The 62,455-nt window shown below is 33.9% G+C and overlaps 3 protein-coding genes across 5 annotated transcripts; all 3 read left to right on the top strand.

Moving 5' to 3' along the window:
• Positions 1–2,963: 2,963 nt before the first annotated feature.
• LOC130622680 (uncharacterized) lies at positions 2,964–4,335 on the top strand. The gene is made up of 2 exons (XM_057438168.1): positions 2,964–3,031; positions 3,762–4,335. The coding sequence occupies exons 1-2, from the start codon at positions 3,015–3,017 to the stop codon at positions 4,252–4,254; spliced, it is 510 nt and encodes a 169-aa protein (XP_057294151.1). The 5' UTR covers positions 2,964–3,014; the 3' UTR covers positions 4,255–4,335.
• Positions 4,336–8,505: 4,170 nt separating this feature from the next.
• Positions 8,506–29,513, top strand: LOC130621905 (MAM and LDL-receptor class A domain-containing protein 2-like). Of its 3 annotated transcripts, none has more exons than XM_057437272.1 (22): positions 8,506–8,959; positions 13,496–13,777; positions 13,887–13,994; positions 14,141–14,288; positions 14,501–14,656; positions 15,366–15,482; positions 15,868–16,154; positions 16,244–16,337; positions 18,078–18,194; positions 18,596–18,882; positions 18,963–19,056; positions 19,482–19,508; positions 19,891–20,007; positions 20,088–20,377; positions 20,766–20,859; positions 22,620–22,796; positions 23,526–23,702; positions 24,432–24,608; positions 25,338–25,514; positions 27,299–27,334; positions 27,552–27,653; positions 27,722–29,513. In XM_057437272.1, exons 1-22 carry the CDS (start codon positions 8,771–8,773, stop codon positions 27,946–27,948), a joined length of 3,480 nt encoding a protein of 1,159 aa, XP_057293255.1. In that variant the 5' UTR covers positions 8,506–8,770; the 3' UTR covers positions 27,949–29,513. The 3 variants fall into 3 exon arrangements, with proteins under 3 accessions (XP_057293255.1, XP_057293256.1, XP_057293257.1); XM_057437274.1 differs by lacking the exon at positions 8,506–8,959 and adding an exon at positions 10,528–10,802; XM_057437273.1 differs by lacking the exon at positions 19,482–19,508 and having other exon boundaries at positions 8,512–8,959.
• A 21,154-nt stretch (positions 29,514–50,667) lies between these two features.
• Positions 50,668–51,451, top strand: LOC130621331 (uncharacterized). The gene is made up of 3 exons (XM_057436627.1): positions 50,668–50,672; positions 50,765–50,851; positions 51,127–51,451. Exons 1-3 carry the CDS (start codon positions 50,668–50,670, stop codon positions 51,449–51,451), a joined length of 417 nt encoding a protein of 138 aa, XP_057292610.1.
• The last annotated feature ends 11,004 nt before the right edge of the window (positions 51,452–62,455 follow it).

Genomic DNA, 62,455 nt, shown 5'->3' with positions numbered 1-62,455 from the left:
CGTTGCTATTAAAAACACCAAAAATACATCTTTTCTCAGGGTGCCTCTCAATACAGCGAGAAATCAGCGTTCACCATGTCGTTCGATCTGGGTGACTATCCTGAATGTTTAGAAAAATATGAGAAAATTTTGAAAAAAGTTGAATGGTAAAACGGGGCTTATTTCACCAATCCAGGTGTGAAGAAAGAACGTTATATAAATGCTAAATTGAAAGAATGGGAAGATAAAATTCAAGCCAATTTCCATAAGCAAAGGGAACCACCTCAAGGAGTACCATACGATTGTACGGTCATTAGAAAATAGGAAGTCCGATTCTATGACTTGAGTTGCACTGGTGTATGCTTTTAGTTCTTGGTTTTTGCATAAAATTGTCAACAGAGAAAAGAAATTTTGTGGTTGATTGTAGCTCAAACAAGCTATGTGATGGGACATTCCTACATGGTAGAATTATCTCATTCACTGTATAGTATATATATAGCTAGCTAGCTAGTTAGCTAGCTCTCTAAATAATTTTTTCTATACTAGCTATGTAGCTGATTTTATGCTAGCAAAAATAGCTAATTTCATGTTAGCTATATTGGTAGTTTTGTCCCAGTTAAGTACTTAATTTTATGCTAGCTTTGTACCTAGTGTTTTATGCTAGCTAGATGGCACTGTTTGCTTCTTTTTTATGCTAGCTAGATATCATAGAAAAGAGCAAACAAGAAGTACCTAGCTAGCTAGCTATATATTATCTAAGTTGTGTTACTATTCCAGCTAAGTCGGCAGTTTTATGCTAGCTAGCTTTAGGTGTAGGTAAGGCTAAGAATGGGTCCATTACATGCAAAATATAGTGATATAATACTTAAACATACCCTTTTCTCGTTTTTTTTTGAGAATGATCTTCCGTCCATTGCGACCACCAAGCTAGCTATCATCAAATCAATTTTTGTTTCAAGCGCTATGTATCTGAGTAAATGTCATGTGATATTAGCAAAAGTAATTTATGAATCACGTGACTAAAGCTGTATGCCAACCTGATATATGTATTACTTGGATAGAAATGTGTCATTTAACAAACCATATTTGAAACCGAAAAATGTTATATCTGAAACAAAAAGAGTTGTTCGAAATTACCCAATTAAAGTATATCCAATGCCACAACGCAAACAATCAATGAGATACAAACATTGAACAGCAAACATATATATAGACTTCTAAAATTTACTTTATGGACTTCTGAATTTTGTTAAAGACTTTTGAACTTTTTATTCTTTTGACATTGAGAATATATGTCATTTCTCTCTATGCTTCATCTGAAAAAAGGGGAAAGTGTTGAAAGCTATATCAAATATGGTTATTTCGTGCTCGGTAAAGTACAAGCAGTATTGTAATTATTTGGTGAGACTACATGTAGTTTAGTCGAGTCTTAGAGGTAAGTCTTAGAGGTAAAGTCCTATGCGAACAAAAGACTCTATTTCCTGCGTTGAACCAATACGTTACTTCGTCAAATAACCTGAGTTGTTTTACTGTACATCCAAGAGGTTTCCTTTTACACCTTAGACCAAAATTGTGAAGCTCCTAAAGTTCAGTCTGGATAGTATTCTTTAATTACGCTAATGATTTATGAATTTTTCAGTTTTAGTAAGCTTATAAAGGTTTTGCTTATTATAAAAGAGGGTTATGTTTTTATATAATGTATATGTGGTTTGAAATGAAAACTTAGAAATTGACAGAGATATTCAGTGGTTTTTGCAAATATTTTCTGCTTTCTTTTTTATTTTTTTTATGTTAATAGAATGTGTATATTTTTAATGGCGGAACTCCTAAATATAGACTTCTTAATATTCCTGTTAAGATGCTGAGTATATTACTCGAGGTATATAGACTGAGCTTGACAAAGTCTTTCTATAACAGGCAAAAATATTCTATGGCGCCCATCTTAACCAGAAATTTGTTATTCGAGATATTTAAAAGGATAGTTACTTTACAACAGTTAAAGGGACTCCTGCATTAAAAATTTAATTTTTATATGTTGTGGAGAATAAAAAGTTGTTCATCAAGTCCTTTGACATTTTTAAAAATCCTTTCTCGTTGCATGTTATAAGGTTTTAAATATTCTTTGCTGACATTATATTTCTACCTGCAATTCAAGATAATATCCTTCCTAAACTACAAAACTTTGCATATCTTAATGTATCATCAATAGAATAAGTGCACATGCTTCACATAGTTTTGATATTATGTAAGTTTGCAATATATTTCATATATTAATTTATGCTTACTAAACAAATCGTGTGTAACTGAAAGTGCCATAATCATTTTCCACATGTGAATAATCGTGAAAATAGTGGGAATCCTGCATTGAAAATGATATTTTTGTACTTTCTAGAGAATAAAAAGCTGTTTATCAAGTTTTGTTTTAGAATTTTTGTGTTATTTGTGTAGGCAGAACATGACATGTTTTTAAAATGTATAAACAAGTCATTTAGCAGCCTGTAAACAACGGATTTAGATTTGTTTTCTCTTATCAACAATTTCAACAAAAACTAAAAAAAAAAAAACACGTAGAGTTATATATAACTCAGGATTACTTCGTGGAATATGATTTATTTGCTTTGACACAATTAAATTATATATTAAGTTACATGTGGTTACAAAACTATGTTTCCTTACGTCAATAATGGTTTTTAAAGTTTACCTTGAATTACAAACTGGCTTACTTTGCTTGTATACTGATAGCTTATTCGTATATTCAGCTGGTGATAAATACAACGATTCTTTTAACGGCTGCTCAAATATTTCGTTAAAATTCTCTGTTTTATTTTTTTACATCGGGGCTTGACAACAACCCAAAGTCGCAAAATTTTATTTTTAAGGAAATACAGCGTTTTTAAATGTATATTTAATTAAATATTTCAAAAACAACTTGTTTAAACTTGCTTTGCTTGTATGCTCTGTAAATATTTGTGCGTATATTTTATAGATTGTTAGAGAATCAATTTCATTTCTTAGTTGCAGAAGGAACAAGAAAGATGTTTTTTAAACCAAGGTATTTCAATATCTTTCATCATATTTTTTGTTGTTTTCTGATAAAGTTATTAGAATTTTGATCGGGACTACAGTGTATTATTTTATACATTATAAAAAAGTTTTAACGTTCTAATAAGTAGTCATCATTGGGATTTTGCCACGTAAAAAATTCTTTTGTTTCAATTGGACATGCACAGCCACGTTTTTTACTCGATAAAAATTTCTATTCTATTTCTATTAATCTTGTCATGTGCGAAAAAGCGGTCTATTTGACTCTCGATGCAAACCATTTTAACATTTTATGCAATGTTTTGTTTATGTTAAGTAGTAGTACTTTGTATTAAAACATTCGAGAAATTGTTAAAAAGTTTATAGTGTTAGATGAAATTTGTTTCGGCTATTAATATGACTGCATGAAACTTAGGTGCTTGAAAATTTTTGTCAAACAAAGTTAAAGTCAATGCCATCTTTACAAAACAGGTTTTTTGTTTCCTAAAAATATCTTATCGAATTTGAGCTTGAATAATGTTTGAGTATGTCAACGGTGCGTTCGGTGTTTTACCAATTTGGCAGGCCTCTCCGGAATTTTTGCCTTTATAATCTTAGAAGGATTTAACATTGTTTCATTAGCCATTTTAGATTTATGGATGAATGATTTTTGCTACCTGTCAATTGAACTTTAGTCCGACGAAACTAGAATTGATAATGGATGAAATCTGTGAACTGATTTGTTGCAAACTTTACTTTAGATTTTACCTCATACTGGGGACCTTCATAGCACTTGTTACAAGTGATTCGTGCAAAAATCCTTCTGGAACAGACTGCGGATGGTATAAAAATTGTTTGGAAAAAGCAATTCCTTGTGGTTCAAGCGGATACGCCATGAAATATGCTACAGTGTACTGCAACAAATACGACGCCAACCTGAAACATTTTTCTACATACGGTCAATCATGGGTGCGAGCAGTTAAAAAATGTTTGCAAAAAAAGCTAGCGCCACTGCTCAGTCAAACACCCAAACCAAGCTGTGCTACGATCAAACAATTCGCTTTTGATACACACGTTCCATGCTATGTAAAACCAACCACCAACCGAGATCCTTCGTTTTGCAGCTTAAGCTTAGGCGATTATTGGCAAGTGTTGAAAACTATCAAGGGAGCTTTCCTTACAGAATTCATTAGCACAGTCAAAGGCGGATGGAAAACTTTGGTTGATTGCTGGAAAAGAAGACATGGACTTTAATATAAAAAACATGTTTTTTTGTCCTTTTGTCTTGTATCTCAATCTTTATAAGGAATACATTAAACATGCAATTATAATAAATCCAAATAATTCGTTCGTTCGTTCGTTCGTTCGTTCGTTCGTTCGTTCGTTCGTTCGTTCGTTCGTTCGTTCGTTCGTTCGTTCGTTCGTTCGTTCGTTCGTTCGTTCGTTCGTTCGTTCGTTCGTTCGTTCGTTCGTTCGTTCGTTCGTTCGTTCGTTCGTTCGTTCGTTCGTTCGTTCGTTCGTTCGTTCGTTCGTTCGTTCGTTCGTTCGTTCGTTCGTTCGTTCGTTCGTTCGTTCGTTCGTTCGTTCGTTCGTTCGTTCGTTCGTTCGTTCGTTCGTTCGTTCGTTCGTTCGTTCGTTCGTTCGTTCGTTCGTTCGTTCGTTCGTTCGTTCGTTCGTTCGTTCGTTCGTTCGTTCGTTCGTTCGTTCGTTCGTTCGTTCGTTCGTTCGTTCGTTCGTTCGTTCGTTCGTTCGTTCGTTCGTTCGTTCGCTCGTTCGTTCGTTCGTTTTTTTTTTTTTCCTGTTTTGTGCCAAATACAGTTGGGGGCAACAAAATCTTGAAAGAGTATTTCTTATGTTATATGTAGTTAGGTTTCTTTCTCTTTAATGTAATAAAACCTAAGCTAAAGTCTTATTGGGCGATTCAATAAGAGCTATTCTGCGCACAAATCACTAGTCTCGGATATTAAATACAACAAGAACCGACATTTTTCGATTCCAACAACCAGAACCTGGGGGGAGAATACGTGCAGGAATTTAATGACGAAGGAGAACTACTTTACATTCAGCAGGAAGTTTATTTATTCACTACGTCACAGAAACGTGCACGCACAGTCAACTTTGTTAATTATTATTTTAATTTAGTTAATGAAAAAACATCATCAAACCACAGAAACCGCATATAATCGCGTTCGTTTTCCTTCACATTGAGATGGACAAAAGTCTTTCCGATGTCAGGCGTCAACGCTATTAGAAAAATTTGAATTAAAATCATTATCTCGTACAAACGTGGTGTGAGATGGGAGCTCATTGTACAGACACTGGTTAAGACTGGGTGCACATAGGGTGAATTTAGATGAAACATGTGAAACGATTCTCAATTTCGTCGTCTTTTTTATCGTTTCTCAAGAAGAGTAACGGTTTCTATTATACATGGAGGAAGATCTAGAATTTGTTAAGCAAGTGATATCTTCTTTATACGTATACGATTTTTTGAGCGTCGACTACGAAGTAAGTAAACCATTAAAATTGGACAAGAAGCTGAAATTATGTTTTCTCTAGAAACACTTTAATCTTTGGAAATGAAAAACCAAGAGCAATATTCTGCGGAGTAGAATTTATCTTGACGAGAGGGGAATGATGATAATTCCGCTGAACATACAGAAAATAAAATGCTTGAAATCAGTTGGAATGAGCGGAATGACCTACCTAAACTCAGTTTTTCGGATCTTTGCGAAGAAGCTTTAAAACTTGACACAACTAAGAGAAACGTTTTGAAAATGTGAGCGAGTTTTTATAATCCATTCTTCTTCTTCTTCTTAATTTATTTAACGTCGGAGAAATAACTATGTACATATAGCTTCCTGATATAAAAAAATAAATAAATACATACTTATAAATATACAGGAAACTAATCAAATCCGACAAAAATTTGTTTATAGTTTTATAAAAAATGTATAAAAATTATGAAAAATTATTTGAATAGACCGAGTGACTGAAATCATACTCCTTTAGTTTCGTTTTAAATTTTTTAAGGCTGTTACAACTTTTCAATTCGGAAGGGTAAAGTGTTCCAAATTTTAGGCCCCAATGAGCGAAGACATTTTTCCCCAAAATTTTTAGTATTAAAGTTCAATGTTTTAAGATTATTTAAATATTGACTTCGTACTGGCCTGTTTGTTTCGCTGCGTTGAAAGATGTCTAACATAAATGGCGGATTTAAATTATTAAGAGATTTAAAAATCTCTATACATAGATTTCGTATTTGCATAATTTTCATGTAGTTACTTTTGTTCTTGCTAGAAATGTACTTTTCTTTTCTCTCTGAATATCCGCTATCTACAAATTTTAGGGCTCGCTTATGGAGTTTTTCGACCCTAGAAAGTGATTTTGAAGATGAGAAATTCCAAATAAGTGGACAGTAGTTAAAGTTTGAATACACAAAACTTTCTGCTAAGACACTCTTAGCTTTAAAAGGAAGTATGTTTTTAAATCTATACAAAGCATTTAGTTGCGCAGATGCTTTCTTGCAAACCTCATTTAAGTGCTGATCCACTGGGACTTTTACAGCTGATAATCGTTAGTCTGAAGAAAAATTCCGTTGTGTGGGACGAGAAAGTAAGCGCTGGTTTAAGGATAATAATATTCAAGGTCTTAAGAATCTCGGAACAATAACCATCGATCGATGTTATATAGTTAACGACTTAACTGATCCCATTCTCAGCTAAGAACTTCATCGTTTCAGCGACACTAGTCAGAAAACCTACAGAGTTTGTGTCTATTTGAGAACAATCGCTCAGGCGGGTTTTATCAAAACAACGTTAATAATGCGCCCTCCCTAACACGCTACCGTATATTTCACCACATTCTCCTAATGTGTGTCACGTGACCGCATGTGTCACAATTTTTTTTCGAATGTGTCTCACGTGACCGAATGTTTAACATAGATTTTTGAGCGCTTTGTGTATCCTTTGATATTGCCGCAATTTTAGAACATTATTTTGTAATGTTGTATGAAAACTATAATTGAAAGAAAGAGTTGTAATACAATAATAAACAACGAAATATATAGGATAACTAAATCACACTGTTAGTCGTAGGATAAAAACACATCGGGTTGGTAACGCTGAAAGCATGCCATAATTTAAATGCATAATTCACAAATCCATAAATAATGTTCAAATGGTACTTTTTTCAATTTAGAGCAAAACACAGACCTCATAAAAATCATAACAGCAGTAATTAGTGGTTTTGTGTTTGTAAAAATTATAATTCTACTTATTTGCGTTGCAATAAGACGAAAGGGTTAGTACAACTATGTTCCTATTTTTCTACTTAATTTTCACCCTATTTTATATGGGCGGAAATTTTCAAAGTAAATTTTCCTCCAGAAAAGGTTCGGCCAAGTAATAAATGTTTTGGAAACGTTATCCCCTCCCCCCCTGACTGGGAAATATAGTTGTATTAGCCCTTGCCCACACAAACCTGTAATATGGTCCCTACTTTAAGGCTTAAATTAATATTAAATGAACATGAAAGCACAAGAAATACAAGTTATAGAATACAAGGTAAAGGTTATTTTCCATTAGGCGATTTTTGGTCGTACGCATTGCTGATAATTCGAACAAGCAGGCTATGATGACTGTATCGGATAATACCTACAGCCGTGCATGATTTTTAAATTAAGCCAACATTTTCTGTAGAAATCGAAAATTGTATTCTTTTAGTAAAATTTTCTTTGTACTTTTTATGTGGTTTATGGAAAAATGTTTACTAAGTACATGTCAAAAATCATTTTTGAATGTCCAACCAAAAACCAAAAAGAAATCCGAAAATAGTCAAAGATCGCTAAAATTTCACGAAAATTTGGAACTTAGTAGCGACCACCTTACAGCACGCAATTTTATGTAAACAAAGTTACCACGCATGTCATATTGATTATCAAATTATATTGATTACCAAATGATATTGAAAAATTATTTGTAATCATTTAATCCTATTCCTGGTCGGAATCTGGGACGGAAAATAAGTTTTTATTTACATCACAACATTTTTTTTTATTTTCTCGTATAAAACATGTGCGTACATTTTGCACTCGGTAACCACAAGCCTGTTTAAAGGGCTTTATCTACATGTTATGGTGGATTGAAGGATTTTTTCAAACACCGTTTGCACTTTCTCGGGAAACTAATTTTAAAAAAGGCTTTCACACTTCAAAATTTAACACAACCTGTTATGCTACGCTTATTTTGCAACGCCGTATCTTCGTACTAGTTTTTATAAATTATACAAGCAAAAACAAATCCGCCATTGTTGGACGCAGGTCAATTTATTTTGAAAAAACTTTTTTAGTAACAAAATAATATTAGCCGCTATGTTGTGAAAAATTAGAGAAATACACTCGCACCTACCATCTTCGGCAAACAGGCAGACACACCAAAAGACATGGAGCATTTAGCTAAAAGATCATAAAATATCCTTCGATAAGATTGACATTAATTTAAGATAATGTGCGCTTATTCGGCAGGTCTTTAACGCGGTTAAAATATTTAAATTTTATAAAAGTATTTTTTTGCCTTATAATTTTTGCCTTTTAATGTAATTGAATACATTTTAAATAATGTCTTTTTCAAAATAACTTTCAAAATGGAACAGTTTTACCATTATGCAAGTCTATATGCTAATTTATATTTAATCGTTATTACGCCCTTTTGTAATAAAAACGTTCAACAGTACTTTTTTACTAACAAAAGCTGACAGAACTGATTTAAGAATGAGTTTGGAAATGTTACTGCATGCAGTGTTGCTACTGTGTACCAGCAACAACGTTCTCAATGCGACATTCTTACATTATGGATTGGAGGCTGGTGACACAGCATTGGGCGAAGGTGACGACTATACACGTCCTGTCGATATGCACAGTCCGATTAAAATTTGGGATACGTATCTATCAACACTTTATGTAAGTTTGTTTGCAACTTACAACTAGCATACAATTTAAATAAATTATTTTATAAAACGAAAAACTGACAGCGTAATGGCGGTACATCATGGATGTAGTTTGCAAATGTTTTCTTTACGTAACACTGCAAGTTTATTACATAAAGACGAATAATATTTCGATTGCTCTATGACTGCCAGGTGTATTTTTAAGTTTAGTAGGACTGGAGTAGCCTACACTTTTTTTCAAAGTTTTTTCTTTAATCGCTCCCCTTGATAAAACGGGGGGAGCATTCTTAGTCTCCAAGTGCCTTCTACTTTAAGCGTTACAGAAAGATGTGTTCGCCTATTTATAAAAGAGATGTTAAACATTGACAAGTTGTACATTCGCCTTATTGTCGCACCTATCTGCCATATCCTAATTCTAAGGATCTTTAATCTTTACATTGCTTTATGTCAAAATGTTGACAATCTGTCGTAACTGCCAATTAAATTGTCATTGGATATTCTCAGCTTAAAGTTTTTTCTATGCGACAAAGTACGTGTGCGTGATTCTTTTTTAATTAAAGATAATATGCGTTTGTCTTAAATGCTTGATTAAGCTCCCATTCTCAAATAGGCGCCTGAGCGTTTACACCTTTTTGTATTTTTCATATAAGCGCCCTACTCAACTAAGCGCCCAGGGGCATATAAAATATATTACTACAGCAAAAGGGGGCACTTATTTAAATATTTTTAAAATTAGAAAAAATGACCATTTTACTTAAAAACAGTTTTGTTTTTAAAATAATCATTATAATTGCCATTATTTCATTCCCTAACTGTGAACACTTATTCATATTGATTGAGCTTTTACAGCATATAAGATTCAACTCAGCTGTTTTTACCAGAAAATATTTACGCCTTTTTTACTAAACAATGTGCGTTACTAACGCTAATAGCGATTCCCCTCAATAAGAGTCGAAATGACACAGGTAAACAAACCACAAAACAGATTAGCTCAATTTATAAAGAATATGAGAACTCAGTCATTATGACCTTCTATTCATTCTAAAGTAAATTAATGGACATTCGGTGTTGACAATTGACCTCCTAGAAGATGATGAACATGTATAAATAAGTGGTTAGCTAAATAAACAAAAATTTCGTAACTTTCTAGCTTGAAATATAAATATATTTCATATTTAAAGTTATTACGCTCAAAATTTTAAGTGTGATTGCCAGTTAAAAAAAGAATCGATTTTGTTGTCTCCTTTCTGCCTTGTTGTTTGTTTACATTTTGCGGCCATTTGATTAACTTTCACCGCCCGCCTCAGATCTCTTGACTATGTATATTGCTCTACTGAGCTTTCCTTGTTTCTGATATCAGTATGTTGAGACTTTTCCCCCTAGCTATTAAAAGTTGAAGGATAAAGTAAAAGTTTAAACGAAATCGATAGTGCAAGTAGAATTGATAGTGCAAATGAAATCGATAGTGTAAGTGAAATTTGAAATCCAATTAAAAACTAGTCAATTCGCATCATCATAAAAGAAATTTAATATTTTGTTATGATAAAATTGTATGATTAAAGATATAAAATGGAAGGTTTAGTAAATGTTTTAAAAAATAATTTTTTAATGAATATGTGTATTTACTAAATAAAACCGCCGAGATAGTGTCACTAGGACTTTCTCTCAGCGCTTCGAAAGTTTTAATACAGTGTCAGTAAAAAAATATTAGCTGGGCTACCTGGCGTTGAAAGTCCGATTGAAGCCACAAGTAAATGTGTGATCCCGCGTTAAATGATAGGTTGGAGTGCTTTCGTGAAGGTATACAGTATATCGTAAATGGAGTGAAGCGCACACTGCATTATAGCGTTTCGGGTGTAAGTTATTTATTCAAAAAAAAATTCCCGCAACTGTAGCTAAATTTAAAAAACAGTTTAAGAACCTGTTGTTAAATTGTTTTTTAATTTTTTTAGTCATAGCAAAGATAGCTGCTCAACGTTATATTATTTCCCGGAAAATTTCCTTTGCGCTTGGTACAGATAAACCATGTTGCAAATGCGTATAAAGGCGCAACAGCCTTTTCAAAAAAACTTTATCGCAATCTCTGATTTAATGAAAATACGGTAAACAGCCCGTCGTTACCCCGTCCTGCTAAAAATAAGTTTTAGTTAAATTTGCAAAATTGCCAGTGTAAGTAATAGATAGTATCACAGGTTAATCTAGAATGATCTCTCCTTGAATCAATACAGTTATTCTTGGAGGAAAGAATACGGAAGGAGAAACAACTCTTTTAATTCTATTGAAACACTGCGTGAGGTTCTAGCAGGTGTCTGTATAGAAACTTAATTTGAAATTTTGGCGGTTGTGTGACTAAATTATTCGTGAATAACAAATCGCAACTATGATTGGTTATAAAAACAATAAGTTAATTTGATGATGAATTTGATAATATTATCAAAACAAGAAGCCATATTGAAATCGGTAAAATTTCTTTTGTTTTTATGTTAACATAATTAGCAAAGAAGCACATGCTCGACACTTTTGTAAACAAAAAGAAAAAGTTTATATCTCGTTTTAAAACGACGTTCTGTTATAAGAAGTTATTTCTTTAGTTAGAATAAACATTAATCCAGCACACATTTTGTCGGCACACGTCCGGCGCATATCTATCTATATTGTTTTTCATGATCAAAGTGGTACACTCAAGCCTGCAAAAATAGGTTAATATCATGGTTAAACGCTTATTTCCAAACGTAATGTTGAAGTTTTTAACAGCAATGTTTACCGACTTATATTAGGCACACTTTCCATACAATAATCTTGTGCCTGCAGCGTGTTACAGTCAGATTTCAATAGAAAAAAGTTAGCCTCTATTAAAGGAGAATATGGAATTTGATCATTTTTTTGCGAAAAAGACTCGGTCGAGCACCTCACGCACTGATTCTTTTGAAATTAAAAACAATAGAAAATTCAATACATTTAAAGCGTACAGAAATGAAGTTGTTTCTCCTTCCGTATTCTTTCCTCCAAGAGTTATTATAACAGTAAAAGCTGTAGCTACCAAACTGCAGTTAGGGTAAAAAAGATTTGAAAATTCTGACCCAACCAACTAACTGTATTTGGCTAACTTTACTTTTTCGCCAGAGTTAGCCAACAGCTAGTTAGCCCACAGTTTCCGCGCAGTAAAAACAAGGTTAGTGAAAATAATACAATAAGTAATAATGCTTCCTAGGATAAAAAGCTCTTTTACCAAACTGAAAAAAAGGCTAGCTATCTAACTAACCTTTTAGGATGCTTCCTCGAAATCAACGTTCGTAGCTGAAATCTTAACAATTGGTCAGTTCAAAACTTGTATGTGGCTGAAAAACGTGATAATATATTTATCTTAATATGTGAGAAAGGACAGAAAAGTCAACAAAAACAAACTTACCAAAGTCAACGCCACAGCTTCTAAAATGGCCGTAGTCATGCTAACTCAGATACAAAGTCCGTAAAAATCGGGCTTTATAGGGATTTTTTCAGGTAAATGCAGTTGTTAAGGTCCGTTAGCGCTTTTTTACGATATCTGCGTCGAAAAAGAGTAAAGGGGAAATTAAAAAACGCAAGAAAAGAAGGGAATGGAAAAAACAGTGGTAACGGTAAGCAAAAACTTAAGTCCTTTATAGTCGTTGAAATTCCAACTTTTTTTATTCCTATCTAAGAGCTTTTTCTTTTTGAAACTAAAAAATTTCGTCTCCTTTTTATCCATATCGTTTATGTATTGAAAAATACACGAATACAATTTGTTTTGTCTCCTCACTTGCCGCAATTAATTTCTGAGTGCTTAATCATTTTCTGGAATAGAAATTGTTCCTGTACTATGCTGGTAAGGAGTAAAAATCGTACCTAAATAATGTATTTAAAAATTGCGAATTATTAAAGAGCAGAATACACTGTATGAATAGACTAATACGATAGTAGGTAACAAATCGTGTCGCGTAAACACCTAAATTCGTACAAAAAGTAGCATTTCGATCTGCTCACAAACAGCCCTGAGAGTTAATTGGGAAAAGTGTGGAGATGAAAAAAAAAGCTTTTCACATTTTTTTAGCACATAAACTTATAATATACATAAACAATATGGATAAAAAGAAGATAAGATAAGCTGCAGTTGTAACAATTACATTACATTACATTACATTGCATTACATTACATTGCATTACATTGGATTACATTGCATTGCATTACATTGCATTACATTTCATTACGTTGCATTGCATTACATTGCATTACATTACATTGCTTTACATTGCATTGCATTGCATTGCATTGCATTGCATTGCATTGCATTGCATTGCATTGCATTGCATTGCATTGATTGCATTGCATTGCATTGCATTGCATTGCATTACATTGCATTACATTGCTTTACATTGCATTGCATTGCATTGCATTGCATTGCATTGCATTGCATTGCATAACATTACATTCATTACATTCATTACATTCATTACATTACATAACATTACATTCCCGCGAAGAGGCAACCGAGTAGCTGAAAATTCTCAATTACACAATTTGTTCTTATAGATAAGCAGCAATGGAGTGATTTCTTCCAAGCCTTATAGTTCCTACGATCCTAAATCGTGGCAAAACTCACCTAACAACTCGTTATTCGTATATCACACAGACGCTACATTCAGTTCAAGCTGTGGAAAATGCAATGTTTACTATCGCAGAAAGATTTCTTCTACAGATTTGAATAAAATAAATAGCTTATTACAATCAAGAGATAAAAGCTACTATTCTCGCGTAGATACGATATTGGTAACAACTTGGTTCAACGCATCGGATTATGGAAACCCAAATAAGGTGCCTTTTTGAATATATAGGTTTCCTTCATTATATTTCCTTCTCTGATCTTCTAAACATTACATACATTATACATTACATAATATTAAGTTATGTAATTCTGTTATAGACCAATACATTTCAATCTATCCTCACATCAAACGGTGAAAAAACTTATGCAATTCTTAGCTATGACACTCTAGAATATCACAACCAATTCTCAAGCAAAATTCCAAAGGTAAGTAATCTTTTGCAACATCTTTAAAAAAAAATGTCTTCTTTGAGGATGACTGTTCCCAGTTTTCAAGAAAGTAAATTTTTAGCAGTTTCTTTAAAATTTAAAGTGATGTATTGTGACTATATACAGCGAATATTATACATCAGGTTGGTTTTAAAGGTTCTGTTAACCACTATTGCAACTTTGTTGAAGATGAAAAACACTCTATGAAACTGCAGTGCCGCTCCAATGTATTTATGCCTGGTGTATTCGTGGTTGGCTTAACTCGAAATACTGATTTTCAATGCAATGCAAGTGAGTAGAAAGTTTATAGCTTGACCCCCGTTCTGGGATTTGTAGAATAGCTTTCAACTCCTACATAACTCAAATAGGTTTAACAATGTTTTTTCGCGGACCACTCTGTAAATGATTTCATCGTTTAATTATATTTAAAAGTTAAGTAGAAAATTGTTTAGTTTTTGTAAACATTTTTCAAATAATTTTATCATATAATTATTTACGTTAAGATTACAATCTAAGCCATACCTGCTCCCGTTGTGCTGGTGAGGAATGGTGTCGTGCTAATTGTCACAATAAAGACAACCCTACTTGTGACAGTAATGGTGTTGTGTACCAGGATCAGTGTAAATTGCTAAAAGAAATTCTGGAAAGAGACGGCAAAGGTGATACACAAATTATAATATTACTTTCTTTATATTTTTTCCTTGTTTTATGTATTTAATAGTAAGTGCAGCTTTATTTCGCCCCTTCTTCCTAAGAGTAATTTCATTTCATTGATACTTTCTAAAAATTATCATTTTTATTTCACTTTACATTGAATTAAAGTGTTTCTTTTGTCAAACATGCAGCTGTAAATCAATAGAAAGTAATAATCATGATCAGATTCACGAGTGAACAAAAGAGCAATAAGTAAACAAATTAAATTAAATTGGTGGATTTGAATTGATCAAAAGTAAAATCTGCATGTTATGAGACCACATTTGTGTTAAATTATCGAGCAATCTTATATACTCAGCAGGCAAAGTTACAATAGAAATATGAGGAGAGAATGAAGTTTCTGTAACAAAACTACATTAGATGGTAACATAAATTTTCGTATAGTTTCGTATAAATTTATATGTTTTAAATAACCAGAAACATGATGTCATCGCTTTTTTATTCCTTGCGTACATTGTTAGTTTTGGATTGGTAACTATAATGAAACTTGCAAGCCAAAGAGCAAAGATTTTCGAAAAATAAGCACAATACCAAACATAACGATTAATATTTGATTGCACTGATCGGCAATATTTGACCCAAGGAGGGAGTGGGAGGACTTATGCAGATTAAATAATACTCGATTTTTATGTAAAGAACTCATATATTTTCTAGGACTATTTACATTCTGTGACTTTGAGGATGATACTTGTGGATTTAATGGTTTGAACTGGGTTAGGCGTAATGGCAGTACTCCAAGCACAGATACTGGACCTAAGGCTGACTCGAGAGGTAATCTTTTTTCATATGTATATATATACCACTGTAGACTCTTCCATATAAGAATGCAAGTATTATTAATTGCTAATTTTTTTTAACTGAAGGCAACCTCATTTTTCAAATTTTCTTCTAAGTAATTCCTCCACACCTCCGTACCTAAGCATTTTTTTTAAATACTTTTTACAAGTTTATACAAGTAAGACAATGGAAGCTAGATTCTATATTTCTATATAAACTGCAAGTTGCAAGTTTTTTGGGCAAAAATATTTTTACACATTACTTATGATTTATTTTAATGAACTTTCCAGTTACATTTAGAAGACAACATGGCCTTGGAAAGCAATAAAAACTACTTTCCATTAAGATTTTCATTCCTAATTTCAGCTTTCTATTCCAGGGATTACATCAAGATTCTACTACTATTTTGAAGCAACAGGTCCACCGTCTTTCTCAAACCATTCGACCTTTATGATCGTTAAGAATCCCAATAGCAGCCGTACTGGTTGCTTAAAATTTTCATACCATATGTTTGGGTCACACATGGGTACACTTTCAGTCAAGTTATCTGCCAACAACAGAGCCCCCACAACCGTGTGGAAAAGACATGGTAATCAAGGCACTTTGTGGAAAAGAGCAGCAATTTCGTTACAAGATGTATTGAATTCGTGCGACAACTACTTTAACGTATGTATTAAATTTACAATGTAGTCCGCAAAAAGGTTAAATCATGTAAATAACTATTTCTTTACTCTTTTTCTCTACTTGTTATGAAGTTAACATTTGTGGCTATGAAAGGAAGTGATTATAAAAGTGACATTGCTATTGATGATATTTCAATAACTTATGGTTCCAACTGTCAGTTAATTGGTAAGTTACACCAATATTTTGTTAAAACTGCTAAGAACATGTAATTAATAAGTTAGAAATAACGCAGCCTCTTAGGTTATTTTCTCTGATTAGAATTTTCATTTTAAAAGTCGATTTTTAAACCAGTACAATTAAAGACAAAACGTCACAATTATGTGGGACAAAGAAGGACATTTTCATTTAACAAAGAAAGCTTCTTAAAAAGCTAAATTAGGAGAAATCAAGCTCCAGTACAAGCAGAACATGTCTTGTTTTATTAAGTCAGACGTACGGAGTAGTATGATATCTAGATTTATCCTTTCGTCACGGCGGCGGCGGTCGTGGGGTCATTTTCAGCACTCTTGTTTCGAATCATTGTAATTTCGTATTTCACTGGAATAGAATTTCTCTACTATCTTCTCGCAGAAACAAAAAACTGTTGTTGTTGTACTATTTGACTTTTCCATTTTTTCAAGCAAAGACGAAGTGGAGTGAAAAGGTATTTTTAAATCAACGATGTTACTTTAAAGTAACTATAGAGGAATGTTCAAATGTTTTTATGTTACAATACGTAATATTTTTTATGCTTGTAGAGTTTCATATAGGTACCCAGAATTTAGGGAGTTTATGAGGGAAACTTTTAATTTTTCTTTTTGGTGAAACCAATTTTCATTATATATGTGTATATAGCTGCTATGTTTTTAAGAATCAGCGCTAAGAATTTGTGTGTCGTATATTTTTTTCTGTTTTATCTGGAAAATGTTGTATTAACATATAAAGTCTTAGCTTTGGAAAACATAGTGTTCATTGGCTTATATAGGACGTTATCAACTGATAGCTATTTTCAACCGGTTTATACCAGAAATCCGCAGCGCTGATTCTCCAACAGTCTATATACAGCATATTATAACTTTTAACCTCATAGCAACCAAAGTAGTAGTTAAAATGTAAACAAAGAACATTGCTGGAAAATTTTTAAAACATAGCTCTTAAAATACAGATCAAAAAACAAGTTACATTAAAACCAATGGGCAACAAGCAATATCGAATTTGTGTGACAGAGTCTTATTCTAACGAAAGAAAATCTTTGGTTCAGAAAACGGTCAAAACATTTCTAAATATGGTTTTTTAAAGCTATTTTACACCACTCAAAAAAATATCTTTTTTCTTATGTCCTAGACCGATGTAATTGAAGTATCCCATCTTGTTTCTTAGTTTACCCCCAATTTTTTTTTCGATGTTGATTTTTATCATTTAAATTCATAAACTCATTCAAAACCACAAGTGCTGCTTGCGCAACCACCATTTTCTATTCGATTCGAAGTTTAATGAAAACATTTGATGAATTTTTGCGCAACTTTAAAGTGAAAGTTTTTACTCCCTTCTAAACTGTTCATGCGTTTCAGGTCTGCCAAGAAATCTATTTTTTAATTGTTTTAAATGCTTTTAAAAGAAAATCTTCCAGTTTGGTCTGAAATGCAAAGAGGCGAATCGAGCGCTGCCTGGAATAAATTTTGTATGTTACTTTATATATAACATATAAGAGTATGTAGGTACAATAGTTACACGCATAGTTTATTTACTTACTTTTGAATGTTTTTGAGCAGCAAAGGCGGTGTGGTATACGATATACGATGTAAGTTCGTGAAAAAATTAAATTAGGCGGATAATTAATTAGCTAATTTCATACCCCATACCCATCACTCACTGCTTTAATTTAAATAACTTTGTAATAAAGCAACTCTTTAACAATTACTTTAGGAAATTTTACATCCTGTGACTTTGAAGAGAACACTTGCGGATTTCTTGGTTCGAATTGGGTTAGGCTTAACGGCAGCACTCCAAGCACACATACTGGACCAGACGTTGATTCAAGAGGTAAAATGGTGTTAACCATTTTAAGAGAAAAATGAAAAACCACCTAAATATAATAATAATAATAAGACAAAGGGCAGTTAATAATGCTGATGGCTTGATTTGCGTTAATTAAAATACCCCATGAATTCTGTAGCTTGTTTAATTACCGGAACTAGTTTCTATCCAACAGTTCTCTAGCCAGTGTTACTTTTATCTTTGTCGTGAAAGAAGCATACTAATTCCTTAACAGTTTAGGCTAAGGAGTAATATTAAAAAAATGCAACACTGTAAAGTTAAACAACTATTAGCTTAAAGGTTATTCAAAAACTGGATATAAATAAAGCATGATTCTTGGAGTAATTTGTTTACCTAAGGTTCTCAGACGAAATTCTCTGATCGAGTTCTAACATTTTCTATTCTAGGAGATAAATCAAGATTCTACTATTACTTTGAAGCAACTGGTCCTTCGCCCTTTTCGAACCATTCAACATTTGTGATTATTAGTAACCCTAGTAGTAGCCAAACGGGTTGCTTAAAATTTTCATACCATATGTTTGGTTCACATATGGGTACACTTTCAGTAAAGTTATCTGCCAACAACAGAATACCCACAACCGTGTGGAAAAGACATGGTAATCAAGGCAGTTTGTGGAAAAAAGCAGCAATTCCTTTACAAGAAGTATTGAGTCCTTGCGATCGCTACTTTAACGTATGTATTAAACTTACAATGTAGTGCGCTAAAAGATTTAATTATGTGAATAAAAATAGGTTTCTCTCCTTGTTATAAAGTTAACATTTCTGGCTACAAAGGGAAGTGAATATGAAAGTGACATTGCTATTGATGATATTTCAATAACTTATGGCTCCAACTGTCAGTTAGTCAGTAAGTTAAAGTTCAAATTTTATCTTAAAATTTATCTGATGTTTTTAAGGCTTTGAGCTCAATTTCGATTTGTTTTCTCTTGAAAAATAGAAGTTCAATTTTTCAGGCTGATAAATTACTTCGTATCTACACAGGCCGTGAACAAAATCTAATTGAAACTGTATAAATGAAGCTTATGTTTAAGAACGAAAACTTTTCGTGCTATTGCCGTTGCTTTTTTTCACAGAAAGTACCTGTAATCCACATCAATAATATCTTTTGCTGTTACCCGCAAAAGTTGTAACAACCTCTTGATGCAAGCGCAAATTCTGCCTTCTGCCGTCATTTCCTTCACATATAATCATACTCACTAAGATATTCAGGCTGTATAACTTCATCATTTACTTTAGCTATTTCCTTACATTCTATATCAGCCATTTTTCTAGGAGATGCAAAAAAAGAGAGAATGCCTAGTAAGCATGTCTTAGATCATTAACGGTGTTTTACCATTACAATCTGAACATGCTTGGTTCTAAGCACGCATTTTTAAGGCTGATGCAGCCTCCATAATGATAATTAGGTCGAATTATTTAATAAAGCACAATATTTGTGAAATAATTGAACATTTAAGAAATTTGATACGGAAATAAAGTTTATCTTTTCACAAGTACCGCTTTGATTGTTTCTATACACCTTTTAGGTACTAACCAAACTTGAAATATCGTGATAAAAAAAAGACTTAGAATATCATTTTTTTGTAAAATCAACGTCATGAATTGCCATAAGTTTTCCTTTTCTTCTTTAATACATATAGATTGTCCATGATAATAAAATTATTTTGCCCGTGCAATTTAGAAAATTTCGCATTTTGTGACTTTGAAACAGACACTTGTACATTTTCTGCATCTGAATGGAGAAGACGTAGTGGAACGACTACAGACACAAATAACGGACCTAGAGTTGACGCAAAAGGTTATGCATCCATTTTTTACAAATAATTCTTTTATTTTTACACAATTCAAGTCATTATTCTATAAGCCAATCTCGTTTAGGATATACATCCGGATTTTACCTTCATTTTGATGGTAGCTGCTTACCGACATATTCGGTGCATCCAGTTTCTGTGCTTGTACCTAACCCTGGTAAAATCGGGACAGGCTGTTTAAAATTTGCTTATCATATGTTTGGCAATGATGCTGGAACCCTTTCGATCAGGTTATCTGCTACCAACGCTTCACCTCGAACAGTATGGTTCAAAACTTGTGATGAAAATATTGCTTGGAAGGAAACAGCTATATCGTTACAACAAATTTTACAACCAAGTATTCCTTCATATTTTAATGTAAGTTCTCCAATAAACAGTTTCCAATGTGAGTTATAACAAAGTATAAACTAATACGCCTGTATAGGAATACAAAATATCAATGTCGAGCTAATTCTTATTTCTCCTTTTATAAATAACGAGGAACACTAAATTGCGTCTGGATTTTTTTAAATTACTTTCTGGGTCTGTTTACTCGGGCATGTCTTTAAAACTTAAATGTTGTTAAAAAGTTTATTACCCTCGGTGACCTAACCGTTTTGCTTCACCTCCGTTAATAATTCTCAGTACGGATAGCTAAACTGTTACTAAAGTAATAGGCCTTCTATTTTATGCTTAACTTTTATCTTCCACTCAGTGAGTCATGACACTTTGTGAGAAAATAACTTGCTTCAGTTTATTTCTAAAGTTAACGTTTGAGGCGACGAAAGGAGGTGCTTTTCGAAGTGACATTGCGATTGATGATGTTTCAATAACGTACGGATCTAATTGTAAGTTAACAGGTGAGTCATGTGATTTTATCTTTGTTTATTAGACAAACATTTGAAATATTTTACGGTAATTATTATTTTTAATATAACAGAATCTACTTTTATCAGATGTATCCTTAAAGAATACATTGGCAACGTAAACATTATTTACCTGCTAGCCACCTAGCTTAGATTTTCCTATCTCCATAATTTTAAAAAAATTAATAAAGTAATTAACAAAAATAATATTGATCGTGAGCACTCAAGTTAAATCAAGTCTATAGATTTTAAAAAAAATCATATACAGTAATTAAAGAACCTCTGCACTTCTTTCTCTATTTTGCCACAGCATCAGCAGCCTTTTTCCGATCACAAACGTCGCTTGTGAAAGCACTACATTTTGTGAAATTCTGAGATATTGCTATCGTGTAAATGCTTAAGCATTCTACACAGATGCACAAAACGTTAGCAACATCGTAGGTTAATTAATAACTTTTTTTGCTACAAAAAAAAGCTTTAAGTTAGTTACATACTTTTCTTAAAGCCATCAAATTCTTTTCGCAGTTTTTTTCTTGATTGGAATAAGGAGTTGATTTTTTGGCTTGATTACTCAATACTTTCCTTCTGTTTTTTTCTTGTACAGACAAGGACTAAAATACGAAAAATCAATCACAATTTAAACCCACTCGATCTAATAAAGTAATATTGTCTAGTCTCTATAATAATACGGTAAGTGTGTCTGTGTGTCAGTAACAGGCAAAGGGGATAACGTCATTTTCCTTTTATGTCGCCAAACAACTTATGTCCGACTTGTTAATCTATCTGATGTTGCGGCGCGACGTCAATAACACTTAAATACGTCAATATCTTATATTGAAATAATAAAGCTATTACGGTGCACTTACAAATTTGTGGCCAAAAACGAGGAAACTAGGTGGTGACGTCAGTCATTTTTTACCGCGTGGGTAACCTGGGACTAAGTTGGGTAATTTTCCCAAACCTGGGTCCCTGAATCCGTTTCGGAATGGATGGGTTTCTGACGTCATCAAAAAACCTTTACACCCCAATATCTCTTCAACCGTTTGTCAAAGATACATGTTCCTATACATTTTCTTGATCAGTGCTTTAAGGTCTGTACGATAAAGGCAACAAGTATATAAATTTCCTTAACTTTTTTTTTCTGTTTTCAGGGGCCTTTGCTGACATCAGCAAAATGTTTTAACCCTTACATCTCCTTTGGCGTTCGTCGAAAACATAAGATCCTATGCATATTTTAATCAGCTATTCAAGCTCTACAGAGGCATCTAGTAAACAAATTTTAAAAAAAATTGTCTTTTGATGGGTCCTTGCTGAAGTCGTCAAAATTCAAGTGGCAGTTCTCTTTTCCATTGTTGTCCTACCTAATTGGATTTTTCCACTGGCTTAACCGACCAGTATATATATACATTTAAGAAATTTCGAACTTAAAAGCATACCAAATACAAGTGAGGGTTTAAGAAAAGCTATGTTTAAAGTTTAATTCATAGTTTCAAAAAATGACAATGTGAACTTTGTTATTAAAATCGTTTGGAGGGAAAACGTAAGAGAAAATAGAAATAGCATGAAATGACATAATTGGAAAGACATAGACAGTCTTAGAGAAATATAACGCTAAACAATTTTTTATCGTCTGTCCTCTTTAATCAAAACACCATCAGGGTGGGGGATACATTTATATTAACCGTGGCTAGAAAAATAAAAATTATTGCATAGCGAAAAAAAATGCGAACGCAAGATTTTTTTGTTTTCTTTAGTCAATGGCGGTTACAGCAACTGGAGCGAATATGGCAATTGCAGTGTTCGTTGCGGAGGTGGTATTCAAAAACGAACAAGAACGTGCACACAGCCTTCCCCAGAACTTGGTGGAATGGATTGCACAAGAATTGGATCTTCTTCTTCTACACGTGCTTGTAATGAACATTCCTGTCCAGGTAAGGTCTGTTATACATTTGAATGTTGTGGTGCATACTGCTGACGTTGTAGACTGCATCGTACTGTTTTAAGATCTATATGATAAAGGCAACGGTATACAAATTTTTAAAGAAAAATTTTTTTGTGTTTTAGCAGGGGACTATGCTGACGTCACCAAAATTTAAAAATCCTTATATCTCTTTATGCGTTTGTCGGAAATATATGATTCTATTCATTATTTTGATCAGTGTTTAATCTCTACACATTACAGGCAACGGACAAACTAAATTTCACCATTCTTTTGTATATGCACTGCTGACGTCAGCAGAACACCTTAAATAACCTATTCTTCAGCATAAGTGGATTTTTCCACTGGCTTAACCGGCCTGTATTTATACACATTTAAGAAAGTTCGAACTTAAAAGCATTCCAAGAACAAGTGAGGGTTTAAGAAAAGCTATGTTTAAAGTTTAATTTAATGTTTCAAAAAAATGACAATGTGAACTTTGTTATTAAAATCGTTTGGAGGGAAAACGTAAGAGAAAATAGAAATAGCATGAAATGACATAATTGGAAAGACATAGACAGTCTTAGAGAAATATAACGCTAAACAATTTTTTATCGTCTGTCCTCTTTAATCAAAACACCATCAGGGTGGGGGATACATTTATATTAACCGTGGCTAGAAAAATAAAAATTATTGCATAGCGAAAAAAAATGCGAACGCAAGATTTTTTTGTTTTCTTTAGTCAATGGCGGTTACAGCAACTGGAGCGAATATGGCAATTGCAGTGTTCGTTGCGGAGGTGGTATTCAAAAACGAACAAGAACGTGCACACAGCCTTCCCCAGAACTTGGTGGAATGGATTGCACAAGAATTGGATCTTCTTCTTCTACACGTGCTTGTAATGAACATTCCTGTCCAGGTAAGGTCTGTTATACATTTGAATGTTGTGGTGCATACTGCTGACGTTGTAGACTGCATCGTACTGTTTTAAGATCTATATGATAAAGGCAACGGTATACAAATTTTTAAAGAAAAATTTTTTTGTGTTTTAGCAGGGGACTATGCTGACGTCACCAAAATTTAAAAATCCTTATATCTCTTTATGCGTTTGTCGAAAACATATGATTCTATTCATTATTTTGATCAGTGTTTAATCTCTACACATTACAGGCAACGGACAAACTAAATTTCACCATTCTTTTGTATATGCACTGCTGACGTCAGCAGAACACCTTAAATAACCTATTCTTCAGCATAAGTGGATTTTTCCACTGGCTTAACCGGCCTGTATTTATACAGATTTAAGAAATTTCGAACTTAAAAGCATACCAAGAACAAGTGAGGGTTTAAGAAAAGCTATGTTTAAAGTTTAATTTAATGTTTCAAAAAAATGACAATGTGAACTTTGTTATTAAAATCGTTTGGAGGGAAAACGTAAGAGAAAATAGAAATAGCATGAAATGACATAATTGGAAAGACATAGACAGTCTTAGAGAAATATAACGCTACACAATTTTTTATCGTCTGTCCTCTTTAATCAAAACACCATCAGGGTGGGGGATACATTTATATTAACCGTGGCTAGAAAAATAAAAATTATTGCATAGCGAAAAAAAATGCGAACGCAAGATTTTTTTGTTTTCTTTAGTCAATGGCGGTTACAGCAACTGGAGCGAATATGGCAATTGCAGTGTTCGTTGCGGAGGTGGTATTCAAAAACGAACAAGAACGTGCACACAGCCTTCCCCAGAACTTGGTGGAATGGATTGCACAAGAATTGGATCTTTTTCTTCTACACGTGCTTGTAATGAACATTCCTGTCCAGGTAAGGTCTGTTATACATTTGAATGTTGTGGTGCATACTGCTGACGTTGTAGACTGCATCGTACTGTTTTAAGATCTATATGATAAAGGCAACGGTATACAAATTTTTAAAGAAAAATTTTTTTGTGTTTTAGCAGGGGACTATGCTGACGTCACCAAAATTTAAAAATCCTTATATCTCTTTATGCGTTTGTCGGAAACATATGATTCTATTCATTATTTTGATCAGTGTTTAATCTCTACACATTACAGGCAACGGACAAACTAAATTTCACCATTCTTTTGTATATGCACTGCTGACGTCAGCAGAACACCTTAAATAACCTATTCTTCAGCATAAGTGGATTTTTCCACTGGCTTAACCGGCCTGTATTTATACACATTTAAGAAATTTCGAACTTAAAAGCATACCAAGAACAAGTGAGGGTTTAAGAAAAGCTATGTTTAAAGTTTAATTTAATGTTTCAAAAAAATGACAATGTGAACTTTGTTATTAAAATCGTTTGGAGGGAAAACGTAAGAGAAAATAAAAATAGCATGAAATGACATAATTGGAAAGACATAGACAGTCTTAGAGAAATATAACGCTACACAATTTTTTATCGTCTGTCCTCTTTAATCAAAACACCATCAGGGTGGGGGATACATTTATATTAACCGTGGCTAGAAAAATAAAAATTATTGCATAGCGAAAAAAAATGCGAACGCAAGATTTTTTTGTTTTCTTTAGTCAATGGCGGTTACAGCAACTGGAGCGAATATGGCAATTGCAGTGTTCGTTGCGGAGGTGGTATTCAAAAACGAACAAGAACGTGCACACAGCCTTCCCCAGAACTTGGTGGAATGGATTGCACAAGAATTGGATCTTCTTCTTCTACACGTGCTTGTAATGAACATTCCTGTCCAGGTAAGGTCTGTTATACATCTATATGTTGTGGTGCATACTGCTGACGTTGTAGACTGCATCGTACTGTTCCAAGATCTATATGATAAAGGCAACGCGTGTACAAATTTCTAAAGAAAAATTTTTGTGCTTTAGCAGGGGACTATGCTGACGTCAAAACAAAATTTTAAAACGCTTATATCTCTTTCTCGTAAAAAACATATAATACTATACATTATTTTGATCAGTGTTTTAATCTCTACTCATTACAGGCCACAAACAAACTAAATGTCGCCATTTTTATGTGTATTCACTGCTGATGCCAGCAAAACACCTTAAGCAACCTATTCTTTAGCCTGAATGGATTCTTCCACGAGCCTTATCAGCTAGTCTATATAATAATACGCTAAGTGTGTCTGTCTGTCTGTCTGTAACAGGCAAAGTGGGTGACTCATTTTCCTCTGATGTCACCTAAAAAGCTATGTCTAAAATGTTAAATTCTCTGACGGTACGGCGCCACCTTTTTAACACTACTTTAACGCCAACATCTGATATTAAATTAAAGAAGCCATTACAGTGCACTTGAGGGCAAACAACCCTAGGTTTATTTGGCCTTTGAGGCCAAATAACACTAACAAGATGGTGACGTCAATGATTTTCCACCGCGTGAGCAACTAGGGACCCCTGGGACTACTTTGTGTAAGTTTCCTAAACCTGGTTTCTGAAGATTTTTTTGAGGGTTTTGACGGGTCATTGCTGACGTAAGCAAAATTTTTATACCCTTATATCCCATTAACCGCTCATCAAAAGCACATGATCATATACATTTATTTGATCAGCGCCTCAAACTCTACACAATAGAGACATTTTTTGTTCTTCTGGATGGTTTGCTGACGTCATTAAAATTCAAACGACGCTTCTTTTTTTTTTTATCCTGCCTCAGTGGATTTTTCCACGGGCTTTATCGATTAGTTTAGTTAATAATAGTATCGTGCATAGTTTCGCGTTTACAATTTATTAAGTTTATTGAAATTTAGCCTGAAAACAAAATAATAAAAATGGAAAAGTTTCCAAAAGGTTTTTTTTAAGGTTTGTTTATTCAAGTATTAAGTTTTTGGATTCGTGTATTTTCTAATGTGAACTGACAATAACTCAAAGATCTGAATAACTTTGTTAAAATAAGAAGATCATTTAAAAATTTTCGTACTCGTGTGTAACCGTGCAAGTGGAAACAAAGTATTAGAATATTAATGAGATCCTGTAAAATGGAAAATTCAGGCATCGCCAAATATTCTTTGGGGCTGTTCATATGGGATATACTTTCTCGGAAACTAGGTAAATGCTTCAGCATGATATCAAGTCGAGATATCGGATTGTTAACAAACTCTTAACAAAATTTAGTTGCGTTCATATGAGAAAAAACATTTACCCGCCTGCCGAGATCTTATGTGCGCGTCATCGAGATCTCGGAAAGCAAGTAACGCATTTTCCCATATGAACAGATGTTTCCTCGGTAGGCGAGATAAATTTATGTCCATTCGGCATATTTTAGAAATAAACAATAGATTCTTATCACAATAAACAATGGAAACTTATCACATGGTATTTTCTCATCTGAGGAAACGTTTTCTCGCCCATGCCATAAAAAATTATGTCATGCTGAAATATTTTTCCGCTAACCGAGGAAATATTTCCCATATGAGCAGCCCCTTAGAATCAATATTTAAATTTCTTTACTTTGCTATACCTTGGAAAATGTGTGTCGAAACTCTTTAATTACTCACTATTATTTTTTAATTTCTTTTCAGTAACAACAGCAGCACCAACCATAGCTACATGTCACGGTAGTTTACAATGAACTCTTTTTTTAGTCGTTTTTATCTTTTACCTGTTCTACCATATGTGTTTTCAAACATTTTTTTTAGTCTATTTATTTTCGATCATTACTAGTAATTTTCTATTCCGTAATTCAACTAACCATAAACTAGAGGTTGCAAAAATATATGAATAGTTAACAACGCGAAAAAAGGAAAAGAAATGATAAAAACCTATTGATTATAGAAACAAACACGGATATTAAAAAAGTTATCATAATGGCAACTGCTGGTTTTGTCGTTGTACAAGTTGTGATTTTACTTGTTTGTGTGATCATAAAGCGCAAAGGTCAGTATTTTCATAAAGACTTCGCTTATTATTCGGATTTAAGTATTTTTAAACACACATTTATTTAGCTGCTAGAAATAATGGAAATGCAGAAAGAACACACACACAAGTTCAGATTGAAGACACTGGAGATTACGAAATTATCCAACCAATTACGTCTCGTCGTGGATTTGCCAAGGCATTAAAGAAAGGCGCTCATACAGATCTCAAAAGCAAGACTGCTCATTCAATGAAATTTATAGAAATGGAATGTAAAGATACATCAGGAAACGTGTACTCATGTATAGACGATTAAAACTAGCCTGAAAGAGAAGAAGGTGTTTGCGTAAAAAACGGTTTTGCAGATTTTTCTAAAATTTTACAAAAGTTTATTCCTTCAAAAAAGCAAGGTCAATTGTCAACCGTAAAAATTTTCCCACAATGTTGCAATAAAAACGTAAAATTTGTCCAACAAAAGCTCCTAATTTTGTAGAACAACGACAGCCGGAGAACTACAGCGGTTTCCGGTAGAGCTAACCGTAGACTTTCTTTCGCAACCACTTACTTTTTAACTCGATTGCTAATATTTATGGATTTGCAGCATATTGGTTATTACTACCAACTGTAAAATCGGCGAAATATATTTAATTGGTCTTTAGGATCTTTTCTTCAATAAAAAAGTGTTAATGAAATTGTATTTTACCGCTGTATGTAGATTTTAGCCACATGGTGTAGGTTATTCGACAATCGATTAGTCGGGTCGCGTTTAATGCAAGGGTTTGCAAAAAAATATTATAGTTATTATAAACACGTACATAAATATCTTGCTTGTGCTGAAATTTGCGCAATCTGAAAGTGTGACTGCACCAACTTACCTGTACGCGAATTTCAAGTCATTTAATATTTTTCAAGCATAAGTATATTGTTAGCTTTATCACTCCAAACTGATCAAGTTTTCTTTTTCCAATATATATTTTATATAACCAGACCTATTATGAGAATCGATAGACAGAACTAACCTGAGTGAATTTCAGCATAGATAAGGTATATAAAAGATATATATTTATAATATATATAAGGCATATGTACATGATCTTCTGGTTGCAGCGATATTTGGGAGAAACAAATATATAGTGTGTAATATACGGTTAACTGCAGAGTATGTTAAGATGTGTGATTATTTTTGGCTGTATTAGCAACCTATTAGCATCAAGATAGTCGAAAGCGTGGAAAGTCGGTGTTGTCAAAGTAAAAATTATTCCAAATATAGTTTGAAAGTAGGAAAATTAATAATATTTCGTCGTTGTTGCCATAGAAATTCCGCTTTATTCAAGATGTCATTTCGTATTGAATGGGCTATGAAAAGGAAGCAGGAAAAGTAGTCCATTAGGTATGAGGATTTTCCTAACCTTTTCCATTCAAATAAAAAGTACCTGTGGTACTTAAATCAACAAAATAACAGAAGCAATCTACTTTTTCTTACTTTAAAGGCTAAAAAAAAATACAAAGCCAATCGTTAGGTTTTCATCCTATCCTTAACCTGTGTCTGTTTTTGTATGAGTTTGCGATTTATAACAAAAGGATTTTGTTTCTTTTACCTTATGGAATTATGGACGCAAATAACAAAAAACATTATCTTTTTAATACAGATTTGTAAATATCTCAGTCAACCATATGGGATATAAGTTTTAGTAGTTGTTTTTATTGCCAGAAAATCATAAACATTCTCTGCGAACGAAAAAGGTACGCGCACAGTGTTGTCTTGCTTACTAAAATTTGAATAGACTCATTCTTTTATTTTTACTTTTATTTTTTAAACATTCAGTCAATATGAGTTGTCGTTAAAATAATATTATAATTAAATGAAAACATTGACTCAAACATTTGTTTTACTTCGTTTTTGTTCTTTAAACATACAGGTGCGGATTTAGACTAGTTCACCTCTGTCACGCGACCTAGTAAAAAAATGCCGAAGATCGAAATCATATTCTGTCAAATTTACCCGGAATCCGAAGATCGAAATTCCGCCTTATTTTCGCTACTTTTCGTTATTGACTATCTCATAACGCGAATTGGATCAACCTATGTTAGCAAGACCTGTGTTAACCAGTCTGACCTATTTTTAGTCAAGAAGTCTGAAATCAGCCATTCTTATCCCGTTATCCCGTGAGACTTCCACCGTGGACTAGAATCAACCTATGTGGGCCTGACTTATTTTTAGTCACACAGTCTTGAACAAACCTATCAAAATAGTTTCTATGTATTGATAAGGCTTGTAGGCGTTTTGGTATAAATATTAGTAGGGCATGCGGAAGACTCTTTCTGTTCTCAACATGGCTTGCAAGAGGTTGAGAGAGCGTGAAAATTTTGATGAGCTACCTCAAATATACGCTGAATCAATCAAGGTTAAATGTAATTCTGTTTTGCCATCTACCTATGTGTTGCAAAAACAACTTACTTTGGGTTTTATCCGAAGAAATTGCCATGCAGAGTACTACCTGCCTATGTAAAATCAAAGAAGGAATGTGCAATTACGTTGAAGTGATTTGTTTATGTTTATCTTTTGTTGTTTCTGTAATAGCTATGCGTTTCTAAAATCAAAGAAGGAATGTGCAATTACGTTGAAGTGATTTGTTTATGTTTATCTTTTGTTGTTTCTGTAATAGCTATGCGTTTTTAAAATCAAAGAAGGAATGTGCAATTACGTTGAAGTGATTTGTTTATGTTTATCTTTTGTTGTTTCTGTAATAGCTATGCGTTTTTAAAATCAAAGAAGGAATGTGCAATTACGTTGAAGTGATTTGTTTATGTTTATCTTTTGTTGTTTCTGTAATAGCTATGCGTTTTTGTTACTATGACCACTAAATATGTCGTAGTAGCTTTATTAATGTAGCCAGCTAGGGAGCTAGCTAAATACTATTTTTTTTAAATTCATGAGTTTTATCAGGTAAGAATTATTTATATCGCTATAAGTGAAGAAAGTGTGCTGGCTAGCTAGATTTTTGGTGTTGATTTGGATTTCTTTGATTCGTGTTGACTAGCTACACAAAATAGTGCTCTAGAGTGCCTTTTTTTCTTAACTCGCCAGCAACAAAAAACCTTTTTCCTGCTTTGCGTAATCTCCATAAGGGGCTGAACACCCAATTTCTGTTCTTTTCGGAAAAAAGGGGGCTAAAATAACTTTGTAAAAGATGAATATAGATAAGACAAAATAAAGTTGTTAAATCGTGACAAAAGTACATTGTTGCTCGCACCGTACAGTCAGAGTGAACTGACATTTAGCCTGTAACAAAATATATAGTTCGCCGATGTAGGATAATTATACATCGATTTAAAAAGTCCGACAAATTTATTAATTCTCTGTGTATCTTTTTTTGTCTCAACTTGTTAAATTCAATTTGTCAATTTGAAATTTCAACATTTTAGACTAGTTAATTATTTTCTTCAAAATGAAAAACTGCAACTAATCAGACTCTCCAAGAAGAAATTCAAATTCAAGAATTAGGATAACAAAAGATAAAATTTGTTGAATTCAATGTTGATCGATTTCGATACAATAATCTTCTATATATCGTCCACGGGTTTTAAAGTCATGTATCGCCTGCTTAATATGTTACTTGTTTAACAAAGATATCAAAATCCAGCTTGATTAAATTTACATACATATATTTATATTTATAATATAACTTGTGCATCACATTGAGGCATTGTTTTGTATCTTTTTAAGAAATTCCCTCTTTAAACCAAAGAGGCAAAGAGAGGTTAAGGAGACAATAATTAAACAACCGTGTTAATTCAGTTTATGGTAAAATTGTAATCATGTTTCTCATTTTTAAAACGTACTTTCTTTTTTAGATCAGCCGTTATCAAACCATGCACCATCTGCATTTTCAACTAGGTTAACTTTTTCAACGCAAAATTAAATTGCTGAATGATTTTTACAGGTTGTTTCCCGTGTTTTTATTCAAATCTAAGCCGAATACAGTTTGCGGTCACCTTCTTCTAATGACCTACTATGTAACACATTTCGCTAAAACGGGTTTTGCCAACCCTAAAATAGGCTTAAACGGGAACAAAAAACATTGATCTCTGTAGATTGTTTGTTTTTGTTTTAATTCTTTTTCGTTAATTTTCAAAACTCATTGCAGCAGATTTCCGCGGTGTTTTCGTGACTTTAAGATAATATTTTTGTAACAAATTTCAATTCATTACGTGAAATAAATACCACAAGCTACTCTTTTGGTCTTTTAAAACTAATTGTTAGGATAATTTGAGTTATTAATTTAAGTTTTTAAAAGACCAATTTTATCGAAAAAAGTAATCGGTGTTTCCAAAAAACTTTTGAGTGCGTTAAATACGTGTTTAAAATCGAGGGAAATTTGTAGCGGTTGACTAAGTTTTAAACTTACCGCCAGTCCTTGTTTAATCGGTTCAAAGTCCAATGTTATTGTTTTTCCATATACCTTGGCCACACTTCTTGTGATAGAGGTTTCTAGGCATGGTAAAATTTAGTTTAAACTTCTTACTTAGGGTTTTATTAGACAGGTGTAGCCACGCATCGAGGAAAAAATACTACAAAAACCGTTGCCACGGAACTTATTAACGCATACGCATAATAACTGATATTTTTGCATCGCTTATTAGATCCCAAAAGCTTTATCAATCTTGAATATACGGCGACCAGCACTGACAATATTGTGATTATTATTGGCGCTCTTTAGTTTTATAAACCTCGTCCCACGGTTTTTTTCCTTTTCGACATCCTAGGCGAGCGGCGAAATTGCCCTTAGTATAGGCTCTTTTTTTCTTTCTGTAATGCGATTGGCTTACATCCGGCATGGATAATTTACTCGTGCGTCATAATATATGCAAAAATTTACTATAAAATGGCGGATTTTGTTAAAAAACATTGAAAGATTATAAGAAATGTTCAAAAAGATTGACTAAAAAACATAACGGTGAACTAAACAGTAAATACTTTTATGAAAGATGTTATTTTGGCAGATTTCCATTGTTGACATTTTGAATGAAAATAAGGTTCTTCTCAAAGCTTAGTAAAAAACATGACTTACTTTGGCAATTTTGCTGGGTGAGGTGAGGCATAATACTTTGGAATTTTTATCATTTCTTGAACATGTTCAAGAAATGATAAACTTTCCACAGTAATATGAATACTGAACACACAAACTGAAATAGTATCTTCAATAGTGAGGCATAATAATAGGCATGCCTAATAACCATAGTTCATTAATAGGCATAATTCATTTTTATACTTCAAAAACAAGTGCTTTGCCAAAGTATAGTTTCAGTCAGACTGTCATATATAGCTAGCAAGCAGAAACGTCAAACTTATGCAAAATTTAGCCACATCAGTCATAGGTAGAAAAATGTCACGTTTCGGAATAAAATATGTGTCTCAAAACACCACAAAAAGGATTTACGGCTGAAAACATACGAACCAAAGAATAAAATTATATATAGCTAGAGGAGTCATTCAATAATTACTTTATGCCTGAGGGATGGAGGGTATGATCATATTTGTTACACACTGTTACGAAAATTTAGTTTTTATGTACGTCAGATCTTTTTAGTTATTTTAGTGTACGATTTACATCTTGAATTTTTTTCTTGCCTCTAGACTTATATAAAAGTACCAAAAATGTCATCCTGTGTGCAAAATATATGGCCCTGATATATTTTTCCTCATATTTGAGCACTATAGTTTGCCTATGGAAATAAATAGACAAGGTCTTAAAATTTTACGTAAAAAGAGGGGTGTGTGGTACTGGATTTGTTATGATGGGTTACAAGAGGTGGGAAGTCCTAAAAAAAAAAATAACTTGGGTGCTACGTAATATATTGAATGGCTAATACTATATATGTAACACATTTAAATGATAGTAGTTTAATCTATTTCTTGGGTTAAGCATTGAATTTCTAAGGCATTTCTTGATACAAGTTTCTTAGCCCATTGTTTTTAGCACCTAGCACATTTATTTTACCAACACGGTTTGGGAAATGTAAACCAGACCTTGACCCTTCGGATCACAATATATTGCTGTTTAAACGCGGTATACATTGCTTCTAGGAAACCATAGTTAACTGGAAAAGTTGCTAGCTGAGGGGAGGAAAGCGATCATATCGTAGCATAAATATAACGACTGAAGGAATTATGTTAATTTTGACCCACTTTTCAATCTAAAATAAAATGAAAAGCAAGGACCAACATTAAAACCAACCATGCTACTCCCATAAAGTAATGCGCTGCGATAGTTCGCGTCCGTGTATGACCTTGCAACTTCGAAAATAATAACAGGGGTCGTGGTCATGCTAAAACCACTTAGGAAACAGCCAAATAGCTGAAAAGTGGTGAAAAATAAATTGGACACAAAAGACTTTCAGCTGCAGATAAAGAGATAATAAATATCAGGTATACTTTTACTCGCTTTGTTACAATAGGTGGGACAAGCAAGGATGGGACAAAAAAGCAGCATTTCTTAAGCCATACCACAACGTTTCCATTTTCCATTTCTGCATTTTATTTTCAGAAATCATTTTGATGTGTATCTGTAAAAGGGGAATATTTGTCTTAATGAGTTCTCGTGCTTCTGTTTTGTTGTACAACCTGTGTTGTTGATGCACAGCCAATCATCCTTAATTAGTAGTTTAAAAAATAATTAAGTGAAAATAATTTAAGCATAAAGATATAAAAACAGAGAGACAATGCGATAATTTTCTATCTACAATCCCTGTCTTGGGGACAACTGGTATTTGTTAGAAATTAAAGAGAGTTTGTTCATAATGCGAGATAGTCACCAGTTAAATAACAGCACCAAGTCAGCTCCATTGTATCTATATTATAATACCCGTATACGTCCGTCCGTCCGTCCGTCCGTCCGTCCGTCCGTCCGTCCGTCCGTCCGTCCGTCCGTCCGTCCGTCCGTCCGTCCGTCCGTCCGTCCGTCCGTCCGTCCGTCCGTCCGTCCGTCCGTCCGTCCGTCCGTCCGTCCGTCCGTCCGTCCGTCCGTCCGTCCGTCCGTCCGTCCGTCACGCAAAATGGTAACTTAGCTGCGCAGGTAGCAAGACGCACGCAATGCGGTATAAAAAGGACGGGCGAACCCGTGGATTTTTCCACGGGCTAACGACTAATTTTATGTCGAGTTTTTTAATAAAGTGTACGTAACAACAGTAAAAACCACCGAGACCTCAGGATCATACGAAGGGAAGTTATCCTTCAACCATGTGCAGATTATGATCATAAACACAAAGAAGAAGAGATGTTCCTCTATAGCTTTGACAAAGAAGATGATAAAACAGACAACTTGTGCATGTGGCGATGTCTTGGTGTACACTACCGTTGGGGAATAAAGTAGCGCGCGAAAGGTTTGTCACAGGTAGGCTCTTCCGCGCGAGTACTACGATATTCCAAAGCCAAGGTTGAAAGATGTATACTATACAAAACTGGTAGATAGGAGGGGTATCGCAAAGGGTTAGATGATATCACCCCTAGAATGCTGGAAGAACACTGCTTTAGCATTAAAAAGATCGAGGCTATGACATAAACGCTTGAGGTCAGCTATTTATGAAATCTTGCAACTTTAAAAGCACAAGATGTAAAAATGCAAGGAACACAAAACTACAGTCATCTGCAAAGTTTAGAAGGTAAAACGAAGGCCAAGCAAGCCCGTGAAGGTGCTTTACAGAGAAAACTTTAGCTATGCCAAATCATAATGGCTAGAGTACATGTCGATGGAAATAGGTAGGCACATCACCCACACTTTGTGGCCACGGAGGAGAACGTGGCATACGTGCAGGAAAAGAGGTCCTCAAAGTAGATTGATATGAGCACGCAATGAAGACTGCATACGAATAAAACGATTACAAGTGACACGGATGTCTGTGTCAGCCCGAAGTCAATACATACCGTTACGAGAAGAAAAAGAAAAAGGTGAAATCTGTACAGGAATCTGAGAATGAGAAAACCTACCAAAGGCTAAACGACATTTCAAGAAACAGTTTACACCATCTCCTTGCTATATCGTTCTTGACTTTGAGGCTCTTCTGCTACCTGTGAACCAGTAGCAAAACGGCTGACTTAACCCACATTTCAAAGCATGACCAGTGAGCGCTGCTCTCCATGACAGTCTTAACGATAAATCAACTTTAATAGAGCACAAAGATTCCATAGTCCTAGTTCGTTAAACAGTTGAAAAAGAGGCGGAACCTCATCGTAGAAGACGTGGACAGAATGTACCCCAAGTTCGATGACTTTGACATGCTCCTAAGAAAAGACTTAGGATGCATGGAACGAGTGGTTAAATCAGGTGATTGGATTAAACAGGGGCAAGTGCGAAATAAATATGATGAGAGTAAAAAGATCGTGGTTGCAAAGAAGGATAAGCTTCATATTCTTTGATATTAGGTGCAAACCTCTTGAATGTGATTGGAAAGGTTGGTGTTCACTTACGAGTGGATGACGGACCATGATAAGCAGAGCGCTTCTACAGCACTCTTGCGGAAAAAATAGATCTCCTGCTGGCTTTGGTTTAAATAAAAACACAGGACACAACCCAGCGTTATACTGTCCAACTTAGCAATGATAAAAAAATGTTTACAGTACAGCAAGCTGCACTGAAGTATCTTGTCTACGGAGACGGTGGTTGTTCTGGGAGCCTAACCCCAGTGGTTATGCTCCCAGAAGAATGTGCTGAATACAATTTCTTGCTTCTTACAAGCATGAGTACTTGAACCTAGAACTATTCTTCAAGATAATTTTAAAGAGAAAAAACAACCCTAGTAAAAACAATCTATCACAAACAAAACAACACAAGACAGAGCAAGAGCAGAACAACATAAACAGACTGGTTACAGAACAAACACAAATAGAAAAAATGTATATGTCAAAAATATGTAAATATAAAAAAGAGGTAAATAAAGACCTTCTTTGCGCCAAAACTTGTGACTCTGGCTGTAGTTATCCACATGTATCACAGGACCCCAACACTCAGCCAGGGGGTAGTCATGAGAGGACCAGCCTGTAGATATTTTGAGGAAAGCATGGTTGTCAAGCCTGACGACCAAGCTAGTAAACTTGAGCACCTTACTGAACTGGGGTAAAAATTAGGTCATTACACCCGAAGAGAAGCCAAACGCAAATCCTAATGCTAAGCTTCTTATAAGTTACCAGAGAAGAGTGAGCTGAACGCTTTACCTTCTTGGTATTGACGGTAAACTGGTTTCGAATGAACCACCTGGGGTAATACAAAACCGTTTGGATTTACATTTTCCTTCCCCATGACCCCAAGAAAAAAATAAAATCAACAGCAAACGTGTTTAAAAAATTTTTTGCAAAATTCATTGTTTAAGTTTAAGTAAAAACACATCCAAAATCGGTAGTTACAATAAGCTTTCGACATTTGGAAAGTTTATGTTACGGTAAAAAATATTTATCTTCAGACTCGCTCCAAAGATAATTGTTCTTTTGACGTTAATGCATTGACCGTAACATAATATCTGGCTACCATTATTTTGAAATACACCTTCGCCATCAAAAAATTCCTGGGTTTTAGGTAGGTATTTGAGAAAGAAAAAGCAAGATATTTCCAGTTTCAAGTGCTAACTTTTGACTCAGCTAATACGTGTTTCTAAACTACTTCCACCGTTAATAAAAAAGTGGAGAAAAATAGGGAATTAGACAATAGTTTATCTCGATGACGAAAAAAGTGCTTCATCTTTCTTTGCCACATGCAAAGAGGTAACTGAATTAGTTACACAAGATTTAACAAACGCAGGTTTTGGGAGTATTTATAAAAAAAGCCTAAGGCCAAGGCAAACCTGGTTTGCGCATTATAAAAGTTTTGAAAATTCCAAGAAAGAAGAAACAATTATGTTCGATGATGTTGGATGAAGTTTAATCGCTGTCAAATATTTCATGCAACCATTTCGGCAACTTCAAAGTAATGTCTGATTAAAATGCGTCATTTTTTTTGTTGGATTGGTGTGGTGGTATGTGGTGGTACAAACTATGTAAATTTCGAACGTCAAAACATTAGAATTTGGCAAAGGGATGTTTACAATTCGAATGGTCAATGAAAAATATTATCATTTGCAATTACAGGCATTCTAAACATTTCCCTGAATTCGAGCCTGTTTTCGATTCTTAATTCCCTTATGATATTATTAAATATGCATTTTGCCCTCTCCTCTTTAACACTCTCTTGTTTTACCACGTGCTGGCTTTTTGTCATCTGAATCAAGAAGCTCACACAACAAGCACTACAGACCTCTCTTTGTCCGCCATTTTGTTTTTAAAGAATGAATAATAAAAGATCAGACTTTCACACGTTTAAATGTTGGATGAAAGAAATGCCCACAACATAAAATCTTAGCTCATCTAACATGACGTTTTTCATCCAACATTTCAACAAACATGGAAGAAACGTGTTGGATGAAATGTTGGTTTGCCTCGGCCTTTAGAGCCTACACAAAATGTTGAATGGTTGGGCACTGTTATCAATGCAACCACTATAAAATTTTAAGTACCAGTAAGAAACATATCTAAGCTTTTTACTTTGCTATCCACTCGTCTATTGGTTAAATTGTTCGGCTGTTTACAATAAAACTTTTGGCGGTTGAAAGCAAAGTTTTACGGAACTCACCTATTAAAATTAATCTTAATAAAAGGGAAGAACATGAGTCTTGGTTGCAAAATATTTGTTAGAACAATCATAAGTCTTTTAAGCTAAAACAAACGAGATCGCAAAGTCTGTTTACAGATGCAAGCAATAATTTTTACGGAAGCTTTATGTTAGAGGTTAGGAAAGCTGTTATGTCACGGCAACACGGCAACCGAACGCGAACTATAGCAATAAAATATTCTATGCAATCTTTTGCGCACCTGTTAAAAAATGAATCTGTAAATAATAAATAATAAATAAAAGAACCAAGAATCCTAGAAATCCCAATTACATTCTATAACATTGATATTTTTAAATTTGTGTACATAATGATATACAAATTTCACCCAAGTGGATTTTAAGAGAAAAAAAATATACGGCTAAAAAATTAAGCAAAGTTATCAACCCAGATGATTGGTCGATCGGTAATCTTTCTTCTACGCGTATTATTAATATCCTTGAAGGAGTTCAACTTGATCGTTTTGCAGATAACTTTAATAGCAAAGTGAGTGTAACTTATTTTCGTAGTAATCGAGGCAAGTTACGCATGCGCCTGATAGCGCATGCTTGAATAGAACTTTCCCACCCTTTTTTACTCACAAGTCAATTCTATTCGTACGGGTTAGACGACCCGCCCACCCTCCCCTGTAAGTTGAGGAAATTACTCAGAAAGTAATATTAAGATTGGCTGAGTGACATAGAATCTTATACCTATCTATACGGTTTCTTCTGGAAAAATAGACGAAGTCAATCCCCTTTGGCTCGGGATAACCGGAAGTTTCTATCCTGGAATCGGTATAAGACTCAAAGGTATAATCTCAGCAAGGTAACAAGTCTTAAAATGCTTACACGAGCTAAGAATAATTGTGGTACTATTAAGAAGTATAGACGGAAAGTCCGTAAGGAAATTGTTGTTATTGTAACCTGAGTTGTGTTGTAATTATATAATATTGAGTATATTAGGAATTGTAAATACGTACGAATACCGAAGATAATACCGAAAATGACTCCACTCACTAAGTTTTATTTCTCGAATAGCGTCCTAAGTCTTGAAGAGATTACGTAGACAATAAGGCTCTTATTTTCGGTTGAACAAAGTGAATAAGAAAATAACATTTTTTAATCGCAGTTTAACTGTCCTATTATCATGTCATTATCACAAGGTTAGTTAGATTGCAATAGTAATTGACTTTGCCGCTATTTATGTTAATAAACGGAACTATTAAATATTTGTTGTGCAACGCAAAGTGCGCTCTAATTGCCTCAAGCTCAAAACCTCAATGGTTTATAGAATACAAAAAGGGTAAACAGATCAGCAACGTGACACCATCAATTCCAAACTAAAATATATATGTAAATACAATTTAATAAGGGAATAACCAACAAATCAATAAGAATGACAAAAGTTATTAATGCGTAATATTTCGTTGGTATATCAACCAACTTTTTCTTAAATCTTTTTGATTTGTTTTGATTGAACCCAAAAAACGAATCTTCATTCATTTTTTGGGTTCAATCAAAACAAACTTCAGAAAAGTGAAAAAATTTCCTGAACAGAAAATCTCAAATTCAGAAAATCATTCCCTGATAAGGAAATATTTCCCCTTTTTGTGGTTCGACACGAACTGCACACTGATGTCGGACACCATTCCTGTTCCGTTTAACCTTTTTTAGCATAATAACTCAGTATAATAACACGTATAATAACACTTCTATATTGATTTTAGAAAATATTTCTTTACAAAATAGTAAACAGTTATTACCGCTTTGTTATTTTTTAAATATATGGTTTCTTATTTTTTCGATACAATAATAAAATCTCAGACAGGCAGAAGTCTGACGTTTTTATATATAAGTACGATAGATGAGGGTAAGGAAGCATATTGGCGTTTCTTCATTACCAGATAAAAAGAAGCCGTAAAGTAATATTGACTAAGCGCTTTTTTGCATATAACATCAAATAAGTATTACTCACGATCCTTAAAAACACAAATAACATAACGCATGCAGGGGCGGATACAGGATTTTTTTCTCCTTAGGCGGATTTGCGAAGCGAAGCGAAGCCCACGCGCAATTTTTGCGTAGAAAAAATTGCGCGTGATAAAACAGCTGGAGGTCTTGGGGGGCGCTGTTAGCCCCCCAAGTGGGGTCTGTGGCGAAGCCCCAGAAGCTTTAGCTTATTTATCTATTTCAGCACTCAAAAATGCAGCAGACAGGACCTTCACATGTCCATTTCTTATATGTTATTGGAAAAAAAAACAACCATAAAATTCATAAATAAAAGCCAAATAATGTTTTCAGAAAAATTAAGGCTAAAATTAGCCAGCCAGCAAAATTTCTTCTTTCTTCCAGATTCACATCCAGATAAATGAAATCCAAAAATAACATTTTTTAAAGATTAGAGGATTAAATTAATAATCCAGTCAAAATCTTCTTTCTTCATTCAAAATCTTCTTTCTTCTTTCTTCCAGCTTGCACATCAGGTAATATAACCAACCATGAACAAAATGAATCTGTCATGAAATGAGTCAAATTGATCAATTGTCAAAACCAACCAATGAATAAATGAATGAACAACAATCAAAACTGAAAATTTTAAACTAAATTTCAGTACACCAGGTCAACATGAAGCATAAAAAAACATACTCCCTTATATACCAACTTACTTACCTACTTCCCTTACCTACTTACTATACCTACTTCCCTTACCTACTTCCCTTTACTTACTATACCTACTTCCCTTACCTACTTCCCTTACCTACTTACTATACCTACTTCCCTTGCTTACCTACTTTCCTTACCTACTTCCCTTACCTACTTACTATTATCATTGCATTAGGGGAATACTCGCACCCACCAGGCTGACTTAAGACAAGTATTATCATTGCAGCTAGCTGTTTTGTTACCTTAACTTAAAGTATAACCGTCTTTAGACAAGTATTATCATTGCAGCTAGCTGTTTTGTTACCTTATTAACTGAATATTATTTATACTACTATCATGGATGTATACAGAATTTATGAAAATAGCCTAAATCTTATCAATCACATCTAAAAAATTTAACAATCAGATGAAAAGAAAAAGGGCGAGGGGAGAGGGGAGAGAGAGAAAAAGAGCAGAGAGGTAAAAAAGATAACGGGGTGGGGGGGTAACATGGTAAGTACTATCTATTAACATTTCTTTATCATTAGTTATATATCTCAAAACATGTCATGTCTTAAAATTTTAGTCTTCTGTTATCAATGGAAAATTTATTTATAACTTCATTTATATCAACGTTTATTTCTTTATGGATGTGGAGAAGAGCTAAGCCATTTAGTCTATCGTTAGACATAGTACTGCGGTTATAATTTTTTAATCGTCGTAGTGCAGAAAAGGACCTTTCACATTCACATGAGGTGACTGGTAATGTGCCTAAAATTCTTAGGGCCACAGTTATATTTTCAAAGCCAGGAAAATGAATTAATTTAAGTGTAGAGGAAACATTATCTGGTGCATCAAATTTGTACGAAGTCCAATATTCTTCCCACAAGTCCATTTCAGCTTCAATAGCTAAAGAATTAGGCATGTCTTCTTCGTAAAACTGAACAAAATTTCTGAAGTTATCCTTTCAAGATTTTTGGTGATGGTGATGGTAAAGAAGAGAAATCATGTTGGATGGAATTACTGCAAGACCAGCATAAGCTGCTAAGGAACTAGGTTCAAATCGTTTACTAAGTTCAGTGCTTAGGTGATCTAGAATTGGAATTGTTAAGCTGCGCAGGTAGTAACTAGATATAGTATCAGCTGATACATTACTTCTATGTACCTGCCGAGAACAAACTCTAGGTCTATTTTCTTGCACACGGACTGTAGACGCTAGGGAAACAGCCTCTTTGTACCAATTGTTGTGATAATCATTTGCAGAAGCTCTTATAGTTAAGGACATATTTTTAAGACTTTGTATAAGATGCAAGCTCGAAAAAAGGTCAATAGTTTTTCCTTGTAAAATCTTTGTAACTGGCAACAATAAGTCCATTACTGACCGTGTTACAACTAGTGAAACAATAAAATCAAAATTAGTAACAAGATGCAGAAGGGAGGTAGCTTTTGTAGAAGTATCACGGTTACATTTCTACAATTTCCAGAAGCTTCAGATCTACAAAAGTGAACATAAAAAATTTGTTAACTTCACTTTACTGCAAATCTACAACAAGAATAACAGCTGGCTCTATTATTGTCATTAAATAGTCTCGATGACCCAAATAGAAACTTTTTGTTTATTGTAGTGAACCCCCTTTTGTTTATTGTTTAAAAGCTTAATAGCGCTTTGGCACCACAATACAATTAATTTATTTTTAAACATTCCTTAGGGATTATCAACAAAAGTAAAAATAGATAGTTACCTCAAAGCGACGAATGCTTTCTCTTTTGCATACCCAGGAATAAAATGTTCAACACTGAAATTTCTGCTTAACAACTTTTTCTCAATCTTTCTCCAATGATCTAATGTTCCAAAATCAGGAAACTCTGTTATTTTATCTTTCAATATCTTATAAAGACTTTTACATTCGCAAATATCATTGCTTTTTACAGCAAGCACAACCCGATCCCGCAAGCTCCCATCAGAAGACATGTTGGATCAGAAAGAACTTCAGAATTGCAGTTGGCCGAAGCTGGCCGAACCCATTAAACAGACCGGCTACCGCGAGGCAATAACAATAGGAAGAGTAAATTATTCCTACGCACCCATCCCCTAATATCAATCTTTCTTTCACCGTAAATTTCGACTAAAGAGAGTCCAAAAGTCCACACTTCGGCGAGATTCTTTTTACGTCAGAAATTCTTTTGTTTTAACCAGAGTCCAAAAGTCCACACCTCGGCGAGATTTTTCTCGACGTCATAATTCTTTTGTGTTTCTTTTGTTTAAGAGAGTCCAAAAGTCCACACCTCGGCAGCCGCCGAAGTCGACTGTTTTTACGGCAGAAAACAAAGGAATCGAGAGAAACAAAGTCAGCGAAATGCGGCAAAATGTAGTTCGACTACCGTAAGAACCATAGTACTTCGGCAAAGCACATCGAAGGAGAGTCGAGCCTCGGCAAACACTCCTGAGTGGAGATAAGAATATTACCTCGGATCCTGGGCGCAAAGGAATCTTATTAAACGCTTATAATAAAAATTATGCGTTGCTTTAAATCAATTTCTATATTTAGATACACATGATTTTCTCATTGGCAAAATTTCTCCTTAGGCGAGTGCCGAAGTGGCCGAAGTCTAAATCCACCCCTGGCATGCCTTGTGTCTCACGCAAGTTGAACTGGTGCAATTAGTGAAACCGAATAAAAAGCAGCCATTTTATAAAGTTAGCCAGAAACAGCAAAATTCAAACTCTGCAGAGTCAAAAGGGACTGCACGAGGTAATTTAATTTCATACTTCATACTATCCCGATTAATCAATGTGATTGCAAACGGGTTTGCTAATAAATGTTGCATTGAATTCCATGTAAAATTTCATCGTTTCGAAACCTTTTCCGCGCAGTTCTGCTAGTTAAAAAAAAAAACAGTTCAACTGACCTTATCTTTTTTTATTTCGTCGTTTGCTTCCGTGTCTCTGTCCCTAAATACACATTTTTTTCTCTTTTCTAGTCAAATTCGTTGGAAGTTAAAAACAAACTGTTTACATGTAATATCTCGTTAAAAATCAGCACTACCAAATCCTTTTCATATATTATTTGGATCAGTTCTATACAACAACAAAACCCTTAGCAGATTGCCCTCTTATTTTTGGATATATAAACAAGTTATTTTTTACACATTATTTATTTTTGTAATTCTCCCATTACTAGCCATACAGCATGTTCTTTTTTTTTGTTTGTTTTTCTTAGTGCCAAAAAATGCCGCAGATGCTATGACAGTCATTCTTGCTTGTGGTATCTTGAGGAAGTATCTAACTGTATTTGTTGTATAATTCATATGACACAGATCCAAATTTTTATGTAATTGCATGAAATTTATTTGCCAATGTTCAGGAAGCTACAATTATTTTCGTCTTAAGTTTTAAACCTAATCAAGCAACTCGATATAAATCAATTACAACGACCACTTATGACTAAGGCTTTGTCGCTTCCCCGTAAGAAAAAAATTTAGAAGTATGTCTCGTTGTTTGTGTTTTGAATAAATAATAACAAACGCAGTTTTTATAATTAACATACTTTAGACACACAAAAATGTGATCTTTTCCAAAAAGTGATGCGAACTTGCCTGTGCTCAAAGATTTTTTTAGCAAAAAGTTTGAGATAAAATATTTTCGGACGTGCTTTAACTTTTCAGTTAGGTTGCATGCCTTGGGTATTACTTTTAAACAACTTTTCCTCAAAACCTCGTAACTTGTGGATACTGTAGGTCGTTTTTTCTGAAAGTAAACTGAATTCCTTACAACATTAACTGCCATGACAAATGCCACGTCCACGTGTCTTTGTCTGCGAAGGGTTAACCACACTTTTGACCAAGTATAAAATTCAGCAAACAAATAAAAGCAAGCAAATAAACAACATATGACTCTCCACACTTTGCAAATACTTAAACACTTTCTTTTTCGGGATATTAATAAATTGTAGCTTATAGCAGCTGAAGAGGAACGAAGAGAGGAGTATGGTATCGACGAGGCTTTTATTGACACTAATAATAATAATAATAATAACAGTGATAGTTTTATGATAAAACTAGAGTAGCAAAATTGCTTAATTGTGCTCACTTTGGACATTTAAAAAGTGGAACGTTAAAAATTTTGTACCACAGAAAATTTGGGGCGCTAATTCTTTTAAGCATTTTTTTGTAAGAAATTTGTTGGCCTTGCATGGGGCAAGCAAACCACATATCAAAGTATGTTCGTTTTAACCCTATTCGGTCCGGGGTTTTTCGAACATACTATGACCGGGGGGGGGGGGGGGGGGGGGCGGATTCCGCCCCCCCTCAATAACTTTTCATAGGGTTGTTCAAATTGAATCAAACTTGGCACACTTATAGTACGTCATAAAAGGAACAAATTGGCGCCAAAAAAAATTTGCTTGCGTCAGCACATTTTCTGTGACGTCATCAAAAGCTTGAAAATTGTTAAAAATGCCACTATCTGCTTAAATTATAATTACTTTTGTTCTAGAGCGAATTTTTACATTCTGTTTGAAGTTTCTGAAAGCTAAATAAAAGTTATTTAACATATCTTCCGGTTTTTACATGGATCGGTTGAAAAATTGCCAAAAATTGCCCGAAAATCCGTTTTTTTCCGATTTTCGGGTAAAATCCGACAAAATCGGGAAATCGGATTAGTCACGTGTTCAAATTATTCCAAATGATTTTTCTTGATGAAACAAAGCTGTGTTGCAAGTTTCAAGTTCTAAGGATAATCCTAACAGGAGTTATTATATTTTCCCCATTATAAGGATTTCATAGAGATTTTTAGGGGTAGTTTCGAGTAATGGCCAATATCAAAGCCTCTGAAAGGTATGGGACCTAAGAAATTAGCGTGCAGGTGTCTAATAGATAAATGTTGAAACTCAGTAAGTATCATAGCCATATAACAAAGCAATCAGGAGTTATTAAAAAAAAACCGTCAGGGGGGGTGGAATCCGCCCCCCCCCCCCCCGGACCGGATAGGGTTAATTGATCCTTTTTAAATACCTGCATTGAAAACAAAAATCGCATTAAAATCAAAAATTCAAATCCTTGACGACAGGATAATTGATGAGAATCATGCAATCAGTGCAACTTTAGTTTAAAGAATTGGGATTTAATAAACGAATTAAAATTTAATGACCTTATTTGAGATTTTAAGTACTTCACACGATAACTAGAAGACAGAAGGGGATAATAGTTGGTTTCTTACACAGCGACGTATTAGGCAGTAATCACAAATGTTACATGTTGTTCTGTATTATTATTAGTCAAAACTCAGCTGGGGTGTTTAATTTCACCAGATATTTATACGTTAATATTCCACTGGAAGAAAAACTTTCAAACTTCAACAGCACCTGTATCTGCAGGGACAAAGCATGGCAAATGACTTTGTTGATATGGAAGCTTGGAAGAAAAAGCGAAGAAACACAGTCCTTGCATATATGTCAGTTTATTTTCTAAGAGGACTTGAACAAAGTGCAAACACGGCAACTTTGTGGATATACCTAACAAAAGTTATAAAAACTAACAACGAAGACTTATATTATGGATTAATAAATATTGCGGTTTATATTCCGCCGATTTTGTTCTCTTCCGTAGTTGCAAGATATGCTGACAAAACAAGACGCATAAAACTGTTTATTATTATCACAAACTTTGTAGCCATGTTGGGAAGTATGATGTATATTGTGCCATGGTCGCCATTGTTTCCCTTTGTGGGCAAATTTCTAAACGGCGCAATAATTGTATCGAGGCCATTAATGATAGGTGAAATGGCAAGATCGTTTCCATCTGACGAACTACAAAGAAAACTACCGTACTTGGTGTGCACGACGGCTCTTGGTTTTGTGACGGGCCCTATTATTGTTCTTCCCTTTGCGAATCTCAATATCTGGTTTGGTAAGCTGCATATTACGTATGGAAACATATCAGGCGTTATTCTCCTGGTCCTTACAATCATAGTGCAGTTCTTAGTTATTTGCTTTGCGCATGATCTATCAAGAGAATATGACTTGAAAGAAGCTATATCCATCGGCGAAACTAGTAAACAAAGAGATACAAGAAGTAATGCTCTGATGGTTTTGAAAAAGGCTCTAAGCTCAAACGTTATTGTGGTAATATTTATTATTTCATTTTCTGGCTGTCTACTCAATATTGCTTTCTTTCGGGGCCTCCCAATTCTTGTGTTGAATATATTATCGATGCCGTACGAAGCTGTTTCTTGTGCTTTTGCTGCTAACGGAATCGTCAACATATTACTGTATATTCTAAGCATCAAGATCAAAATGGGAAATTTATTCGTATATTTTATTGGTCTTGCCAGTCAGGTTTCCATTATTACCGTATCAATTTGCCAGTATATTTTCGCTAAAGGCGGTCATGAAATCACTTTTAAAATTGGAATGTTGGTGTTGTATGTTGCTTCTTTGACTGTATTTGAAATGGGTGAGGAGCTATTCATAGTCGTTGTGTTCGCGAAACTTGTATCGTCGAAACATCAAAGTTACTTGGAAAGTATACGAATAATACCTAAACAGTTTGGAAATATTTTTGGAGCATTTTTATCTTTGATCTTTATAAAAAGTGCAAGTATATTTATGCCACTGTCTGTGATTGTAAATTTAGTACTACTATTTTTTTTGTATCTGTTTAGGCATGTCTTAATCCATCCAGAAATATTGGTTTGAATACCCATACTTTAACTATAATTCGTGTTTTGTAATATTCATTTTACGTCTGTTAATAAATCTTTTTGAACTAGCATATAAGGACCGATATCGATAAAAATAGGATTGTGTAGCTAAGAGGTACTGTTAGTAATTAAAAGATTACCACCACACCCAGAAAAGGACTTACGCAGTCTATTTTGCAATTTAAACAATTTATTTAATAATGCTATAGCTATTGTTTGCTGTAAAAGAAAGTCACGTTCGTAACAGAAATATAACATTGAGAAGTGTTTCACCATAACAATAATGCCATATAAAAATGTTTTATTCTGTTGAAAAATTACACGCAATCTAACTTAACTATACTAAATTAAAGGTTATGAAGAAAATTTTTAATTTCTCACTATGTGAGTCCGCGACACGCAAATCACGGGTCACTATTTTATGACGTGGCATTACGCTAAAATTTACAAAAAAAGTAAGTAAGTGGCGAAACAAGAAAACAGCGGGTCCATTTGTTATTTATGCTGCAACGCCATACGCGGCCGTAATATCTTAAAAAACTTAAGTTTATCCCCGGTTTACCATACGCGTTTCTTTAATATTTGGGATAACGCTTTCAGTGAACGCTCTTAGATATTTTATCAATTTGACTGACATGAGTTGAACGCTGAGGAGGCTTTCAGTCAGCCAAAATTTATAAAAGATTTCAATTTGTGTAAAAACAAAACTCCGTGTAAACAACACCTTAATACAAGCATTTTTATATGCACACATACTTATCTATTTATGCAAAAATACTTTTTGATGTAGTTTGTGCATCCCTAAATCTATAACCTAGCAATGTATAAGAATAGTTTTGCCTAGCTACATACCAAAATAATCTTTTTTAAAATATATAACTATACGTAAGTGGCTATTACAAATAGTCTTTTTGTTTCCTATTATCAATCTGTTGCACATAGTAATATTTAGATCCACTTTGTTACTTTAGCCGGTGTTACAATATGGAGAATGTTTTCCTTATATGGGACAAGTAATTTTGTTCAGCTAGCTGCACCATGCAAGCTTAGTATGGTTGGAAGTTAATATTTTTGTCAATTTAATATATTGTATGACACGATATATGTTACACGATATAATATATGACACGAGCTTCAAGACTATTATTTTTCTTGTGAATATGATTAAAATAAAAGTTAAAAAAGTTAGATATAGCATATCCATTATGCGTATTTTAGAGTGAATTAGCTTATTATCACGAGACTGGTCATTGGCCCGTGGGAGAATTCGATCACATTTCTAGGACCCTTTTTGCGTGCATCTGATATGAAATTAATCTGCACTAGCCATAGTCCCTGAAAAGATATACTAATAGACACTAAGCATAATTTAGTCTAACATTTGGCGAAAGTTATAGCACATTCATTTTATCAGAACATTTAAGCTGATATTTTCCCAAAAGGTACGGTCATGCCGTTTTCTTGTAAATTACGTATATTATCTTTATAATAATACACGTAAATCAGACTGTGTCTGTCTGTAACAGGCAAAGTGGATGTGTGTATTTGCCTTCGTGTAGCCGAAAATATTACATGTTTTTTTACAAGAATAACCAAAATTCGAACAAGGCTGATCTTTAATTCTAATTTTCTTTTGTTCTAAACAAATGGCCTATTGTTTGTAACTCAAAATCCCACTCTGATATTTTTATAAAGTATATTCTCAATAAAAGAAAGCGTGTACATCTTTTTTGCCTAGAAAAGCTGCGATTTTTATTTGTTTACATTTTTAATCATGTGATCAACATAAAACAATTTAATTTGCTGAAAAAAACCGCGTGATTAAAATAATGTAATGTTGAACTGCCACATGAAGTGCAGTTAAATGTCATACCACGTGCATCATTTAATGAACATGTGTCTTTAGCTAGACGTAGCACAACGTGTTGCATGTTTGCATTGTACTGAAACTGTTGATCAAGTTAACAGCAGGCGTCATAGTGATGCAGGCAGCAGATTGTAATGTAGAGAGTAATGAGTAAGCTGCCAATAGACGTGCTCAAGATGCTGAAAGGCAAGCTGCTGCACGTCGTTTAGAAAATACTGATGATGCTGCTAATAGACTAGCTCAAAATGCCGAAAGGCAAGCTGCTGCACGTCGTTTAGAAAATCCTGATCACGCTGCCAATAGACGTGCTCGAGATGCTGCAAGGCAAGTTACTGGTCGACAAAGGCAAAATGTTGGAGAAGTTGCAAATAGAAGACGAGCAAAAGCACAACGAAATGTTGCAGTCCGTGATGCAAACTGTTTAACATGTAATGAACAGTGTTAGCCCTGCATACAGATACGTGTCTGAAGTTGAAGGTGATAAAATAGCTGATGTAGAAAACCATGTCCCATCAGAAATACGCATGTTAATAAGAGTTGGCAGTGATCAAAGGCGATATAACTTGCCACATCATGACATAGTGGCCGCAGTTTTTGTTGGCCAAGATGGAGCTCTTCCTGGAAATAGGAATATTGTTACCTACCCACGGGGAGGCAATTTGCAAAATATTTCTACGTTATCAGCATATTTTGAGTCGATGGTTTATTAACTAATTCTTTAAAGGGTTGAAGCAGGTTGGTATTATGGGATACCCCATGTTGGCGAACGTGCAACCCGTACTCGAATTACTACTACAATGTTGCAGTATTATACTTACCGTGTATCCGTTCGGGAAAATTTTAGCCTAATTCATTATGGTAAGAAATTATTTCAACAGTATTGTGTTGATTATTATGTTAAAGTTGAGGGTAACAACTTAAATTACATTCGTACGAATCAAACAAACCTGCGTGTTAATAGTTCTTAAGGTTTAACTGACAACTTGAATGCACGAACTGAAGAGCCAGATCTTCAACCAGGACGCATTGTTGTCCTTCCTTCAAGTTTTCCAGGAAGTCCACGTTCTATGACTCAGAACTATCAAGATGCTATGGCTTTGGTGAATTTGGAAAACCAGATTTTTTTCTGACTCTTACCTGCAATTTAAAATGGTGTAAGATTACAACCACCATTTCAAGGTGCAATTGAAGTGCCATCCAATTGTGTGTTACAACAAAATCAATGTATTGTTAATACTTTGTTTAGGGATTTTCACCCAGAAAATATGACATTATCTGTACAACTGGCACCTACAAATAATGATTCACTTGTCATTAATGATCAGGTGCTGGCGTAATTGCCGGGAGAAGAAAAAACTTATTTCAGTGCAGATGATGTTGTGTGTGATGATGAGGAGGAACAAAATCAATATTCGGTAGAATTCTTGAATAGTATCACACTCTCAGGTATGAGGCATACCTGAGAGTGTGATACTATTTCGTCTGGTGCCAAGTGGTAAGTCTGGTGCCATTCTTATGTTATTGAAAACCTAAACATAAATAAAAGTTTATGTAATGGCACTTGCCTAATTGTAAGACATCTTCACGACAACTGTGTTTATGTTGAAGTACTGGAAATGCTATAGGAGATAGGGTACATATTCCAAGGTTGAAACTTCCACCTTCTGATACAGGTATATCTTTCGTATTACGTCGCAGCAAGATTTTACTGAGACTGTCGTATGCTATGATGATTAATAAAGCACAAGGCCAAACCTTTAAAAAGGTTAGAATATTATTGCTTAGGCCGTGTTTTCCTTATGGCCAGTTGTATGTTGCTTTTTCTAGGGCACTTGATGATGTCCAAGTTAGTATTGTTTCCTCATCCAAACAAGGATTTCTTAATGGAAAATGTTGTACTCAAAATATTGTTTACCGACAAGTTCTTACGTAATCCTCCAAACAATTTATAAGCATGTGCGATTTTAATTTTTAAACAAATTTGCTTTGGATTTGAAAATTATCTTTATTCCTTATCTAAAAATTACAAAGTTGTATTTCTTATCCACCATGTAGTATAATTTGACACATTTGTGCTGTCAAAAAGGGAAAAGTTACCTCTGTAGAAGGTATATGGACAGGTAACTTCTCACGCTGGCATGACCTTACTGTTATACAACATGAGAGTAATTGTGTATCTCCGTAGTTATATAATACTGTTTCACAAACATTGTTATATGCTGCGTGTCAGTGTGCAATAATACTGACGTTGGATGTATTATCTGTCACGTACGTGTATATGGACGTGTCAGGATTCGGGCTGTAGAATTACTCTTTGTGGGTATTTACAATTGCATGTTAAAAGTTTATTAACGCGTTAACTACTTTGAGTATTTTGTGTCCCATTTAATCCTAAAAATATTGTAAGATGCATTTTATTTAAATTGTGTTAGACATGCATCTCTTTTTTTATGTGAAGAGCAAAGTCCTATGGCTTACCTTTACGTGGTGCACTTCGTAAAATGATTAGCATGTTAGATCGAAACTGTTAGAGACAATACAAGATAAATTTAGAATTAGCTTAAAACATTTGGGTCCTAATTTATAAAAGTGAACGATTTTTTTTACCTCGAGACTTAACAATATAAAAAATGTAAATGTTAATATCATGCATCGCTTTTTACTTTTTTCGGTTTTTAAAACTTAAAAATTGGAGTTATGTAATAGTATAGCATGCTTACAATCATCTCTCACAGTATTGACCTAGCAAAAACAATTTTATATATTAATTCCCTTGCGTGCGTAAAACTGTGAGTCCACGACACGGAAATCACGGGTCACTTTCTTATGACGTGGCGTTACGCTAAAATTTACAAGTTAAAAAAAACCGCAAAGCAGGGGGTTACTATTTAAACATTTAATTCTCTTTTCTTATTACTTTAAAAAATAAAACTCATTTTATTATTTTATTAAAACTGATTTTTATTTTATTTTTAAATGTTTTTATATGTTTTTTTGTTTTAAAAGCCCCGTTAGTCGTTATAGATAGAATAATTTAATTTAACACCCGCTTTACAATGTGTGCGCCGTATCTAACGGAAACAAGTTGTTTATCAACTGACTGAAAAGGGAAACCGAAGCGAAGAAGGTTGTCTCTCTTTTAAAGTAATCCTGGAAAAAGTTTTTTCAAACATTGTTTACTCATCATAAGGCAAGCTTAAACCTCATTTTTGTGTTTTGGGACCGAGCTTGCTTCCTTTTATAAGAAGTCTATCGAATTCGAATATGAATGTAATTCGAATCTAAAATGTAAAAGAAGAAACTGTTGTTGTCGAACGAAGTTGGTTTTGTTAGTTAGAAATACTTTTTTTAAAAATATAAAAAATGTACGATGATATAACATTACAAAGAGAATTGATTGAAAATGGTTCAAGTAATTGTAATCCAATTTATGAAGCGAAGTTTAGTAGTCTAAGTAAAAAACTGATCGAACTTTCATCCAGAGAACGCTAGCAAGCTACCTGCTGAGAAAGCGGAAGAAAGCAGGTGTGTTATTTAGATTATTTAGGAGAGAAATGAAGTTAGGTCATAACAATATTTTAGCCGTTTCTTTCAGAGCTAAATTTTTCCTTAATTATTAAGTTTGTTGCTGTGTCTTGCGCCGGAAAATATTTTAATAAGCCCTTATTTTACAAGATATACTCTGGTTAAGAAGTTTAGAATATCTTAGGAATATGTCTAAGCTTGATAGTTTGTTTTAAATATAAACATTCGTATGACGCACAAATTTGATTAGAAGTTTACTTTTTTTATTCACGGTTGTAGCGAAGTGGAGATCCGTGTTTCAAATCCAAGCTTCTGTGCGACTACGCTCTTCGCAGTTTTGGGAGTTTAGAACACAGTGTAAGTGACTCACGAAATTTGCTATGCGGAAACCATGGACAGACGCTGAGCTATATTTGAATGCGTCTATTTTACAGAATTTATTTTCATCGAATAGACCATGATTTCTCAAAGAACTACACGACGAAGTCAGATTGACCAAGTCAAATTACAGATTTTTTAGTTTTAAAATTTTCCCTCACAATATATCGTCGAATAATCAGCAGTAATTTACTCAGTGCTTGTTGTTCTTTTCTTTAGCTAGTGCAGCTTTGTGGCACCATAAAAGCTAGTGCAGCTTTGTTGCACCATAAAAGCTAGTGCAGCTTTGTTGTACCATAAAAAGCTAGTGCAGCTTTGTCGCACCATAAAAAGCTAGTGCAGCTTTGTCGCACCATAAAAGTTAGTGCAGCTTTGTTGCACCATAAAAGTACAATTAATATAATTAATATATATGTTATATTATATATAAAAAACTGCTACTGTGCTAGAGGTACATGTGGTGTGAATTGGATTGAAATGTAAGATGTCTCTCCTGAAAATTACTCATGGATCGTTTAATCAATCCCATTCTATGTTCGGCGAAAGTGCTGGAAAACAGTCTGCATGTTGTAGCTTGTAGCTATGCAGTTTCTTTTTCAACTAGAGTAAAGTCCCCAGGTAATTGGAATGTTAATGATATTGATTTTATCATTACAGAAGCAGATAAACTATACAAATCTCTCAATAAAAACACATACCTTACGGTACCTGATCTACCAAACAGTGTGCCTATATTTGGATCTAATGTTACAATTGCTTATTTAGATAAAGAATATGGTCTTTTAAGTAGCTATTCTATTCCGCGCTTTTTGTCAAATTGGAATAACTCAATTGGAGACGGGTTACTTTTTTTCGTGAAATTTATTTATTGTGCGATACTCCCTAAAAAGAACTGTGTCTACTTGTTTGATTCTTATAGCAGAAATAACTGCGGTCAGCCAACACCTGATGGTTTTTCTTCTTTAATGAAATTCCAAAGAAAGAGAGATTTAGAAATATACCTTCATACAACCTACATTGATCTAAAGACAGTTGATGAGCCATATGAATTACAATACATAAGTATTGATTCAGATGAAGAAGTAAGTCTTTCTCGACTATATTCTAACAAAGTCAATAGAGAAAAAAGTCGTTTACGCATGGCAACGGAAGCCAACAAGGAAAAATGTAAAATAAGACATACAACTGATGTCAACAAGGAGAAAGCTAAAAAGCAGCATGCAACTGAGGAGAATAAGCAAAAAGCTAAAAAACAGCAAGCAACAGAACACAACAGGGAGCAATCTAGAAAACGAAAAGCAACTGTATCCAATAAGGAGAAAGCAAATACATATAACAATGCTGATGCTAAGCGCAAACAAAAAAGTGCTAAAACAATAAATGATTGCATTTTAAATTTCCAGAAAGCTATTCAGAATGGCCCCTACTATGTCTGCATAGTTTGTAATAGGAGCCTTTACAAGAAAACTGTAAAATTATTTAGCAAAAACAATTATGAAGTAAGTTTATACTATGTGTTTACAGATGTTCTATGCTTTGATTCTCATGTTTACATTTGCATAACTTGCGATAAGTATTTAAAAAAAGCTGATATACCCCCGCAGGCTGTTTGGAATAAGTTAAATATTGTTGATCTTCCTAATGAAATTCAATGTTTAAACAGACTTGAGCAAATTCTGATTTCAAAAAGAATATTATTTAAAAAAAATAGCTGTTATGCCTAAAGGTCAACAACAAAAGATAAAAGGTGCTATTTGCAATGTTCTTATTCAAGTAGAAGCCGTTAATAACTGTCTTCCTCAAGGTATAGATAGTAGTGGTGTAATGTTTGTTAAACTGAAGAGAAAATTGGCTTATCGAGGCCATGTTGTGTTTCAAAGTGTACGTCCTGAGCTTTTAAACGAAACCCTACAATATTTGAAAAATTTCAATTCCTTTTACTCAGATGTGCTGATAAGAATGGATAATATAACCCAGGAATTTTTAAGTTTATGTGATACAGATGCTATGGTTGACACAAATGAATTTTCAGTAACAGTTGACATTGATGATGACAATTTAGAAGCTGAAAACCCCCTAAGTATGAATGGTGCAAGTAGCGATGAAATGTGTGTTATACCAAATTTCCAAAATCCAGATGATGAGGTTTTAGATATTGCTCCTGGTGAGAATAAACAACCACAATCTTTTTTTCTGACCAATACTGCAAGGAGCTTGCATTTCCCTTTTTATTTTCCACTGGAAAATTTGGGTATAAGGTTGCTAGACCAGTGTACTTGACAGCAACAAAATATTTCAACCAGCGTTTGTTAAATTTTTCCCAGCGCTTTTCTTCAAATGCTGATTATATATTTTTTGCTCATTATGTAATGCAACAGTCAAATTTGTTTAATCAAATAAATATTGCAACGAAAAAGGTAAAGGGCACAATAACGGCTGGGCAGTTGCAAATTAATTTTCATGAAACAGTTCGTTCTTTTATTTGTAAGGTCAAGGTTACCAATTTATGAACTCTATTAAAGGAACACCTGCTTATTGGAAACATTTTCTTTACGATATTTTAGCAATGGTTAAACAGTTAGGATTGCCATCATACTTCCTTACTCTGTCATGTGCAGATTTGGGATGGGATGAACTGGTAGTGATAATAGGAAAATTGAATAACATTGATGTTAGCAGTAACGAATTGGATTATTTTAGACGTTGTAGTATTCTTAATCAAAACCCAGTTTTAACTGCAAGGCACTTTCAATACAGAGTAGAGAATTTCTTTAGAGAAATTTTGCTTCATAAGAGTAGTCCTATTGGCCAAGTAGCTAATTATGCTATTAAAGTCGAATTTCAGTTTAGAGGTTCACCCCACATCCATGCTTTTCTTTGGTTGTTAGATTCACCAACTCTTACAAACGAAACCACAGACAGTTACACATCTTTTGTTGAGAATACCATACGTGCAGACCTCCCTGATCCATTAATTGAGCCTGAATTACACAACCTTGTCTCTCAATATCAAATCCACTCTCATTCAAATTCTGGTCGCAAATACAAGAACATTCCATGTCGTTTTAATTATGGACGTTTCTTTACTGATCGAACAGTTATAGCCAGTCCATTACCAGAGAATATGTCTGATTCTGAAAAATTGAGTTTATTATCAGAAAGAACTAAAGTATTAAAGAAAGTCAAATTATTTATCGATGAAAACTTAGACCCTAGTAAGCCTAACTACTTGAGCGACAGCTGCAAGTCCATACCAAAGATTTTATTGGAACTTCACATATCAGAAGTTGACTATTATAGGGTTTTAGCAATATCTCCAAATCAAGACTTTGAAATATACTATCATCGACCACCAAATTCATGTTTTGTAAATAATTACTTTGCAGCAGGACTTTTAGCTTGGAAAGCCAATTTGGACTTGCAGCCTGTGTTCAATTATTATAAAGCAGTGTCATATATGTGTTCTTATTTCTCTAAATCGGAAAATGAGTCATCTCTTGCAATGAAAAAGGCAGCTGAAGAGTCTGAAAATTTAAACTTGCCAGATCGTATGAGAAAATTAGCCTTAGCATTTTTATCACACTGCCAATGTTCATTACAGGAAGCTGTTTATCAGGTATTGCCAGAGTTATGGTTACGTAAATGTTTCCCAGGAATTGTGTTTGCTAATACAAATTTGCCTGATAAAAGATACAGAGTTTGTAAATCTGAAGAAGAATTAGAAGAATTGCCTCCAGATAGTACAGATGTTTTTAAGCGCAATAGTTTAGATCGATACATGGATCGACCCAATGTTACATTTAAGCGTGGTCAATATTATATGATTGACAATTTATGTTTTGCTGAATTTCTTGCGTATTATGCGCTGGACACAAGTAAAAACTTTGACATAGTAAATGATTATCAACCGGAGGTTCTTTTAGATGATGATGAAATTTGTAATCCCTTATTGCGTTTACCTAAGTCTGTTCCTCTGATGTCTTCCAAAGAAAAATTTGAAACGGAGAAATAAAAAGTTTGTTGTCCGTTATCATACTCCTAATCCAGTTAATAAAGCGGAAGAGTATGCCCACCATTTGTTGATGTTATTTTATCCCTTCAGAAAGGAATCTGATTTACTTAGCGAAGTTGGAAATTCTTATGTTGTTAAACTTGATGATCCTGAGGTTCTGAGCATTGTTAATGAGAACAAGGCTAGATTTGAACCATGGGGTGATATGGTAAATAATGTTTTAATGAATGCTGATTTTTCACCTCGAACTGATCAATTTGCGCAACAAGAGAATGATAATGTTGAGGAAAATGTAGTTAGGGATAATGAATATCAAGGTGGACAAGCTCAAGGTTTAAATGCTGCAGCTTCTTCGAATGCAGGGCACACACCAACACAGATTAGTTTAATGTCAGATGATAGTATTAATGAATTAATACGCAGTTTAAACGAAAAACAACGTTTTCTTTTTGACGTAATTAATAGATGGGCCCGAAGGCATGTTAAAAATTTATCAGCTGAAGAAGTTACAGAAAATCCTCCTTTGCATTTATTTGTTACAGGTGGTGCAGGAACAGACAAATCCCATTTGATCAAAACTATAAGTGCATCAGTTTCAAAAACTTTATGTTATAGGTCTTCATGCATTGAAAAACCAAATTTGCTTTTGCTTGCACCGACAGGTGTTGCAGCGGTGAATATCAATGGAACCACAATACATTCAGCTTTTGGAATTTCTGTAGAGTCTCGTGGGTTAACCCTTCCCAAGCTTCCAGATAAAAAGAGATGTAAATTAAGGCAAGAGCTATCAGATGTTAAAGGTATCATTATTGATGAAATATCTATGGTATCCAATAAGTTACTGTTGTATGTGCATCAAAGGTTAATAGAAATATTTAGATGTGTTTCTGATTTTTCAAAACCATTTGCTGGCTTAACAATAATTTTAGTGGGTGATTTGCATCAATTACCCCCCGTAATGCAAAAACCAATTTATGCAGAATTCAGCGATGAATTGTATAACATTTATCCACTATGGCGAAACTTTCAGATGTGTGAATTGACTGAAGTTATGAGACAACGGGGTGATACTGTTCTAATTGACCTACTAAATAATGTTAGGCTAGGAACTCTATCTTCACAGGATGAACATCTCATCCGTTCACGATTCATTGATGAAAGTAGTAAACACTACCCAATAAATGCATTGCATATTTATGCAGAAAATGAGCCAGCTAGAGTTCATAATGTAAGATTGTTAAATAGTTTAAACAGCGCTTTGATAACAATAGATGCCCTTGATCAAGTTCCGAAAGAAGTCCCTTCTCATGTTTATGAAAGAATTCAAAACTTAAGCCAATCAAGAACTGGTGGATTAGCTTTCCAGTTATCTTTAAAGATAGGTGCTAAGGCAATGTTTACATCTAATATTGACATTCCTGATAAGCTAATAAATGGTCAAATTGGTACAATAGTCCATGTTGTAGCGCAAAATGATTCAATTAAAACCATTTATGTTGAATTTGACAATCTAAATGTTGGAACAAATAAAATACGTTCAGACAGACTTGCACAACAATTAAATGCAGTACCAATTGATCGAGTGACTACCGAAATAAGAACAAACGAGAAAAAACTTTCCTCTCCGGTCATTAAACGTATCCAATTTCCTTTAATGTTATCATGGGCTTGTACTGTACACAAAGTTCAAGGCCTAAGTTTACAAGAGGTTGTCATTAGTTTTAATTTGCTGAAACAGAGATCATTCAATAATGGACAGATGTATGTAGCTCTCAGCCGTGTAACGTCTTTGCAAGGGCTCCACTTAATAGGGGTGTTCAAGTCCAGTGCCATCAATGTTGACGACAAAGCTAAAAAAGAATATCAGTATTTAAGAGAAAATCAAAGTTTAAGTTTTACAACAGATTTGGTGGCAAAGGAATCCGAACATAGCATATTGTCTTTAGTTGTTTGTAATGTAAGATCATTGCGTAAGCATTGCAAAGATTTATCTTGTGATAAAACACTTTCATCTAGTGATATTATTCTCTGCACTGAAACGCAACTGACAAATACTGAAAATTTAACAGATATCATGATTGATGGTTTTAAATTGACGTGTAATAATGATAATGAACACAGATTTTCTAGCTTAGCAATGTATTACAAAAACAAAGTTGAATTACTAGATCATTTCAAAATTAATGGTTTTTCTGTTTTAGAAGTTTTAAATAGCCATAATCTTCCATTGAAAATTAAAATATTGTTATTGTACAAAAAAAAAGATATGCTAGTTGGACAATTTTTAGAAACTCTAGGCTACCTTTCTGTGTCTATGAACATTGATATTGTTGTAGGTGATTTTAATCTAAAACCAAATGCACTGCTAGAACAAACGCTTAATGGTTATGAACAGGTTGTTTCAGAACCAACGCATTTAGGGGGGTCGATACTAGATCATGTATACATAAAAAAATCGTTATTAGAACAGTTTCTTGTTTATGTGAGTGTAAAAAGTTTGTTCTTTACTGACCATGAGGCCATTACAATTTGTCTTAGAAATAAATAAATTTACAAGATTCTGGGGGAGGGTGTTGTGGGATGGTGGTTTTGAGTTTAGGTTTTGCACTGACAATTACATAGGGCTTAAAATAACGGGCGGTTGTCACTGCAAAGAAGAGGCTTTTCAGAGCATTTTTAGTCCACAAGATGGCCTCGCCTTTTTAGAAATGCTCTGAAAAGTGAAATGCTCTGAAAAGTCTTTTCTCTACAGTGATGACGTCCTGTTATTTTAATAAGCCCTGAAGTAGTCAAGTAAGGATTCGAAATAAATTAATAATATGATGTGATTGGGGAAATAAGAGTGAGTGTCTGCTCAACACTTTTTGAGACATTGATTTCAAAGCACTTTTTTGTTTTACCACCACCTACAATGAGAGGCTACTTACTTTATATGTGTAGAGATATGCATGGCATTGATAAAAATAATGCTAATGTTGATTTTATTTTGTGATACTGTATAGTTCATTGTAATGTTTATTCTCTTTCTAATTTAAAATAAGTAATAAACCTTCTAATTGTTTTTACAATAATTATGTATTTTTCGTTTATAAAACTCTCGATAACTAGAACTCTGAAGGAGTATTTGGGTTATTGAGAGGGAGTTGCACTGTGGGACCATCCATTTAGTACGTACGCATCTAAGTGGGGAGGGGATCTGATAAATGCGTACATCTATTGTTTGAATGACATCACTTCTATTATTTTCTGCGTACTATGGGGGGAGGGTTTTTTTTGCGTATATACTTTGTGGATGCTCCTTATATTAAATTGCTTTTTAGTATATGTATTTGAATGTTATTAGAAAATCTTTGTAGAAATTCTCCAACGATATACAAATCTAATAGACAATTGAAATAATAATAACATTCACTTCGAAATGGCAATAGACTTTTAACTCACGTATCTCAAAGAATTGGATGACGAAACTTAAAACTGAAATCCACTTTAAAATAAATGTTGCTGGTTTTCAAATTGAAACTGTTGAAATTGTCAAATTGAAAGTGCTGTTTCGAATTAAAAGATTTTGTTATATGGATATACCTACACAATGTTGTCATTGGATAACCATACCTTACACAAAGCAATGTTTCCTGTAAGTATACCATATACTTCTCCAATTCGCGAAATATAAAAAATCCCAAAATTTCGATTCACAAAATTTTTTCTCCCAACAATTTATTCCTTTAAAATACCACATTTTTGTCAAAAAGTTGATTTTGGAAAATACTTTTAATGAAATGGCTTTGAAAACAATGAAAATTTTGAAAAAGCTGTTTCCGCTCTTAATATAGCTTAGTTTAAAGTTTATGTAGTTTGCAAAATACAGGTATGTGTTTTGTATAGGTTATAAAAAAATTTGTAATGACACCCATTTTCTTAATAAATTATTATAAGGCCAAGACAAAAAGCTAGTGAACGAATTATATAAAATTTCGGCAGATTACGATGTTTCAATCAGAAGTTATAGCCCTGTCAGCCCAGAGAACTTGGGAACAAAAACAGCTTTTTCAAAAGCCTATATGAACCCATTGTTTTCAATTTGGAATCCCTCAAATCTTTATTATTTGCTTCTTTTGTTTATATCTCACCCCCGGATATGCGTATATGCGTATATATTCTCTTTTTCTCGTTTGTTGAATAATTTATCAAAATAAGTTTAAAAACGATTGCTTTTACTTTTTTAGAGTTAAAGATATGATTAATCAATAATACAAAAACAAGTATTCCAGCTCTGTGTGATAGCTAAACGAAGCCACCATCTTCATAATTTTACCTGCCAAGTGGTTTGTGTATTGTTTCATTGATACCTGGTGAAGAAGGTCTATGTGATATTTATTATAGTAGATGATGTCATTAAGACGACAACGCTTCGTTTTATTTCGTGAGTTGATGAAAAGAGAAATTTACCGCAGCAATTTTATACAAAATAAACGTACTCGGGAGTAAAATATAAAGCATACACTACTTCCATATAATCTATTTACTGGAAATCAGACTGTTTTGTCCGGCATTTTTTCCTATGCCAAATTCAATTAAAGCTCAAGGAAATGCAAGAGAAAGGAATCGGCAAGGAGTCTGTTCTCACTGTTTTATTTTCATGTTTACATTTTATTCTTACGAAAACCTATGAACAATTGTAATTGCGTTTTCTTTTGTTAAATCTATGAAAGCTAAAATCCGCACAACACGTGTTTTGATCCCTTCACCTGATTTGATGTAGATAATGACAGTTGCCATAAATACCCTAGAATCATGGATAGACGCCAGTGTCTGTATGCGGATAAGGCGTTTAGAATTAGAATTAGAATTCACCTGTAAGATTAATATATTAGAGCGTTTATATTCACGAATAATCGATTCTACTCTATACATTCAAAAAAATAATTTAGCCTTGCCTTGCGATTACTAATATTCTTTTTCCATAAAAAGGCTAAGTGTTGAGTAACTTGTAGAAAGATCATAAAATAGCTGCTCAAAGTC

Source organism: Hydractinia symbiolongicarpus, chromosome 12 (genome assembly GCF_029227915.1).
Source record: "Hydractinia symbiolongicarpus strain clone_291-10 chromosome 12, HSymV2.1, whole genome shotgun sequence".
In the NCBI taxonomy this organism is placed as follows: domain Eukaryota; kingdom Metazoa; phylum Cnidaria; class Hydrozoa; order Anthoathecata; family Hydractiniidae; genus Hydractinia; species Hydractinia symbiolongicarpus.
The sequence above is the reverse complement of the archived record's forward strand: the minus strand, read 5'-3'. Positions and strand labels throughout refer to the sequence as shown.

Coding starts and splice junctions, on each gene's coding strand:
- LOC130621905 (XM_057437272.1), top strand. CDS start 8,771: ATGAGTTTGGAAATGTTACTGCATGCAGTGTTGCTACTGTGTACCAGC. Junction 20,008..20,087: donor ACCTAGAGTTGACGCAAAAG/GTTATGCATCCA, acceptor AATCTCGTTTAG/GATATACATCCGGATTTTAC. Junction 24,609..25,337: donor TAATGAACATTCCTGTCCAG/GTAAGGTCTGTT, acceptor TGTTTTCTTTAG/TCAATGGCGGTTACAGCAAC.
- LOC130621331 (XM_057436627.1), top strand. Junction 50,852..51,126: donor ATTAATGATCAGGTGCTGGC/GTAATTGCCGGG, acceptor TTTATGTTGAAG/TACTGGAAATGCTATAGGAG.